This window comes from Jaculus jaculus, chromosome 11, assembly GCF_020740685.1.
Source record: "Jaculus jaculus isolate mJacJac1 chromosome 11, mJacJac1.mat.Y.cur, whole genome shotgun sequence".
In the NCBI taxonomy this organism is placed as follows: Eukaryota; Metazoa; Chordata; class Mammalia; order Rodentia; family Dipodidae; genus Jaculus; species Jaculus jaculus.
Window position 1 is genome coordinate 1099043 of NC_059112.1, and position 71327 is coordinate 1170369.

The 71327-nt window shown below is 44.6% G+C and overlaps 2 protein-coding genes across 2 annotated transcripts; both read left to right on the top strand.

Moving 5' to 3' along the window:
* The first annotated feature begins 480 nt into the window (after positions 1-480).
* On the top strand, positions 481-24016 carry Naaa (N-acylethanolamine acid amidase). Its single transcript, XM_004664809.2, has 11 exons — positions 481-668; positions 1060-1224; positions 4420-4546; positions 8191-8281; positions 12115-12191; positions 16971-17143; positions 17335-17397; positions 18026-18092; positions 19656-19684; positions 22609-22685; positions 23258-24016. The coding sequence occupies exons 1-10, from the start codon at positions 481-483 to the stop codon at positions 22682-22684; spliced, it is 1056 nt and encodes a 351-aa protein (XP_004664866.2). The 3' UTR covers position 22685; positions 23258-24016.
* Positions 24017-28320: 4304 nt separating this feature from the next.
* On the top strand, positions 28321-59177 carry Ppef2 (protein phosphatase with EF-hand domain 2). The gene is made up of 17 exons (XM_004664808.2): positions 28321-28377; positions 31704-31833; positions 36759-36886; positions 37016-37073; positions 38411-38586; positions 40098-40212; positions 41392-41438; positions 42613-42779; positions 43389-43425; positions 43507-43656; positions 47945-48331; positions 51920-52105; positions 53287-53429; positions 54595-54701; positions 56049-56212; positions 57012-57099; positions 58862-59177. The coding sequence occupies exons 2-17, from the start codon at positions 31779-31781 to the stop codon at positions 59113-59115; spliced, it is 2262 nt and encodes a 753-aa protein (XP_004664865.2). The 5' UTR covers positions 28321-28377; positions 31704-31778; the 3' UTR covers positions 59116-59177.
* Positions 59178-71327: the final 12150 nt, after the last annotated feature.

Genomic DNA, 71327 nt, shown 5'->3' on the forward strand with positions numbered 1-71327 from the left:
TTCTGAAACTCAAAAACTACCTTTGAGTGTGAGTATAGGCACGTACGTGGAGGCCAGAGGACAACCTCAGGGTGTGTAAGTCTTCATTTTCCACCGAGGCAGAGTCTGTCGACCACTGCTACCTACTCCAACCTAGGCCCATGAGCTTCCACATCCCAAGTCGCCTAGAGGGGATCTGAACTTGGTTCCTCCCTGTCAAGCAGCAAGGGCTCCCGCACACTGAGCCCGCATCTCCAGCCCAGGCAGGGGTTTCGCAACTCTTCACCGTCCCTCTCCAGCACCTCACACTTTGGTCAGTGTGACTAGAAGCGGGCTCCCTGCTCCCGGCGGAGGTCAAGGCTGGCGAGGCGGGGCCGGAGGCGGGGTCCGATGGCCGCGGTGTCACCGGCGGGTTCCGGATGACCGGGCGGGCGGGTCCAGGCGGGCTCCGCCTCCCCGGCTCTCCCAGCACCCGCGGCTGGCTGCGGCGGGGACGGAGCCATGCGAGCCCTTCTGCTGCTGCTGCTGCTGCTGCTGCTGCTGCTGGCGGGGCCCGCGCTGGCCGCCCCGGACTCCGCACCGCCGCGGTTCAACGTGAGCCTGGACGCGGCCCCCGAGCTGCGCTGGCTGCCGGTGCTGAGCCGCTTCGACCGGGCCCTGGTGCGCGCCGCCGTGGCGCAGTTCATCCGGTGAGCGCGCGGGGACCGGGACCGGCGGCGGGCTGGGGCGCCGCCCCTCGCGACCACCGCGAAGCCAGACCGGCTGTCAGGTCGCGGTCCTGGGGCCATTCGGGGTGCGGTGGTCACCCCGCCTGCTCGGAATCGGAGGCGCAGCCCTGCAGGTCTCCCCTGCCCAGCCCTCCCACGCTGGGGATGGAGCCCAGGGCCTCGCCCGCCGAGCTGCACCCTATGCGGCCAAGGCCGGCCTCGAACCCCTGACGCTCGTGAGGACTGGGGTGGCAGGCCTGCGCCTCGGCGCCCGGCTCTGGGAGGGAGCGGTCTCGCGGAGCGCTGGCGCCTCGCATTCCTCTCCGGCGGCCTCCGCCCCGCGGACAGTGACACTCCGTGCCTTCGTTGCTAGAGACAGAGTCCCCGAGTGGGTCCTCGCGCGGATCCGGAAGGCGGCCGTGCAGCTGGAGCATCTCCTGCCGCAGCCGTTCGCGGGCGAGATCCGCGGCATGTGCGACTTCCTGAACCTCAGCCTGGCGGACGGGATCCTGGTCAACCTGGCCTACGAGTCCTCCGCGTAAGTCCCTCGCGGGGCGTCGGGTCCACGCGGGCAGCTCTCCTGCCGCCGCCAGGGCCGGGAGGAGGCGTGTTTGCTGTGACAAAGTGACTGCACCCACAGATCTGCCACCTCCACCTTGCCCCTGGGGGGATCTGAGCAACAGAAATACTCCATAGGGAGTTATCCATCCCTCCCCTTCTCTCCTCACTGAGCGCTCCCCTTTCAAACAAGCTTAAAACGTACTTTTTTTCTGGTTTATTTTTATTTATTTATTTATTTATTAGAGACAGAGAGAGGGAGAAGGAGAGAGGGAGAATGGGTGCCCCAGGGCCTCCACCCACTGCAAACGAACTCCAGACGCATGCGCCACCATGTGCATCTGGTTTACATGGGACCTGGAGAATTGAATCTGGACCCGTAGGCTTCGCAGGCAAGCACCTTAATCGCTAAGCCATCTCTCCAGCCCTCAAAATGTACTTTTCCGGGAAGATTTTGGAATCAACCCCCCTCCCATCTGCCCCTCCCCCACCAGTGACCCTGCACTTAAGTGACCGCTGTCCTTGGACTTGGCCCCGCCTGCTGGTGATGCTATGCTCTGAGTGGGCTTCCACTGGAGCTGGGGTCACGTGGACCTCTGCTCTAATAGAACAAACTTGATCGTGAGAACTTGATAAAATGTGACAGCCCAAACTGGAAGCAATATGAGGTGTGTGTTTGATCGCAGGCCAAGTGCGGGAGGATCCCTAAACGTTTATGAACTAGGCAGCAGGCTCTAGAATTAAGACAGGTTTGCCTTGTCTCTGTCCTTTTGTTTTGCTTGGTTTTTATTTTAAATTCTTTCTTATATTTATTTATTTGGTTGTAAGGGGAGGGGGGGGAAAGGCAGGCAGAATGCAGGCAAGTGTCTTATCCACTAAACCATCTCTCCAGCCCTTGATTTTTTTTCTTTTTAAATCTGGGTCTCACTATGTAGCCCAGGCTGGTCTCCATCCTCCTGCCTCTCATCCTCTGGAGTTCTTGGATTATGGGCTTATGCCACCATGCCTAGCAAAACCTGTTATTTTCCCACCTCCTACAGAAACATATCATAGATACTTATAGCCTCTGATGACCTTCAGATGGAGGGAGAAACTTCTTGGGGTGATAAAACTGTCCTGTGTCTGGCATCTTTCCAGAACATCTCTTAAGTGATATATTAAGTGCCTTGCTATGTGGGGGAATGGCTTCCACTTAACTGAAGCCTACTAAATCCAAGTGCTTCTCCGCTGAGCTAAGTCTTACATCCCTTCCCCACCTCAGACTTCGTTCTGTCCCGACTTGAGCGTGAGTGGAAAACCACTCTTCCTTTGGGAGTCCCAGACTCAAGCAGATTAGAGTTAAAGCTTGGGTATAAAACTGTAACATTTGGATCTCAGACTCAGATATTTCTATGAGTCACCTAACAATAAAAATACCATGGGGTTTGCTATTGTTAACAAAGCAGACATCCTGTGCTCGTTCTGAAGTAAAGCAGGTTGAATGAGAGTACCGGCCCTGGTTTACTGAATGTGCCAGGTTCCAGGCCCTCCGTGGGCACAGCTGCATAGGGAAGGTGGTACTTTCCATTTGGGGATGTAGAAACCAAGCCTCTTCTGAGGCTGCTGCTAACAGCACACACATCTTCCCATAGCACAGCCGTGTGCTCACCTGTCCCCTGCTTGGGCACCGTGTCACCTGGGAGCCTTCAGCCAGCACGGAATGGTGGCTTTCTTGCCAATGTTGATAAACCACCTGTGAGAGAGATTCCACAAGCTTTGGTTTGGCCACATGTGACGTTATCCCCTCCCTGACATGGTCCTTTAGAAGTTAGGTCAGAAACCTTAGAAGGAATAAAACCTTACCACGCTTCCCTCTTTAAACAAATCAAACAATAGGGTGATGCTTATTTTTCCTATTAATACAAATAATATTTAATCATTGTACAAAATCAGTAATACAGAAAGGTTTATTAAAAGGGAAACTAGGGTTGAGTGTAGCAGTCCAGTGACAGAATCCTTGCTTAGTGGTCTGGGGTTTGCTTTGGTTCCCCAACACTGCAAAAGGAAAAAGAATGGAAGGAGAGAAATTAATTTCACATGGATTCTTCAGGGTATTTCCTCTCTTTTGGGGGGTGGCAGTTTGAGGTGGGGTCTCCCTCTAGTCCAGGCTGACCTGGAACTCACTCTGTAGTCTTAGGGTGGCCTCGAACTCATGGTGATCCTCATACCTTGGCCTACCAAGTGCTGAGGTTAAAGGCATGTGCCACCATGCCTGGCCCTCAATTTTTGTTAATGTGAGCATGTGTATCTTTCCCTCGCTAGAATTGGATATAGTTTATTTGAATTTCTTATATAGCATTTAGATATTCTCAGAGAATATAAACAGTGAGATGTTTTAACAAACCTTGTTGCCTCAATGTTCTTTTTTCCAGCCAGGTGTTCTTAAAGGATCTTTTTACTAGCTCTTTGTAAGGGTCTCTGACAGATATTGAACAGTGCTGACCCTCAAAGAGCAGACTGTTTTTCCCAGCAGGCAACATGAAGCATTTGTGGAAGTAAAGTGAAGACTTTAGTACTATTCTACTTGGTCCAGAATTTCATAGCATGGTGAGGTGAGCTTGAGCTAGCTCTGAGTAGTGTGCTAACAGAGTGTATGCCAGCAAGGGAAAGGGTTAGCCAAGTTCCACAGTCTGGCTATGCCCAGCAGAGGCCCACTTCCCTCGGGGTGGGATGAAATCTCCTTTGGTATATTTGCAACACCATCCCAAGTGTGTCAAGGGCATGTGAGTGAGACCTGTGAGCTATTTCCAGCTATGTTTTCTAGCTAGAATTGTGAATGAATATTCTTATATGAGTTTACAGTATATATGCCAGCTGTAAGAAAACCTTTATTTTGATGACTTGTTTTAAAAATAAAAACTCGTTGTCCTTATTCTTTTTTAAAATATTTTTATTTTTATTTTTTTACTTATCTGAGTAAGAGAGAGAGGATGGGCATGCCAGGGCCTCCAGCCACTGCATACAAACTCCAGACACATTTGCCACTTAGTGCACCTGGCTTATGTAGGTCCTGGAAAATCAAACCTGGGTCCTTTGGCTTTGCAGGCAAGTGCCTTAACTGCTAAGCCATCCCTCCTGCCTTCATTGTCCTTATTCTTATCTGTCTCCATTAATGCTGGACTTTCCCCCTTCTCAGATTCTGCACCAGCATCGTGGCCCAAGACTCCAGAGGACACATTTACCATGGTCGCAATCTGGACTACCCTTTTGGAAATGTCCTACGCAAGCTGACAGTGGATGTGCAGTTCTTAAAGAATGGGCAGGTATAGTCCATACAGAATAAAACACTCTAGAAGAGTTTTTGACTCTCACTGGCAGTTATTTGGAAGGTCTACTAACTTAGGGGTGTGTGTGTGTGTGTGTGTGTGTGTGTGTGTGTGTGTGTTTTGACTGTAGGACACAAAGACCATCAACTCCCTGAAGCAAACAAAACCAGGAGGAGACATATCCATAGGAAGAAGGGCCATTTGTTGTTATTGAACATGGACTTCCAGAGGTCAGTTGTCCTTAGGGAAGTCTTGGGGTGCACTCAGTATTCCATCTGTCATGCTGAATAGGCTCCCTCTGCTTTCCTGTGGTCAGGCAGCTCCGATGTAGGAGTGCAGATGGCAAGAAACACCCAGCTGCCATCCGCTGTAGGAGAGCTTATAGGACCCTGCAAGAGAACATACATGTGTGCGAACAAAACACACACCACACACCATCCACACCATGTTACATACACACAAGAAAAAAAAAAGTGGTGATAGGTGTATTTTATCTTATATATACATTATAAATTACTAAAGCAAATCTGCTAAAATATTGCTATTAAAAAATTTTGGGAGCTGGGCGTGGTGGCACATACCTTTAATCCCAGCACTCGGGAGGCAAAGGCAGGAGAACCGCCGTGAGTTCAAGGCCACCCTGAGACTACATAGTGAATTCCAGGTCAGCATGGGCTAGAAGTGAGACCCTACCTCAAAAAAAAATTGGGGGGATAATCATTTTAACTTGCTCCTTCATGCTTTTCTGCAGGCCACACTGGGGAAATATAAACAAACAAAGGAATAAATGCAAATAACATAGTATTCCAACTGTTCTTAAACTCACAAACAGTCGTTGCTTCATTAGTTTCTGTTTACCATGGAGTTCCCACAAGAGTTAGTCTGTTAAGGTAGCTCTACTTAGAAAGCTCAGGTGATCAGCACCGCTTCCAGCCATTTCACACTTGGGTGTTATCTTTGTTCAGAGGACTCATGACTAATAAATTGTGCCACTGAAGAAGTTTTACAGAAAATAATTTAAAAAAAAAACAGAAAATAATTCATAATTTATCTCTCATTCTTGGCTAGTGTTCACAATTAGAAATATTTTATTTATTATTTGCAAGGAGAAAGGGAGAGAAAGAGAAGATAGAGAGAATGGTTGCACCAGGGCCTCCAGCTACTGCAAACAAGCTCCAGATGTGTGTGCCATTATGCATCTGGCTTTATGTGAGTACTGGGGAATCAAACTCAATTCATTAGGCTTTGCAGGCAAATGCCTTAGCTGCTGAGCCATCTCTTCAGCCCCCAAGTGTTCACAATTCTTAAAGTATTTTTCTATGTAACACTACATTTGACTTTCCAAGTAGCCCTGTGAGGCATGCACAAACCAACATTTTCATTCATGTTTTACAGAATAGGGGCTAAGCCTTACAGAGACCCATTCATTCCTAGTAACATGTTGCAGATGTGGCAGGGCTGCACTAGAACTCAGCTTTGGTCTGATGATAATTGTTCTTGGGGGCCATCATTCAGCCTTAGGCTGTAAGAGTCTCCTGATAAGGGTTTCTTTTTGTAAATGGACTTTGTTCATGTTAAATAAAAACAGATTTGCCGAACTGGAAAGTAAAATGTATTTTTTAAACTTCTTTTATTTACTTGAAGAAAGAGGGAGAGAATGGGTGCGCTAGGGTTTTCAGCCACTGCAAACAAATGACTCTATATGCATGTGCCACCTTGGGCATCTGGCCTATGTGGGTCCTGGGGAATTGAACATGGATCCTTTGGCTTTGCAGGCAAGTGCCTTAGCCACTAAGTCATTCCTGCAGCCCTAAAATGTATTTTAATTGGAAGTATAATGTGACTTCGGTTTTTCTGTGTCTCAGGGTCAGTGCGTCACGTTAATAAGATGATAGGAAAAATTACTTTTTTCACAAGATTACTTTTTTTTTTCAACATAGGGTCTTGTTCTAGCTTAGGCAGACCTAGAATTCACTATGTAGTCCCTAGGTAGCCTCAAACTCATGGCAGTCCTCCTACTTTTGCCTCCTGAGTATTGGGACTAAAGGTGTACACCACCATGTCCAGCTATAATGAATCTTTGTTGTTGTTGTTGTTTTTCAACATAGGGTCTTGCTGTAGCCCAGGTTGACCTGGAATTCACTATGTAGTCTCAGGCTGGCCTCTAACTCATGGCAATTCTCCTACTTCTGCCTGGGAATAAAGGCATGCACCACCACACCTGGCACTTAATATTGCTTTACAAGCAAAAATGTTAGCTGAGGCATAATTATTTCTCAAAGTACAAAAATGTTAGTAAACCTTTATGAAAAGTATGAGCTGTATACTTCTCTGAGTGCTTCCTTAAGAAATAAAACCTGGGGTAGCAGTGGTATGGTGTCACTTTAATTTAAAGTGGAGCTGACCCCTGTCACCATGGGAAAGATGCATGTAGGATGACTTTTAAAATATTTGAAATTTAAATGTGATTTTATTTATTTAGTTAGCTATTTTTTTAAAATATTTTATTTATTTATTTACTTATTTATTTACTTATTTGAGAGGAAGAGAGATACAGAAATAGGCAGATAGAGAGAATGGGCAGGCCAGGACCTCTAGCCACTGCAAACAAACTCCAGACACATGTACCCCCTTGTGCATTATGTGGGCTTATATGAATACTGGAGAATCAAACCCCAGTCCTTAGGCTTCTCAGGCAAACACCTTAATAGCTAAGTCATTTCTCTAGCCCTTAAATGTGATTTTTATTTTTATTTATTTATTTGAGAAAGAGAAAGAGGGGGAGAGAGAGAATGAATGGGTATACCAGGGCCTCTAGCTGCAGTTAATGAACAACAGATGCATGTACCACCTTGTGCATCTGTCTTTATGTGTGTCCTGGGGAATCAAACCCGAGTCCTTTGGCTTTGAAGGTAAGCACCTTAACTGCTAAGCCATCTCTCCAGCCCGTAAATGTGATTTTTATTGGTGAGAAATTCCACTTTTTATAAAATGTATGGTATCTGTCATAATCAGCCCAAAGCAAGCTTCTAAATCACACTGCATTCACTGCTTCTAGGATGGGCCTTTTCTGAGGTTCATGGACTCCATTGGCGAATAACGTCTTATAAATACATAAGGTGCAAGGGTTACAAAGAAAACCAGTTGTGTTGGAATACAGCCATTTGCACATTGTACTTCTTTGTTTGTTATTTTATTATACTTATTTAACCTATTCATAGTGTGACTAATAACTACATGACTTCACAGTGGTGACAGCTGTGGGTAGTGGTATTTCAGGTTGTTTGCCACCACCAACATGCATATGAAAACACTTGAGGTTTCCACAGCTGTAAAGCCACAGCATCATCATTCTTACTGCGTGATTCCTTGTGTATGTTCATTATCAAAGCAGGTCAAATTCAGGTAAAGGTTAGTGAAAGTAAAGCCGCACTGTTTTTATGCATCCATTTTATTCTATTGAATTTGATCAATGCACTTTCAAGATTATATAATGCTGTTCAACACTGCTGTTTTTCAGTTTCATTCTATTTTCTGGAACTTATAATAAAGAAAGATTCCAGAGAACTTTAGGACAAAACAAATGATTTATATGTACATCCCATTGAAAGATAAAATAATATCTACTTTCTTGGTTTCAGATTGCATTCACAGGAACCACTTTTATTGGCTATGTGGGATTGTGGACTGGTCAGAGTCCACACAAGTTTACAGTGTCTGGAGATGAACGAGGTAATCAAAACATCCTGAGCATTTTAACCATATCCTGGTTAGCTTCTATCACCATACTTCCCTAACTCCCTGGACAGAATATATGGAAGAACACTTAGCATGGGACAGGGACTTCCACTGTAATCAGGGGAGACCATGACTTCAGGTGGTGATTGGTGCCACAAAGGAAACAACCTGGGAAGATGTGACAGAAGTGCAGGAAGTGTGGGGGTGGGTTACTACAGGTCATGTGATCCCCAGGCCAGTTGTATAGAGGCAGGGGGAAGACCATTTCCATGGTCATACAGCAAAGGCAAAGACTAAGCCTGTAAGCATTCCTCTTGGTGGATTCTAGAATCGAAACAAAATCAGTGTGGTTGCAGCATGGGTAATGAATTAGAGAGAGATGTAGAAGACTGTAGCCATGGGCAGGACCACAATGAGCGTTTGGATTTTAAGCATAATGAAATGCATAGGAAGGTTGTAGGCCAGGAAGTGAATAGATCTGATGATAGATAGATAGATAGATAGATAGATAGATAGATAGATAGATAGATACAGATAGATAGACACAGATAGATAGATAGATAGATACAGATAGATAGACACAGATAGATAGATAGATAGATAGATAGATAGATAGATAGATAGATAGATAGATAGATGATGGATGGATGGATGGATGGATGGATGGATGGATGGATAGATAGAGATAGATAGATAATAAATTGCCGAGGTCCAGCCTCAACAGGATTGTAGAACTCGAAGGGGATGTGTGGAGTCGGCGTTGTGAGGAAATGATGTGGCCAGTAGTTCAGGTGAAGCACACTGGACACAGAGCAAAACTCTGCTTCTTTATTTATACTTTTACAATACATTAATTTTTTTGCAAGCAAGACATAGCAACTTATTCCTGTAGCTTCTATTCTCTAAGAAATTTTGCACAATATTCCTCTTTTCCCTTGGTTTTCCCCTGTTTCTGCTTGGTTCACAAACCTCTTGCCCCATAGACATTCTGATAACATCTTATATCTAAGAAAGTCAATGATTGCAAGCTGGTTAATATCTTACCCAGACTCATGAAAATTATCCAAGTGCCTGGTCGGTAGCTCTTGCGGCTACAAGGTGATAGACATTTTTTACCTCAGAAAGGGCTACGTTAGCCACTCCCTACGTAATATTACCTGTGGCCTGAACAGCAGTATGTTTCTTTATTTCTTTTTTTTTTTTTCCCTTGGTTTTTTGAGATAGGGTTTCACTCTAGCTCAGGCTGACCTGGAATTCACTATGCAGTCTCAGGGTGGCCTCGTACTCACGGTGATCCTCCTACCTCTGCCTCCCATGTGCTGGGATTAAAGGCATGTGCCACCATGCCTGGCACATTTCTTTATTTCTAATCCATGTACTGATTTAATTGTTTCTCTATGCCCTTTTTTTGTTGCTTGATTTTACAGTTTGGTCCTGACCTTGCAAGTCTCTCCATAAAAGGAAAATTTTGATATTTAACTCTTTTTCCATCTTCCCAGACCATCCTTACTCCATTAATGTATGCCCCTGTATGGTAAAGGTTGATCTATCCAACCAGTGTTTTGCATTGATGTCTTTCCTTTAGGAGCCCACCAAACTCTACTGTAATTCTGAAAGTTATGTAATCTGTTTTACTTCCTTGTGGGGGCCCAGCCCGATTATTTGAAAGATGTTTACTTTTGCTCCCTAGCATTTCAGGCTCCTTTTCTAGTAAGTCATCTGTAGGCTCATGAAATGTGCCCATTAATTCCTGTAATCATAAGTAATGTTTCTTGGGAACAATTGGTAAGGCATGTGTCATAGCATTTTAAGGAACATGTCTCATTAGGTGAAATATACATTTGTGGTGTTAAGAAACTTTTTTCATTCAAACTGGTGATAGTTTCAGGATCCATAATCTGTTTACCTGTTTAAACAGCCTCAGAAATTTCTGTTTAATCATTGGTGACTATATATACACATCTGGATTGGATTCCCTATTACTACTGAGAAGGGGGAAATGAAAGCAAAAATAAGCAACAGTATACTTATTATAAACTCCAAAAACCCAAGAAAGAGATAGCAGTGGTGCAGACTGTTGGCAGCAGGCGTTCTGGGCGGTCGCTGAAAGACCTCCTGGCTTTGCCAAGGGAAGTCTCAGGTTCCACAGCTGTGCGAGACCAAGTCCCATCACCGTCACACTCCAGAGCCGACTGCTGTAGCTCATGGCCACCACCAATAGATAGACAGACAGACAGGCAGTCAGACAGACAGATAGATTGATTGATAAAGTCTCATTATGTGGTCCAAGCTGTGGAACTTGGGACCCTCCTCAGACTTCTGAGAGATGGGATTAGGGTATGCCACAAGCCAGCTCTGACTGTTTTTTTTTTTTCTTTTGTTTATTTGGTTTTAGCTCTTTGCTCTGTAGGAATTGGGTTAAGATAGACTCAGAAGATCATTAGGGAAATATTGTAGTCATCCAAAAACAACCTATGACACTAATTTTTAAATATTTTACTAGAGAGAGAGAATGGGTATGCTATGGCCTCTAGCCACTGCAAACGAACTCCAGATGCATGTGCCACCATGTGCATCTGGCTTATGTGGGTATTGGGGAATCGAACCTGGATCCTTAGGCTTTGCAGGCAAGCATTTTAACTACTAAGCCATCTCTCCAGCCCTTATTTTATTATTTTAGTGCAGGGTCTCACTGTAGTTCATGATGACCTGGAGCTTATTCCATAGCCCAGGCTGGCCTTAAACCCAAGGTAATTCTCTAGCCTCAGCTTCCTGAGTGCTGGAATTACAGGAATGAGCCACCATATCCTGCTATGGATAAAGTTTTTAACGAAATGTCTGTAAACATGTATATTTACTTGAAATAACAAGCTTTAGTTTTATTATGTTGTGTGTCAAATTGTTTGCTGAACTCACTGATAGAACCTGGACAGGAGCACATTAAAGTAACTGAATTAAGTTGTAACATACAAATTTTAACGAAATACTATCAGTCTATTAAAAATGTGTTAGGCTGAAGAGATGGTTTAGTGGTTAAGGTGCTTGCCTGAGAAGCCTAAGGACCCAGGTAATATTCCCCAGGACCCATGTAAGCCAGATGCACAAGGTGGTGCATGCATCGGGTGTTCATTTGCAGCAGCTAGAGGTCCTGGCACACCCATTCTCTCCCTTCCCCCTCTTAAATAAATAAAATATATTTTTAAATATGTTATAAATATGTTAGTTCTCTACATTCTTTCTAATATTTTTAAACAAGTTCCCTTGATAGGAACATAATTTAATTTTGCTTGGAGTGATTAGTAGAATTTCTTTTAGCATAATTGACCACCATTGTTTCAAGTATAAAAGACTCATGAGCATCTGTAGTCCCAGGGTCTCAAGTAGGAAGATTGCTGGAGCTAACCCTGTCTCAAAAAAATATTAAAAGTTGGTCAATATCTGTGTCTTTTTGCTGACAAGAAGGACATCTAACTGGGTGTGGTGGCACATGCCTTTAATCCCAGCACTCAGGAGGCAGAGGTAGGAGGGTCACTGGAGTTCAAGGCCACCCTGAGACTACATAGTGAATTCCAGGTTAGCCCCTGGACAAAGTGAAACCCTACCTGGGGTTAAAAAAAAAAAAAAAAAAGACAACCACATTCATTGTATGCATGGATACAAACATTTACATATGATTGTGATATTTTTATGGTTGCTATAAATTCAGTCTTAATTTATGAAAACTGTAAATTACAACAACTCTTCATCAACCTACCATATAATATAGGGGAAAAAAACAAATTTTTTAAGATGTGAACAAGCTTTGTGTTCCATTTTTACTTCTACAGATAAAGGCTGGTGGTGGGAGAATGTGGTTGCTGCCCTTTTCCAAAGACACACTCCAATCAGCTGGCTAATCCGCACTGTGAGTACAGGCACTGTTGAGTCCACCTCACTGGACCGTCACCTACCCCTGAATGACCATGTTGTAATGTTCTGCTGTCCTGTGTTGTTTAACAATGCAGTTCCTGAAAAGAATAAGATCTAGAGCTAGAGAGATGGCCTCGCTGTTAAGGCACTTGCCAGCAAAGCCAAAGGACCCAGGTTCCATTGCCGGTACCACTTAAGCCAGATGCACAAGGTGGCACATGCATCTGGAGTTGATTTGCAATGGCTAGGAGGCCCTGGCATATCCATTCTCTATCTGCCTCTGCTTCTTTCTCTCAAATAAATAAATAAAAGAATAAGATCTAAATATTTGCAAACTGTGTTTGTCTTTTGATAATGAATATTAAAGATAAGCAGAGCTAAATATTAGTTAAAGTAACAATGACAGGGCTTTTATTTTTATTTTATTATTATTTTTTGCCCTCCTCCATCACCCATGACATGAGTTTGATGGGACCATATTGGGCCTTGTGCAGATAATGACAGCTACTGTGAGGTCATGAGTAGTGGGTACAATGAGTACACCTTGTATACAGAGACATCATTCCAAAGCATTCCTCCCCATCTTTGGGCTCTTATATTCTTTTTTTTCTATTTATTTATTTACTTTTGAAGTAGGGTTTCACTCTAGCCCAGACTGACCTGGAACTCACTGTAGTCCCAAGTTGGCCTTGAACTCACAGCCATGCTTTTACCTCTCCCTCCCAAAATGGTGGGATTAAAGGCATGCATCACCATGCGCAGCAGGCTCTTACATTCTTTCTGCCATCTCCTTAATAGTATTCCCTGAGCCTTGGAGGGTGTGATAGAGATGTCTCATTTAGTGCTGAACACTGAATGGTCACTTCTCAGCACTTCTATGCATCTTGAGTTTTTCTAGTAGTCACCACCATCTGCAAAAAGAAGCTTCCCTGACCAAAAGTAAGAGCAGCTCTAGTCTATGGGCCTAAACATAAATATTTAGAGGCCAATTTGATAAGTACAACATATTTATTTAACCAAACAACAGTAATAACCTCTGTCCTTGAGTCTATGACCTCCTCCAAGCCATTGGCTTTTTAAAAAAAAAAAAAACTTTTTTATGTTTATTTTTATTTATTTATTTGATAGCAACAGACAGAGAGAAAAAGAGGCAGAGAGAGAGAGAGAGAGAGAGAGAGAATGGGTGCACCAGGGCCTCCAGCCACTGCAAAGGAACTCCAGATGTGTATGCTCCCTTGTGCATCTGACTAATGTGGGTCCTGGGGAATTGAGCCTCAAACCGGGGTCCTTAGGCTTCACAGGCAAGTGCTTAACTGCTAAGCCATCTCTCCAGCCCCCCAAAAAAACTTTTTATTGACAGTTTTTGTATGTGTACATAAAGCATTTTGATCATAGTCCCCTCTCCCCAATATCTCTTCCACTAAACCTTTTCCTCCTTCTACTGTTTTAATGTCTTCCTTCTTTCCTTCCTTCCTTCTGTCCTTCCTCTCTTCCTCCCTTCCTCCCTCCCTCCCTTCTTTTTGCTCTCTTTTTTACTCTCTTTCTTTTTCTTGCCTTCCTTCATTATCCATGATGACATATTGATGGACCCAGTGTTGTGCGGCCACTCTGAAGTCGTGAATGCAATGGCTCCTGTCTGGAATACAAACATTCCTCCCCATCCTGCGGCTCTTACATTATTGCTGCCAGGTGCAGATGATTCAAGCAACATCCTAGAATATATCTTCTTCACTGTTCCCTGAGCCTCGGCTTGTATGACAGGGATGTTTCATTTAATGCTGAGTGTTTAGCTGTTGCTTTTTCTCAGCACTTTGATGAGTTTTGAGTCTCCTCAGTCATCCCCACCATCTGTTGGGATGAGTTTCTTGAGTCGTAAACCAGTTCCCTCATTGGTGCAGCTTGTCCTGGCCGCCAGAGTTGTTCAGCAGCTGTTCAGATCAGCTGGTCTGGATGCTGGCCACAGGGTGGGGTAGTAAGTGGGAGTCCTTGGCTTCCTGCAATCTTTGGTGTTCAGAAAAGATTTTTTTGTTTGTTGTTTTTCAAGGTAGGATCTCATTGTAGTGCAGGCTGATCTGAAATTCACTATGTAGCCCTCAGGCTGGCATTGAACTTAACAGTGATATTCCTACCTCTGCCTCCCCAGTGCTGGGATTAAAGGCATGTGCCACCATGCCCGGCAAGATTTTTCTTTTGATCCCCACCCACCCCTCTCCCCAAGATTTTTTTATGTTTATTTTTACATACAGAGAAAGAGGCAGATAGGGAGAGAGAGAATGGGCTTGCTAGGGCCTCTAGCCACTGTAAACGAACTTTAGATGCATACGCCCCTTGTGCATCTAGCTTATGTGGGTCCTGGGGAATCAAGCCTCAAACCAAGGTCCTTTGCCTTCACAGGCAAATGCTTAACTGGTAAGCCATCTCTCCAGCCCTCCCCAAGATTTTTATATGTGACTTTTAATTATTTTTTTTTTACATTTTCATACATACATTGCATTTTGATCAGACGTGCCCCACGTCACTCTCTCTTGCCCTCTCCCTCAGTCTCATAGCACTCCTTTTCGCTTACTAGTGGCTCTGCCATGGAAGAGGATGACTCCCCTCGCCAGCAGCCTTTAAACTGTCCTTAGCTCACTGGGGAGGCTGGCCTCCCGAGCCCCTCCCTGTCTCTAACAGAGTGTTGACTGGCTTCATCATGCACTGGTCTTGCGCAGGTGTCCACATCCGGTGTTGGTTCATGAGTGCAAAGGCCTTGTCATGTCTGGATGCCGGAGCTCCACGGGGCTTTCCCCATCCTCCAGCTCTCATCTTCTGCCGCATCTCCTGGCCTGTTCCCTGAGTCCTGGAGGGGATTGTGTATATGTCCTGTTTAGGGCTGAGCACTCATCAGTCTGAGGCAGCCTCTCACTGAACCTGGAACTCCCTGTTTGTCAATTAGACTAGATGACCAAGGGAACCCAGAGATCCTTCCATCTCTGTCTTCCTTAGTTCTGGGGTTCCAGGTGTGTGCAATGATGTCTGGTTTTTGTATGTTTGTTTGTTTTTGGGTTGTTTTTTCTGTTTGTTTGTTTGGTTTTTCAAGGTAGTGTCTCACTCTAGCTGAGGCTGACCTGGAATTCACTATGTAGTCTCAGGGTGGCCTCAAACTCACAGCAATCTACCTACCTCTGCCTCCTGAGTGCTGGGAATTAAAGGCGTGCACCACCATGCCCGGCTCAATGCCCGGTTTTTTATGTGGGTGCTAGGGATCAAACTCGGGTCCTCATGCTTGCACTGGGCACATTCTTACCTACTGAGTCTTCTAAGCCCTGCCTTGAGAATTCATTTGGGCAGTGAATTCTTTGATGATAGTAGATGTAAGGTAACCTACTTAAACAACTATTTTGTCATTTTACTTCTGTTGAGTTCAGGACAAATGAAGTCAGGTAGGAACGTCTCTCTTACTGGCAACAGGAACAAGGCAGGGAAAAGCCTCAAAGCCTGTCTCAGCCTTCAGGATTAGGTGCTGGGTGACGCTTTGCTGATGCCAATACTTCACAGAGCTTTTTCTTTTGATCTCTTTCCCACCCCACCCTTCACGATGTGTCTTATCAGAATGGTGAGTGTAAACTGTACCTCTTCCAGAGGTGGTAGAAGGATGACTGTGAAGGTGGAGGGAGGAGGCCAGGCCCCTAGGGCAGGGTGTTACTGGGCAGATCAGTTTGGTGGAGGTGGAAGGTGAGCCCCTTAACTGCCTGTGCCTCACTCTGGCAAGTCTTCACAGACATCAGGAACATCATTGTGGATTAAGCTCCCTGCTCTGAGGTAACAAGCCCGCTTTCCTCCCAAGCCTTGCCGATCAGAACGAGAACTCTGTCCCACTCCCACACCTTGCTCTGCAGCCACCGTGTTCATAGTCTATCTGCCTGGGTCCCTTGGTGTTTAGCTCTTGTGAAACTACCATGGGACACCACCTCTACTGCCCTGGGAGAGGATGTGTCCCCTGCTGATTCCTGTAGTTTCCTTTTTTTCTCTTTATGCACACATATGTGTGTGGTGTGTATGTGTATGCATGTTTATATGGGGGCACATGAGCATGCGGGGTGTGCATGCTCAGGTGAAAGTGCAGAGGTCAGATGCTGGCTGTCTCCCCGTACCACTCTCCACCATACTTACTGAGATGGCATCTCTCACTGAACCCAGAGCTCAACTGACTTAACTGGTCTAGCTCATGCCCTTGTCCTGTGACTCCAACTATCTCTGCTTGCTAACGCTGGGATTGTAGGTGCCACCATCACACCTGGCACTTACATGGATGCTGGAGGTCCAAGTCAGGTCCTCACATTCTCACAGCAAGAACTTTCCTGACTGAGCCAAATCTGACTTCTGTGATTTCTAACATTTATAACATGCTGTCACATTGCCTGGTGACTTTTCTGTCTTCTTGGGAAGTTTGGGGAGAACAAGAACAGCTCCACCTAGCACAGTTCCTAGCTAAAGTGGTTCTCAAGAAATTGCTATCAGAACAGATGAATGAGAAGCATAGGAGTCCTTTGAGGAAATGGTCTGTTCAGAAAGCACGTCCCTGTGTTTAGGCAGCCACACCTAGGACTTGACATTTGTAGCCCTTCTGAAGAAACGGCCTGCCAGCACTGAGGGTGCTTTGCACTCAGGAGCCCCCGTGAGATGAGGCAAAAAGGCAGAGCAGGTGAAAGTGACAGCCATGGCTTGTTATACCAGGGAATGTGCTCTGGACCCTTGGATGATGTCGCGTATGCCTGTCTATCTTTTTCTTCAGACGTTGAATGACTCAGAAAACTTTGAAAGAGCAGTTTACAAATTGGCCAAGACTCCCCTCATTGCTGATGTTTATTACATTGTTGGTGGCACATCCCCCCAGGAGGGAGTAGTCATAACCAGGAACAGAGATGGCCCAGCAGACATTTGGCCTCTAGATCCTTTGAATGGAGAGTAAGTCAAATGAAAGTCTGTGCGCTTTTATTATTTTTTTTAATCAAACCTTCATTTTATTTGCTGAAACAGGATTTGTTTTTAATTTTTTTGGGGGGCGGTTCAAAGGTAGAGTCTCCCTCTAGCTCAATTGTTTGTAATTTTTGATATTTCTTCTGTATTTATGTCCTAAATGAACTTATCTGTTGCAGGTGGTTCCGAGTTGAGACAAATTATGACCATTGGAAGCCAGTACCAAAGAAGGATGACCGAAGGCAGGTTTCTATGTTTTCTGGTTTCTAGTGCTCCTCCATTGCTGCCCCTTTCAGGAAATGTTCCTGGTCCCTCACCAGTGCCCAGACCAGGGTAGGAGTACAGTGTGTGGAGAAGGGACATAGGGAGGGCCTCTTGGTAGTGCTTGGGAAGTAGGGGATGATGCTGGTCTTTGCTTCAGGGCCAGGAGCCCTGGATCCTGCCACCAGCCTAAGTGATGACTGTGTGGTCTATAGTTTCTGTTCACCTACCTGTAAATGAAAGGTGAGGGCTGAGTGATGGGCTCCTATTGTAAGATTTCTTTTGGAAGGAAAGCATTTCACATAATACATACATACATATGCATGCTTTCATTGTTCTTTCTTGTGGAAATTCTGTTAGTCAGTGATCTGCAAAGGACAGGTAACTGTATGCCCACCTTGAACACATGAAACCAGGAAGGGCCCATCCATTGTATGAATCCCACCATGGCAGGACCCAACTGAAGCACAAATGTGCTCAGGAACCAGAATTTGTCTTGAGGAACGGAGATGATGAGATTGGGCCTAGCTTGGTGCCTTCCAGATCAACGGCTGATGGGCTGCAGGATTTCCTGAAGTGACTGGTGACCTCTGTCTGTTGTCCTTACAGAACTCCTGCCATCAAAGCCCTAAATGCTACAGGACAGGCAAACCTCAGCCTGGAGACCCTTTTCCAGGTAACATATGTCTGTCTCAATGCCCAACTTGCCAGGATGCTTGGTACCTTTCTTAATAGTAAGAAGAAAAATTCAGGCTGGGGAGATGGCTTAGTAGTTAAGGCATTTGTCTGTGAAGCCTAAGGACCCAGATTCAATTCTCCAGGTCCCACGTAAGCCAGATGCACAGGGTAGCACATGCATCTGGAGTTTGAGTTCGTTTGCAGTGATCAGAGGCCCTAGTGTGCCCATTCTCTGCCTCTCTCTCTCTCTCTGTCTCTCTCTCTCTCTCTCTCTCTCTCTCTCTCTGTGTGTGTGTGTGTGTGTGTGTGTGTGTGTGAGTGTCTAATAAATAAAAATAAAAACTTCAAAAAAGAAGAAGAAAAATTCTCTGAAATCAAGTGTTGCAGTAAAAGTTCTGTCTGAAGCTGGGTGTGGTGATGCACGCATTTAATCCCAGCAGTTGGTAGGCAGAGGTAGGTGGATCTCTGAGAGTCTGAGGCCACCCTGAGACGACATAGTGAATTCCAGCCTAGGCTAGAGCGAAACCCTACCTTGAAACCCACCCCCACCCACCAAGAAAAGTTCTATCTGGTTGAAAACCACATAGTATTTTCTGAACTTATTTCTATATAGGTTACAGAATCCATCTGCACTTAAGGTTTTTTTTCATATAAAATAAGAAAGAAAGAAGGAAAGGAAAGAAAAGAAAAGAAAAGAAAAAGGGCTGGCAAGAGAACTTAATGGTTAAGACACTTGCTGGCAAAACCAAAAGACCCAGGTTTGATTCCCCAGTAGCTATGTAAAGCCAGATGCGCAAGGTGTCACATACATCTAGAGATCATTTGCAGGGGTTAGAGGCCCTGATGTGCCCATTCTCATTCTCTCTCTATCTGCCTTTCTTCCTCTTGAATAAATAAAAATTTAAAAAATCTAAAACAATAAATCAGCATAGTGGTAATATTCATTGTTTAAAAGAAAAAGAGGAAGGATGTGAGACCTATAGCTAGGGGCAGGGGAGGCAGCTCTGTGCCTAAGTGCTTACTTTACCTGCTGGAGTTTGAACCCCAGCACCGATGGTATCAGCACCCATGTAAAGCTGATTGCAGAGCTGTGCTTATGATCTCAATGTACCTATGGCAATGGGAAGCAGAGCCTTGGAATCCCAAAGCTCACAGACCACCTGGACTGGCCTTCCTGGCTGCAGAACGGCAGGAGAGACCTTCCTTCAAACAAGGTGGCTGGAGAGGACCTATACTCTGATGTTGTCCCCTGACCTCCACATGCCAACCATGGCTTGCACACACCCATGTGCATAAATTCACACACACAAGCTGTAATTATCACCCTGAGATACGCTGAAGTGTTAAGTAGTTATATTTGTTCTACCAGTATTAGTTTTTTGTTTTCAAGGTAGTGCCTCATTCTAGCTCAGGTTGGCCTGGAACTCACTCTGTAGCCCCAGGCTGACTTCACACTCACTGCAGTCCTCCACATCCTGAGTGATTAAAGGTGTGTGTCACTATGCCTGGCTTTTATATATTACTTTTTAATATTTTTATAATATGACTTTTTTCTATGCAGGTTTTATCTGTGGTTCCAGTTTATAACAAGTAAGTTGCATGTTAAGTATGTTCATATATATTTTTTTAACCCCAGAACTGTGAACATGTAGTTGGAGTTTGTTGCAGTCAGGTTCACATTGCTGGCAGAAATCACCTGACCAAGAGCAGCTTGTGGGAAAGGGGGGCCTTATTTTGGCTTACAGACTCGAGGGGAAGCTCCATGATGGCAGGGGAAAATGATGGCATGAGCAGAGGGTGGACATCAACTTCCTGGCCAACAATAGATGGACCACAGGACAGTGTGCCAAACACTGGCAAGGGGACACTGGCTATAATACCCATAAGCCCGCCCCCAACAATACACTGCCTCTAGGAGGCATTAATTCCCAAATTTCTATCAGCTGGGAACCTAGCATTCAGAACACCTAAGTTTATGGAGAACACCTGAATCAAACCACTACAGAGTTTTAAGCAAAAGCTTTGGTTACATTATTCCCCAAAGGCTAGCTCAACCACCTGTCCTAAATGTCAATTAGAGACATGAGTATTAGTGAAAAGCAGATAAAAAAGATATAATTGGGGCTGGAGGGATGGCTTAGCGGTTAAGGTGCTTGCCTGCAAAGTAGAAGGACCCAGGTTTGATTTCTCAAGGTGGCGCATGCTTCTGGAGTTTGTTTGCAGTGGCTGGAGGCCGTGGCATGCCCATTCTCTCTCTCTCTCTCCCTCTTTCTCTCAAATAAAGAAATAATTTAAAAAAACAGAAGATATAATCAAAGTGTTTGGAAGAAAAATAAAGGGATCTAGTGACCCCAAAGTTCTTCAAGCAATTGACCTGAGCTTTGTGTGTAAACAGAGGAAGAAATGGGGAAACAAGAGGCCTGCATCACAAAGCAGTCAGAGTGTAGGTTGGTTGGTCATTGTTTCAGATCTGGTTATGCAAGGGGATCAAAAATTCTTATTACTTGGGGTTCTCAAGATACCCCTTCACTCTCATGAACAGCTGGCCTCATCTATTGGGGAGGAGAGGGTGGTCTGTCCTGCAAGATGCTGCTATTCCTGGAATCCAAGATGACTGTAGATTTACAATAATGGCTGGAGAAGTTTAGGGAAGCATTTTGGGGTTCCGCAACAGGACGATGTAGGAAGGCGGATGGTAAGATGTTTCGGTTTCTCACTTCTTTGTGTCTTCAGCCTTGAGGAGGGAAAGAGACAGCTTAGGCGTTACTGATTTCTAGACAGACACTCTGGGCGCTGAATACCTATGCGCAGAGGTAAGCAGGTGACCCCGAGTACAGGAAACAGACACAAAATGAAGGCAGAAGTGCTTTCATTTACCTTGTGGGCCCATGTGAGGAGTCAGTGCTGTTTAGCAAAAGCAGTTTCTAAGGGCTCGTTACAACCTCACGGGCACACCCTGGCTTCCCAGAGGTCCATGGGCTCCTGTGAATAGATGTAGCTGCTGTGGAGACAGCAGTGAGCAAAACAGCCTCCTGCGACTAACATTCTAGTGGGAGGGGAGGGGCAGCTAAAATATCACCAGTCAGATAGGAAATTCTTGAAGAAACCAAACATGAGGGAGATGGAGTGATTTGGTAGGCGGGTTCGCCCCTCCTCCGCAGCTGTGATGAGCTGGGATGCGCCTTCATCATTGCTTTTTACTGCTACCTTGTGTTGTGTTTCAGAATTACAACCACCAGTGGTGGTAGAACAACCCCTGTTGAAAATGTTAAAACGGGTTAGAGATCTGTGACTAGAGTAAATGAGAAACTGAAGTGCAGTTCTTGGGCCCTCTGGCGGCTTTGGATACTGTCGCAGCCGGCTGTGGGATTCAGCTGTGGAGCCCAGAGCCTCTAATTCAGCTGTTTGCGCAGGCGCCCCAGCAGTTTCCAAGACAGCCAGAGAGGGGAGTGAAGAGAGTGGCCCTTAAGCACGTGTGCTGTTTAAGTCTCTTTCTGTGTAACACGGAGAAAATGACATTGTACTTTGCAATGTCGAGGCAAGAGGTGCAGCAGCCCTTAATCCTCAAGCTGTTGCGTCTCCTCCAGCTGTGATCCCTGCTCCATGTAAGGAATCCACCAGTTCAGGGGCCTGTGACTGTCCAGAATCTGCCCCAAGTACTCAGGATCCTCGGATTCTCAAGTGAACAAATCCAAGCCCAATTCCAGGGTGGTGTCTCCTCAGGGTGGCCAGCAGCCTTTGTGGATACATAGATGAAGCTTAGATATGAAAGCCAAGGTTCACACATGTGCAAGGAAGGCCCCTTTTGAGGTCAAACCGAGCTGGGGTCTCGGGGATCTGGATGAAGCTTAGACGTGAAAGCTGATTATAGTATTCAGCCTCACTTTGCTGGGATGAACCTCCAAACCAGACACAGTTATGAAAGGAAGAAGGGATTTATTTGAAGCTTACAGATCCAGGGGAAGTTCCATAATGGAGCAAGAAACTATCCAAGCAGGGGGAGGACAGAGCCACAGCCACACCAGCACCATAAGCAAGCACACTTAACTCCAGTACCTTGTGGGTCTTTAGATTGGGATCCCAAATCTACCCGGCACCTTAGGGCTGGGCCCTAGAAACCACCCACTGTGATACCTCCTCCAGCCAGGTAGCTGGAAATCTAAATTATAAACAAATATATTGGGGGGCATCTATTCAAACTACCATACTAAAGTTCACACATATGCAAGGAAGGTCTGTCGTGGAGTAAAACAGCTGGGGTGAGGACTGAGGCTGGCTGTCACGACTACATCCTGAAGCTTTGAGGAGTTTGAATTTAAAATAACAAGTAGGCCTTCTACCATGTTGTCAGATAGGAGGAGGAACATCTCTGACCTCTTGCTCGACTCACTGAAGTAGTCTGCTATAGACCAGTCTCTGTATTCTCGTTCAAGATCCCAAGTGACAAAGAAGGGTTTGGTGTCTCCTCCCCGCTGACTGTTAGGGAGATGATGGATTTGTCTCATGATTTTCAGCTACACCATCTACACAACAGTAATGAGTGCTGCCGACCCAGACGAGTACACAACTCGGATCAGGAACATCGGCTAGGGTAAGTGAGCAGAAGAGCAGGCTTGCCATGCCGTGGAAGATTTGCCCAAGTTCATGTCTGGGTACAGGTAGAGGTGCTGAACTTTCTCAGAGAGCATGGTGGCCCCTGGAGGTTTCAATGTGCCTATATTTTCCGACAGGCCTTTGGCAGATGAGTATCATCAGTGTATGACATGGGATCTTCCAGTGCCTCTGCCCTTTGCCTCTCGACAAACGCTTCTCACAGGGCAGGCAGGGCATTATGTCTTCATGTACAAGGAGAGCAAAGTGCATGGGAAGATCCTGTGTCCCCAGAGCGACAGTGAGATACCAGACGAATCCTGAAGATAGAGAGCTTGCTTGCTTCAGGCACAAGTGAGTCATAGGAAAGGGGAAGGACATGAAAAGGCAGGACTTTCCTTCCTGCTACCCCTGAACTAGACCTTCTGGGCAACACCAGCTGCTAGGGCATGTGCTAGTGCAAAGGTCTCCCAAGTCGATAAGCCTGGCCCGATAGCCTGACCGATCACTGATCATGGGAATAGTAAAAATCACTGCCTGAATTAAATGTGGTATTATTTTTTTCCCTTACAGAAGATTTTAAACAATGAAATTGTTGAAGAGCTGCACTTTAAAGTAAAACAAAGCAAAAGTATTGTATTGTTTTGTGAGCAGTGCAGGTTCCTTTCTCACTGAACTTCAGCCTGGGGGAGTGGAGCTGGCAGACCACTGTGGAGCATGTTTGTAGAAAGCTGGTCACAGTCGTGTCTTACACCCTGCCCATGTCCTGGCCTGTTGATCCTTATTAACAGTCTCCCCTGGCTAGAACAACCCAAAGATAAACGGTCTCTAGCTCAGACTGCATCCTTGGGCTTTCCCCCAGCTTCTTTCCTGTGACTCCTGGATCATACTTCTGCCTGTCCCCTGAAGAAGGCTGGCAAGACCTCTGTTCACATGGGCCCCAGTTAAAACAGTTCTTTGGAGGCTGTGGGCATAGCTCATTGGCAGTGTGCTCACCTGGGAAGTGTGAGGCCCTGAGTTCCATTCCCAGCACCATACACACACACAAGAGACGTTTCCTCTGAAGAAGTAGAGAGCTCGAGTTTGAATAGAGCTTCTTCAAAGGTTATGCTAGTCTGACCTCTGACTTCGTTCCCACGTGGCAGCATTCCCACTTTTTATAACACTTCTAATGTATTTTTAAAAGATTCTGTGGGCTTCCTTTTTTACTAAATAGCTGCTTTCTTAATGCTTTTTTTGAAAGTCTTATGAAACCAAATACTTTCATGTCACTTACTGTTAATAAAGTATCAAAGGGATGTTGTCAAGGAAAATAAAATCTTTTCCATGATATTTAGTGCTGTGTCCTCCTGTCTTCTCACCCTGAGATTGAGGCATTCTGAGTCCTGAGAAGCAGCTTTCTTGATATTAGGTTGTGGAAGTATCAGGATTGATGGGGACTGATAGCTGTTTTATAGAATTTGATCCCCCCCCACCGCACACACACACTTTTACATGAAAGAAACTTGTTTGAGAAAAGTTTGTTACAAAAAAGGTTGTTAAAAGCATGAATAACCTTTTGTGATGGTACACACCTTTAATCCCAGCACTTGGGAGGCTGAGGTAAGAGGATCACCATGAATTTGAGGCCAGCCTGGGCTACAAAGTGACCCGGCATTCACTGTGGAGGCTCAGGGTGGCCTCGAACTCATGGCAATCCTCCTACCTCTGCCTCCCAAGTGCTGGGATTAAAGGTGTGTGCCACCATGCCCAGTTCTTTTTTATTTATTTTGAGAGAGGGAAAGAGGAGGAGAGAGAGAGAAATGAGCATTCCAGGGCTTCTGGCCACTGCAGACGAACTCCAGTTGCATCTGCCACCTTGTGTATCTGGCTTACGTGGATCCTGGGGAAATCAAACCTAGATCCTTTGGCTTTGCAGGCAAGCGCCTTAACTGCTAAACCATCTCTCCAGCCCAAGACCCTGCTTTTAAAAGGGGGGGGGGGTGTTGGAGAAATGGTTTAGAGGTTAAGGTGCTTGCCTGTGAAGCCTAAGAACCAAGGTTTGATTCCCTGGTACCCATGTAAGCCAGCTGCACAAGGCGGTACATGTATCTGGAGTTCATTTGCAGTGGCTAGAGGCCCTGGCATGCCCATTCTCTTTCTTTCCCTCACTCCCTCTCTCTCTCTGTCTCAAATAAATAAAATGTTTTTTAAAAAAAAACCATGGTGGGGAGATGGCTCAGCGGTTAAAAGTGCTTATTTGCGTCTGGAGAGATGGCTTAGTGGTTAAGGTATTTGCTAGCAAAGCCGAAGGATCCCAGTTTGACTCTCCAGGACCCACATAAGCTGTATGCACAAGGAGGCGCTTGTGTCTGGAGTTCACTTGCAGTAGCTGGATGCCCTGGTGTGCCCATTCTCTCTCTCTCACCCTCTTTCTCTCTCTCAAATAAATATTTTTTTTTTTAAAAAGTTCTTACTTTCAAAGCTTGTTGGCCCAGGTTTGATTCCCCAGCACCCACATAAAGCCAAATGCACAAAATGGTGCATGTGCCTGGAGTTTGTTTAGCCCTAGTGCACCAATACTCACTCAAGCCCTCTTGCAAATAGATAAAATTTAAAAAGTCTGAGCAAAGGAGTTTTAATTTTTTTAACTACCTTTTTGTGAGTGCTATAAATGTTGTTTAAGTGTGTCCACATGTGTGTGTAAATATGCATGCACATGTGCATGAAGGGAAGTTGATATCAGTTGTCTTCCTTAATTGCTTTTCATCTTAAGTTTTTTTTTCAAATATTTTTATGTATTTATTTGCAAGGAGAGAGAAAGATAAGAGAGAGAGTGGCTGTTCCAGGGCCTCTTGTCAACTGCAAAGAAGACACATGTGCCACTTTGTGCATCTGGCTTTATATGGCTACTGGGGAATCAAATGGAGGTGTAGAAAGTTAGAGTGTCTCTTCCAGAGAGGGGGACTATTCTAAAGGACCCTGAAAATTATTGATGGAGTACAGGAAGATAGTCTTGAATGAAAATGTTGAGGAGAAAGAATGTAAGTAGGGAGTTAATGAGAAGTGATCACACAGCAAACTGATCACCTTTTAGGGTTATCAAAGGTACTGTAAAAATATTTTAATCTATTTATTTGTGTGTGTGAGGGAGAGAGAGAGAGAGAGGCATACCAGGACCTCTTTCTACTACAAACAAACTCCAGACACATGTACCACTTTATGCATCTGGCCTTATGTGAGTACTGGGGAATAGAACTTGAGCCATCAGGCTTTGCTTTTTTTATTTTTATTTTTTGTTCATTTTTATTTATTTATTTTAGAGTGACAGACAGAGAGAAAAAGAGGCAGAAAAAGAGAGAATGGGCATGCCAGAGCCTCTAGCCACTGCAAATGAACTCCAGACACATGCGCCCCCTTATGCATCTGGCTAACCTGGGTCCTGGGGAATCGAGCCTCGAACTGGGTTCCTTAGGCTTCACAGGCAAGTGCTTTAACAGCTAAACCATCTCTCCAGCCCCAGGCTTTGTTTTTTAATCCTGTATTTTTAAAATTATGTTGGTAAGAAGTTCCTATTATAAAAATAAAGCTCTTTTCTTCTCTTCCCCACTTGTGTAGAGCACACTCCTAATTAGCTAAAGAATGAACTAAACTGGGCATGGTGGCACATGCCTTTAATCCCAGCACTTGGGAGGCAGAGGTAGGAGGATTACCATGAGTTCAAGGCTATCCTGAGACTACGTAGTGAATTCCGGGTAAGCCTGAACTAGAGTGAGACACTACCTCAAAAAAATAAAAAATAAAAGAAAGAAAGCAAATCAGGGCTGGAGAGATGGCTTAGTGGTTAAGGCACATGCTTGCAAAGCCTAAGGACTCGTGTTTGACTCTCTAAGTCCCACATAAGCGAGACACACAGTGGCACAAGGGTGCAAGGTTGCACATGCACACAAGGGGGTGCACGCGTCTGGAATTCAAATGCAGTGGCTGAAGGCCTTGGTGCACCAATGCTCACTCTCTCTCTATCTCTCTCTCTCTGACTCTCATAAAAAAAAAAAAATCTAGGGCTGCAGGGATGGCTTAGCAGTTAAGGCATTTGCCTGTGAAGCCTAAGGACCCAGGTTCGATTCCCCAGGACCCACATAAGCCAGATGCACAAGGGGGCACATGTGTCTGGAGTTCATTTGCAGTGGCTGGAGGCCCTGGGGTGCACATTCTCTCTCTCTCTCTCTCTCTCTCTCTCTCTCTCTCTCTTTCCCCCTCTTCCTCTCAAATAAATAAATAAATAAAAATATTTTAAATCTTTCAAAAAAAAAAAGCAAATCAGCCATAATCCTTGTGTGTTATAGGTAGATAATTGTCACTAACAATTTTATAAAAGTCAATGTGGGAATACATCCCTGATACTGAAAACTTAAAACAGGGGTAGTCATAAGCCCTAGGGGTGTAACGTCTGCTGTTGTCTGGCCAAATGTATATATTATGCTTATCAAACTGCCCAGTAAGCACTTCTGTTAATGTTCATACCCTTATATTAATGCCGCTCTCACTTTTGGTTGAGAATCTTCTCTTTTCAGATGGCAGTGACCTTGGGACAACTCAGAAGGTATCATGGTGATGGAAAGAAATGACCACAGTGCTCAGTACTGCAATATCTGTACCACGCCTTCCAAGGCTCAGGGTCTAATGCGGAAGAGGTGGCGGAAAGAATGTAAGAGCCAAAGGAAGGGCAGGACTCCATACAACATGCTCCCTCCAGACACAAAATGGCCTGGATATCCATGGCCTCACAGTGCCTGATACTACCTGCATAAGACCATCATAAAAGGAGGAGAAGATCAAGACATCAAAAGTAAATGAGAGACTGTTTGAGATGGGGGGGGTATGATGGAGAGTGGAGTTTCAAAGGGTACCTGGGGGGAGGGAGGGTATAACCATGGGGTATCTTTTATAATCATGGAAGTTGTTAATAAAAACTTTTTTAAAAAGTCAATATAAAATCTACCTATAAAGCTTCAAAACAATGCAAAGACTCAAATGCAAGAAGAAATTGCTAAAGCTGAACTTGTCACAGAAATCTTTAAAAGACTTCTTTCAAGGATGGGCAGTTCAGGAGGAAGAAGCAAGGATAGGAAAGGTTGAATGATGTTAACCTACTACACGTAGGAAAATGAACCATGGAAATTTCTTACAAACCCCCACGTAATATTCCTAGCACAAGCATACGAAAGAGAAAGTGTCCATAGAAAAGGCTGGGCGGTTCAACCAAGGTTTGCAAACAGAAAGAAGCCAGGTACAGGAAGCTGACCCGGGCCTGCAGTGTGGCTTGCACAGGAGCCTGTGCCTCCAGTCCAGCCTCTCTCTGGTTAGCTCACCTGGGTTTCTGGGTTAAGGAGCTCAGAGTCTGGGACTGGCTGGGGAAACACATCTCTTAATCCAGAGAGTAAGAAGATTTAGGACTGGAGGGGACACCCCCGCAGTGATACCCTGACTCTGGAGTGTCTCGTCTCCAGTCCTCCTAAGGTCCCCACACGTGACTGAGATGGCCTAGGGCTCTGATGAGGGGACCCTGAACAGTACTGTGACTGCCGTGGGTGTATTTACTTAGACCTGCAAGACAAGAACAAGTCCGATCAGCGGATCCCTAGGTGGACTCTGAAGACAGGTTGTTCAAACGGACTGCTTTCTCATGCCTCGTAGTAAACTCACCCAAGAAGGTAAGACTGAACTCTCTAGCCTATGCATAGAAATGAGTGAGATCATGAGTGTAATAGCTGTGATTTCCACAGGAAAGACAAAATAAGTCTTGTGGACAAGGATCAGAGGGGCCCTCAGTTACCTCCATTATCCTGGGGGTGCAGGAGTCTTTGCTGTGTGTGTTTTAAGGTTTTCAAATATTGGCAATCCACTCCCTTCTATTCACTAGGCTCATTTAGTGGGCAGAGAAACACATTTCTAAATATATTTTTTTGTTTATGTATATTTATGGCTTTACACAATTATAGCAAAGATTGTTCTTGTGTCTGTAAGTACATCAACATCATAACTATATTTTCAAACATTTCTAAGATTTATTTTTATTTGTTTATTAAAGAAAGAGAGAGGGGGAGAAAGAGAGAGGGAGTGAGAATGGGAGCACTAATGGACGCGCCAGGGCCTCCAGCCACCGCAAACAAACTCCAGACACGTGCGCCATCATGTGCATCTGGCTTATGTGGGACCTGGAGACTCAAACCTGAGTTCTTGGGCTTCACAGGCAAGCGCCTTAACCACTAAGCCATCTCTCCAGTCCCCATAACTATATTTTTTATTTACTTGTGAACAGAGAGATGAGTATAGGTATGCCAGAGCTTCTTGCAGTTGCAAATGAACTCCAGATGCATGCACCACTTTGTGTATCTGGCTTTATGTGGATACTGGAGAATGGAACCCAGACTAGTAGGCTTTGCAAACAAGTGCCTTTAACCACTGAGCCATCTCGCAGCCCCTCGTTTTTTTAAGATTTATATTTATTTACTTATTAATTTGAGACAGAGGGAGATAGAGAGAATGGGCACACCAGGGCCTCTAGCCACCATAAACGAACTCCAGATGCATGTGCCACCATGTGCATCTGGCTTATGGGGGACCTGGAGAATCAAACCTGGGTCCTTAGGCTTCACAAGCATGTACCTTAACTGCTCAACAATCTCTCCAGCCCCTCAATTTTTAAGTGGAAATAAGATGCTAACTTGATTTTCTAAGTCAGGTTCCAGGGATCAGGAGACCCGCTATCATCCCCACGTGTGGTGTGTCTGCACAGCGGCCTGCAAAGGTGGCTTAGCTTGGGGGCTGCTCATAGGAGGGCACGCTGTCAATCATTGCACAGGAAGCCAGCTCCAAAGTGTGAGGTGACTTCAACCTTGTTTTCCAAGTTTGGCCTATGAAATTTGTACTTAATTTTTTTTTTTTTTTACTTGAGAGAAAGAGATGGGGGTGGGATGGATGCACCAGGACCTCCTGCCACTGTAACAGACTCTAGATGCATGCACATACCACTTTGTGCAGCTGGCTTTATGTGAGTACTTTTAACCACTAAGCCACCTCTCCAGCCCAGTTTTTACTTTTTAAGAAAAATTTTTTTAAATATTTTATTTTTATTAATTTGTTAGAGAGAGGGAGAGAAAGAGGCAGAGAAGGGGAGAGAGAGAGAAAAAAGGGGCAGAGAGAGGGAGAGAGATATAATGGGTATACCAGGGCCTCCAGCCACTGCATGAACTCCAGATGCATATGACACATTGTGCATCTGCTTTATATGGGTCCTGGAGAATAGAACCTGGGTCCTTTGGCTTTGCAGGCAAGTACGTTAACCACTAAGCCATCTCTCCAGCCCTAGTGTTTACTTCTGAAAGTGTTTTTATCTTGAAATTACTTTACTTTCCCTTTCTATGTAGTACTTAAGATCTAGTAAGAAGCTGAGCTGGACTTATCATCCCCTTGTATGCTACCCAAATCCAGTCTCCTCAAGACTCAACATGGCTCAGGAAGCAAGTTACCAATTATCAAAGCAAGTTGTGAGTTGACTATTTGTGGTGTCCACCCCAGCGCTCATACAGTTCAGGTGTCTCAGGAGGAGCTTGATTGCTTTGGCAATATTGGCTCCCATTTTATCCTACACCCGGATTCTAGTTTCATGAAACTTCATACCACTGGGTGCTAGTTTGCATGCACAAAAAGAGACCAGAGGAGCTGGGAAGATGCTCAATTGTTACAGGTGCTTGCTTGCAAACCTGCTGGCTGGGGTAGGGCATCAATTCCCCAGCGACCCACATAAGCTGGACACAAAAGTGGCCCAAGTGTCTGGTGTTTGTTTGTAGTGGTAAAAGGCCCCACCACCCCATGCAAATAAGTATTTCATGGGGGGGGGGGAGTGAATTGATGCACCAGGGCTAAATAAACATTTTTAAAAGAGATCACAGTCTTTTCTCCTTTGTTCATTCATTCTGAATAAACTAACCAATATAAGCAAGGCAATTCTTTGATTTTCATTTGCAAAGGACAAAATATAACTATGACAATCCATGAGGCCATACCTTTCAAAACTAGAGAAAACTGGGTGAGATTGAAGTGAGGGAATAAAGAACTAAAGGAGTGGATTTCACTCTTAGATGTCAGTTCATCTCACATTGTTTCCTGGAGAAGGCCTGGAGTCATATTTGCTATGTGAAATTGCTATGTAAAGTTTATACAATTAATTCTAATTGGATCCCTACTACGAGTCAGGCACTGTACTAATCCTGGGAGTGAAGTCTTGCTCTGGAGGCTCTCAGTCTAATGAGAGGTAAAATATAAACTATAAGCCTGGAAGTATAGCTTGGTGCTTAGTATTTTGCTGGGGACTGTAGTGTAGAACTGTAGTAAGATGTGACCTGCAGATGGCTTTGCTGTTCTGCCTGCAGAGGTGGGCATTTGGTGACATTAGCCTGGAGTGTTTTAATCAACAGTGAAGATGAAAATGGTGGTTTTAAGAGTATCTAAGAAACTAGACATGGTGGCACATGCCTAGAATACCAACTACATAAGAGTCTGAGGCAAGAGGATCAAGTTGGAGGCCAGTCTAGGCTACTTAGTTGAGACCCTGTGTCAATGATAAAAGCAAAAGGAGGCTGTGGCTATGACTCAGTGGTAAAGCGCTCATGTAGCATACACAAGCCTTGAGTTCAATCCCTAGTGCTGCATCTCTTGGGAGAAATCCACATGAGAAGAGCAGAGATTTGAGGAAACACTGAAGGCGAACGGGCGATCCAAAGATGCCGATGATTATGAAGAACTGTTCGAAAATGAAAAAACTATGTATATTTCTAGATGACAGAAGAAAGCTAGTAGAGCCATAAAAACAGGAGAGAGAGAGGGACAGAGGAGAGATTGGAGATGACAAATGGAGGGTCTTCTCAGGGATAAATGTCATGCATTGAGACTTGGAGAGATGGCTGATGCTCTCATAGGGTTCACAGACAGCTTGGATCACCTGAATTAATGCTGTAATTGGATCTCCCTCGGACAGAGCCCCCTTCTTCTGTGAGCATCCTGCTTCCTTCCCTTGGATCTCCGGGGGGCGCCCTGCAGGAGCGCTGACACCATGGGAAGCAGCACCTCCGCGCCACATCGCTTCGCTTTCCAGAACGCCGAGCACGGTACGCGCTCCCCGCCCCGCCCCGCCCCGCCGCAGACCAGGGTGCCCGCGGCCACGCTGCGCTGGTCCTCTTAGCAGCCCCGGAACAGGGCCGCCAAGAGCTTCCGCATACCTTTATCTCACACAAGTGCAACTTGCTGCTGTCTCGGAGCTTAGCCCAAACCGCACACGGGTGAGCAGAGCGAGGCTGGGCAAGGGGAGACTGAAGGGCCACAGGGAAGCAAAGGGAGGCGTGACTTCTGCGGGGTGATCTGAAGGGAGACCGCTGCAAGGGATGGAGCTGCCGCGGTCGGCAGTCTGATCACTGAGCTTTATTTATTTTATTTTTTGCTCTTTTGAGACACTGTCTGCACGGCTTGCAAAGGAAGCACCATGCTGTATCGGCTGGGTAGGTCAGGGAGCATCCGGAGCCCCGAAGGAACGCTGCCCTCTGTCCCCCCTGAACGCTGGCTTGAGTCCACACAGCTAGTGGGCATGCAGGCTTATGGGGACCAGGATGGGAGAACCTGTGCTTTGGAAAAGGATGGAGAGTCCAGTTACCTTACCTATGGAAGACCTGCCCTGCCAACGAGGGGACCTGTCCTACCAGAAAACACACTGGAGGAGAAGCCTGTGATTGGTGGGGGGCTTTGATTGCAGAGGCTTTGCACCTTATGAGCCCAGGTTCCAGGGGTGGGCATAGGCTCCCCTCAATGAGGGCAGGGTCAAAGGATTTGCCATCAACTTTGCTTAGCCACAGTTCTAATGTCCTCGCCCGAGGCACATCCAGAAACGAGAAGTTTCATCTGTTATCTTTCTTTCTGCCCATAAGTAACTGTACGAGAGCTGGAGTGTTTGTTGTTTGCCATTTGTTGGAGACAGGGGCTCACTCCAGCCCAGGCTGATCAGGAACTCATTCTGTAGTTCCAACTGGACTTTATTTTTCCGTTTCCTTCCAAAGAAAAGCAGATAGTTAGTGTATTGACATTTCCCTTTTTCATGGAATTCAGGTAATATCTAATATGCCTGTCCTATGCCTTGCTTATTTCATGTAATAATATGTTCTGTAGATGATGCATAGTACAAGAGAGTTGCTCTGATCTGTGTGTGTGCATGCATTGTTCATGTACATGCTTGTAGGTGCATATGTGGGTGCAGACGCATGTGTACATGTGTGAACATGTGTGTGGAAGCCAGAAGTCAACATCTGGTGTCTTCCTCCATTACTCTCCACCTTATTCTTTGAGGCAGGGTCTCTGGTATGAGCTTCCCTTCTTTGGATATGCCTTTGGTCAATGATTTCAGAACTGTGGCCAAGCAATTCACACATTTTAGGCAGTTACATCCGCAAACCTTTTTTATTTTATTCAGAGGCAAGGTCTGTCTGCATTACCTAGGCTCACTTACACTCATGATCATTCTGTCTCTGCCTCCCAAGTAGCAGGATTACAGGAATGTGCTGCTGTGCCTGGCTATGACCTTGTAACTTAATATTTTCTGTGCCGGAAATTGAACCTGGGGTCTGGCTCATGCAAGGTAAGTGGGCCACCCTGGGTTCACGTCCAGTCCTGTGCAGTGGTTTCTGTGTGCTACAGTGTGTGTGCATCGGGGACACACATCTGCTTAATCATACCATTTCTACCTAGAAGTTAATATTAGACTCTCTATTTTCCCTAAAAGGATGTTATGATTCATTTAATTTTTTATTGTTTACTTTTGTTAAGCTTGTGCCTCATAAAGGCATTTTTGTACAATAAGTAGTGAGAGACATAAGTACTTCTGACAAAAGGAATAGAAATAAGAAGGTAGCTATAAAAATGTCTGTCAGATTTCTATAAATAATTTATTTACTGCATTCCACTGTGCATCAATTATCTCAACTCACAACTTTCTCACAATGTTCTTATGTGTAGAGGGTTTTTTTTCTTTCTGATTTTGCCATGCTGAGGATCAAAGCCAAGGCCTTGCCTTTGGCCATCCTAGGCAAATGCTTACCACTAATCTGAACCCCAGCCTACATATGGAGTTGGGTGTGTGTAAATATTAATTTTACTATATACATATATATGACAGAGGCAAAGGGAGAGAGTATGGGTACATGGGATACCAGGGCTTCTCACTGCTGCAAATGAACTCCAGACTCATGCACTACATTGTGCATCTGGCTTTATGCAGCTACTGGGGAATTGAACCTGGGCCAGCAGGCTTTACAAGCAAGCACCTTTAACCACTGAGAAATCTCTCCAGCCCTTTAATTTTACTTTTGATTTTAGAATCAGGCCTCCCTTGACCAGTGCTCCCTTAACACATGGAGTTTTGATAGCAAACGTATTAATAATTCATGCCCAGGATTCATTTAGGCCTTGACCAAAAATTTCACATTGAAAAGGAGTGATGGGATCAAGGAGCTTGAACTACTCTGCACCTCACAGTCCTGATCTCAGCTAAGGCCATCCAGGCCCCAGACAGCAAAGGGAAAAAAAGAGTGGTTACCTGCTTTCCCAGCCATGAGTATCCAAAGGGTTGAGCTACCTAGTCATTGGCAGCACCTGACTCAGGACACTTGGGGCAAACTGTTAGCAAATGACACTGATGTACATAGTCTTTCTCAAGGATCTCAACTTGTTTGCAAGTGAGAATTAGTGGAGCTTGTCGAAGGTGTAGACTCTGCTACAGAGACTTCGACACTGCAGGTGCAGGCCAGTGCAGACGTCTGAGAGCTGCAGCACCTGCCCTGCACACCTGTCCATGACTGGGCTCTACAGGTGTGGCACGTGCCCGCAGCCCTGCTACTAGGGAGGCAGAGACAGGATCATGAACTTGATAAGTAATGCTTCATCTTCATCACTAATTGTTTGGAGAGAATCTTGAGAAATGCTTCTGGTGTGATATTTTAAATATTTTACTTATTTATTTATTTGACAGAGAAAGGTGGGGGAGAGATAATGGGCATATCAGGGCCTCGAGACACTGAAAATGAACTCCAGACACGTGCACCCTCTTGTACATCTGGCTAACCTGGGTCCTGGGGAATCAAACCTGGGTCCTTTGGTTTTGTAGGCAAATGCCTTAACCACTAAGCCATCCCTCCAGTCCTAGTGTGATTTTTTTTTTTATTTCATAGGAAACTAAGCTCTGTTTAAATTCCTCCCATCATCTTTCCTCTTTGGGAAATCAGTGTTAGTTCTATTAACTCCTAATGCAAGCTAAACACATTAAATCAGTCTACCAACTGCTTAGAAGGTTGACCTGACTTAACCCAAAGAATTCCTCTCTTCCTACACTCTTCTTTTTCTTTGCTTCTCACTTTCCCACCCCTCCCTCCTCTTCCATTCTCTCCTATTTCTCTTCCTTCTTCCTCTCTCACCAAGCTCTACCACCAGCCCCAAGATTTCCCCTTTAATCCAGCTTTATCTATAAATAGTTCATTCATCACCAGCAGTATATCCAGCCCAGAAGCTTATATGGACAGCTGTTACCTTTCCCGACATTAATATTTGGCCACAGGACCTAACCCTCATGTGAGGAACTAACATGCCCTGACTTGCCCCTCTGTTTGCAGAGAAAGCCAAAGCGTAGTCATGGACCCATGGTGATGGGGAGCTTAAAGCCCACAGCCATTTCACGGAACCAGGGAATCAAAGCACAGGACCTGGGACCCACTCATCACCCTAGGGCTGTGTGATTTATGCAGCATCAACTCGTTTGTTCCCATGGTTCATCCATAGAGGTCCAAGATGACTTGGCTGAGGCCACAAAGCTTGGCAGGCGAGTTCTAGGTGTAGGAATCAGACCTCCTAACATTCAGCCTATTGTCACAATATCAAAATTTCTCTATTTTAATAACCCACAGTCAACATGCTCTGAAAGTATTAATGGCAAATCCCAGAAACAATAACATTTAAATTGGATGTCATTGTGAATAGTGTGATGATTTCTCACCGAGGGCTTGAATCATCTCTTTGGCTCATACATCCATGCTGTGAATACTACCCATGCACCCCTGCTACGTATACTGTCCACCTTTGAGGAAAATCTAAAGGCCTGGAGCACATTAGACAACAGGCCACAAATGTAAACAAAGGATACCAAGATGGCCTCTAGACACCAGCTAGAAATGAGTCAATAGAGAACATACAATGTAAACACATGGTATAAGGTTTTGGCATTTAGACATTTTGTTATGACTGGTATAAAGTGTATGTTGAGAACAGAGAGTGAAGAACGAACTTTCTCTGAACAATGAATGTAAGGTGGGCTCTTCCTGAATAAAGTACGGTGCAGCAGATCTGCCCTTCAAGAGGCATGCAGTAAGCTTTCCTGAAATGCACCATGCTCCCTCTCTCGCTGTGGAGCTCAGACAACCGCACAGGATTCAGACCTCCATGGCAGGTGCAGTGATCAGGTCGAGCCCCCACGCCACCCATCAGTCAGGCCACTCGTCCTCAGCTTTCAGATCAACTGTTGCAGGACCACAGTGCTTACTTTCAAGTGACCATCTTCACTTGACAAAGCCTAAAGCACTTCCGTGGTGACCCTGCGACTCAGATGCACCAAGGAGAAGCTACACAGTGCTTCTTTAAGTAAAAAAGTGAATTTTTGACTTAATTAAAATATATATATATATAGGGTTCAGTATTATACCCGGCTTTAGACATGCCTTTGGAGTTCTGGGAATATATCCATTCAGTAGGGGTCAACTGGAGGGAGGACTGATAAAAACTGATATCTGCATATTTCTATCAATAAGTGTAAACACAACAAACTTCCAATGATGTTTGAGCAGCCATCAATGATAAGACGATTGTCCTGCAAGAACCCATGGGTAGTGCTGCTGTCCCCACCATCTTGTTCCTATGTGGGGGAGGATCTGGACATCCTCCCCTGCTGTCTGTCCTGTCTCAGGGAGTCCCCTCTCATAGGCTTGCATCTCCATCTGTGTCATAGCCTTCAAGGCAGCAGCCTTAATCCAGAGATGGTACCGGCGCTATATGGCCCGCCTGGAGATGAGGCGGCGATGCACCTGGAGCATTTTCCAGTCTATCGAGTATGCTGGGCAGCAAGACCAGGTCAAGGTGCGCGGGCACGGGATGCAGGGCTTCTCAGGCAGCAGGGCCGGGAGCTCAGGAGGTATAGCTGGTCTGGCCCACTCTTGGGCCTCTTCCCCTTGGAGTCTAAAGGCAGCCTCGCTGGTTCTTCTGCAGCTTCACGATTTCTTCAGCTACCTCGTGGATCACTTCACACCCCGTAACCACAATGAGAGTGAGTATGAGCCTGGCACATCCTACCTCAGGTCAGGGGGTCAGAGTGGGTGGAGATTGACCAGGGGCTGACCCTGTGATTCTACTGAGAGCCAGAGAATGATGGGGGGACACTCATAAACCACAGATGGAATTTTATTCTGGGCTCTGTCATAAACATATTCTTGTCTCCAAGAAGTTTTGTTTTGTTTTGTTTTATTTTTCGGGGCAGGGTCTCACTTTATCTCAAGCTGACCTGGAATTCACTATGTAGTCTCAGGGTGGCCTCCAACTCTCAGTGATCCTCCTAGCTCTGCCTCCCAAGTGCTGGGATTAATGGCGTGCGCCACCACGCCCGTTTCTTTTTTGTTGTTGTTGTTGTTTTTTGTTTATGAAGTGCAGGGAAAACTGGAGGTGGGAAAGTGTGGAGAGGGATGCAGAATACAAAAGGATCTGTGGCTAAACCAGCAGCTCAGGAGACCTGGGGATCGTGCACAACACCAGCCTCAGAGTGACCCACCTGCAGGCACAGGAAGTGGAGCTAAGTTAGCACCTAAGCTGAAGGCGTTGGGTGGGAAAGGCAAGAGGCTGATCCCCTTCCTGCTTTTCTGGCCTGCCACCCACGGCTGTCAGGACAGAAAGCCAGAGGTTGGAAGGTGGAGGAGGCAGTAGGGCTCAGAATGGGCTGAGCCTGAAGCCCTGGGAGAGCCTGGGTCCCTGTCCACACTGGCCTTGCCCTTTCCTTCTGCTTTCAGCGCCAGGCCTCTGCGATTCACAGCTGCTCTGTCAGACAAGGGTTGATCTTTGGGAGTAAACATAGACTAGATACCAGCTGATTTAAAAAATAGATTTATTCATTTGCGAAAGAGAAGAGAGAAATAAGTGTGTGTGTATGTGTGTGTAGGTGCACCTGGGCCTCTTGCCATTGCAAATGAACTCAACACATGCACCGTTTCATGAATCTGGCTAAACATAGGTACTGGGGAACTCAGCACCTTAACCACTGAGCCATCTCCCCTGCCCCTGCTAATGTTTTTACTGACATAGAAACATAATCTTTAATCCCAGCACCCAGGAGTCAGAGGTAGGAGGATCGCCAGGAGTTCTAGGCCACCCTGAGACTACTTAATGAATTTCCAGGTCAGCCTGAGCTACAGTGAGATCCTACCTTGAACAACAAAACAAAACAAACACAATTTTTTCTTGTGCAGCCTGGTTGGTTTTCACTTCTTCTTCCCTTTCCATCTCCTGGGGTGGCCAGACAGGGCAGGTCCCACTGCAACCACAGTCCCTGGAGACTGTTTTGTACTAGACTGCAGGTTTGATCCTAAGGCATTCTGCCTTCTGTGTCCTGACCAGGAGACTTCCTCAACCGCATGTTCACAGAGGAGAGATTCGCCCAGGACTCAGAGATGGAGAAGAGCAGCGATTTTGAATCCATAGAGGTGCCAGACAGTTATACAGGGCCACGCCTCTCCTTTCCCCTCCTTCCTGACCAGGCCACTGCCCTGGTGGAAGCTTTCAGGCTGAAACAAGTAAGCTCACCGTGGAGCCTGGGCCAGGGAAGCCCTAGGAAGAACAGGCCTGGATTTGGAGTGTTCCTACCACTTGTTAACTCATGATGATGTGGCTCTGTTGAGAAGCTAGGCCCCTGAGGACCATCAGCCAGTGTCTGTGGCTGAAAGCTCCCTTCTCTGATCACTCATCCTGCAGATAACTGCTGAGTGCTGTTGGGCCCACACTGTTCTGGGCACTGGGGTGACAGCTGCACGTTCTAGTGGGGGAGGCAAACAACAAGTAATGAATGAATAACAACAGATAAGTCAAAGAAGTCACATCTTAGAAGGCGACCAGGATATGGAAAAGAAACTGAGCTGTGGGTGGGAGAGAAAGCAGTTGTGCAGGGTGGCTTGGGAAGATGCTTCTGGGCAAAGGTCCAAGGTGGTAAGGGGTGTGCCCTGTAGATGCTGAGGAAAGAGCTCTAGGCAGAGGGAACAAGTGGAAAGGCCCCGAGGCAGGAACCTCCTGGGCTGTTTAAAGACCTCAGGCAGGTAAGTCACTGTGGCTGGAAGGGAGGAATCTAAAAGAGTAGGAGAGTTGAGGAAGGCTGGCTTCCATTCTGCTGAAAGATCTGCGAACATTCGGCACCCAGCACGGGAATGATATAGTTGCTGTGTTAAGAATGAAGTGAAATCCCAGCACTTGGGAGGCAGAGGTGGGTGGATCATTGAGAGTTCAAGGCCACCCTGAGACTACATAGTTAATTCCAGGTCAGCCTGGACCAGAGTGAGACCCTACCTCAAAACACAAAAAAAAAAAAAAAAAAAAGAATGAAGTGCAGTTCAGGCACTTGCTTACAAAGCCTAATGATTCTGGTTTGATCACCTAGTACTCACATAAGCTAGATACATAAAGTGGTGCATGCATCTGGAGTTCATTTGCAGTGGCTAGCAGCCCTGGCATGCCCACACTCTTTTCTCTTTCTCTACCTGTACCTCTCTGTTTGCAAATAAATAAAATGGTAAACTAAAAGAATGGAGTGTAGGGCAAGGGCAAGGAGATCTATCCATGGACTACTAAGATAGCTCAGACAAAAGATGCTGGTGTCTTGAAACCCTGACGGTGGAGGCAGAGGTGGCCTGATTCTGGATATAGGTCAGAGATCCCAATCCTTCAGCTCTGTCACAAGAAGATAACTCAGTGTGGAAGGAGGTGAGGTGATGCTTCTCAGTGATAGCAGGGTGGCTCAGCACCGTGAATACATGCACTTTACTGAAACAGTCATGTACTGCTCCCAAGCTAAAGGCCACAGAGGGTTTTATAGAGTAGATAGGAAAGAGGAAATTAGTTCAGTGCTTACAGGAGGGACAAAGAGGGTGATGAAAAGCAGAAGTCAAGACAGAAGCCGGGTGGGGAGGAAAGGACCCCTGTACAGCATCCTGGGAACAGTTTACCGGGTACTTTTAGGGTCGTGGGCGAGCACATGCTCAGCAGCACAGGTGAGGGCCACCAGTGCTGTTGTGTCCCCTCCTCTTCTTCCTTGCAGCAGCTCCATGCTCGCTACGTCTTGAATCTCTTGTACGAGACCAGAAAACACTTGGCACAGCTGCCGAACATCAACCGAGTCTCGACCTGTTACAGTGAGGAGATCACAGTGTGTGGTAAGAGCTGGTGGGAGATGGTTCTCCTTGCTAGAGCCCAACTAGACAACCCTGCCACTTGGAGGGGCAAAGGAAGGATAGGAGCCAGGCCAGCGGGAGACACAATGGCAAGTGAACCGGTCAAAGTGTTGTCCTTCAAACTGACCACTGACATATTTACACATTTACTTCAAGGACAGGTGGTCCAGAGACCAGGGACCTTGGAGCCAAAGGCTCGGCCTCTGTTTTCCAAAGCAACTCATGACTCCAAGTTCATATCCTTCTGAGACCAAAATCCCAGTGGGGTGCAGGAAACCTCTTTATGAGAACACAGTTTTTTTCTCCCCTTGGTACTTGAGCAAGCTCCACAGCATTCAAATACATGCCTCTCCCATGGGGAACTTTTCACGCTGTCTTCTCCAACTGCTTAGTGGTATCCATATAGACTGACAACCACACATCAGCCAAGGGGGGCTCAGCACTTAGGGCTGTGAACCCACACTATAGATGTGTCTTACTCTGTGAAAGTCAGCATTCTAACATTTGAAAATGAGAGGATTTTACATCAAAGTTTAGCTTTTGCAACTCTTCTACAGAGATGACCTAACATGGCCCACTAGAGTGGCCGCCTCCTCCTTTAACTGGGGCAGCAGTTTAAGTCTGCAGACTTTCTTGCACTGCAGCCTTGCTTTGTTCTGCCCCATCACTGCTGCAGTAAAAATATGGGCTGGGGCTGGAGAGATGGCTTAGCAGTTAAGGTGCTTGCCTGTGAAGCCTGAAGACTCATGTTCAACCCTCCAGGTCCCAAATAAAGCCAGATGCACAGTGATACAAGCATGCAGGGTTGCACATGAACATAGTGGGGCACACACATCTGGAGTTCCATTGCAGTGGTTTGGAGGCACTGGTCTGGTGCCCCAATTCTTTCTCATACTCTTGCATAAAAAAGGGCAGTCTGTTGGGTTTGCAGCCAAAAAACTTATGAGCCATTTACTACTTATGACAAGCATACCAAAACATTGCACTTTTTGCTTTCAATATTAACCATATCTGTGACAAAAACCATATCTGTTTTGCTTATAGGAAAATTAGTAACTATTAGTTTCTTTATAAAAATTTTCCATGTGCTTATTTTGTTGTAGTAAAAAAAACTTTAAATGGTAAGGATCAATTAGAGTTAATTTTCTTTTTCTTTGTTAGGAGATTTACATGGCCAGTTGGATGACTTAATATTTATATTTTATAAGGTATGAATATTCAAATTAAGTTCCTTTCTTGATCTGAGATTTAGTTTAGAAGTTCAACTGTTCAACTATCCATTAAACAAAGGCTTGAATGTTGCTAGGATCCTTAAAATATTATTTTAAATATTTGCTTCTGTGTAACAAATACATGATATAAAAGTCAGCATTGCATTACATTCTAGTATATTTTTATAAATGCTACTTCAAAATATTAGCATGATAAGTGGGTGGAAGCATAATTGAGCAATCAATTCTCAATTTCATGGTAAAAAATATATTATCAAGGTGACAAAAATTTATCTTTATTTCAGCTATAACTATAGAACATATAACTGTATATATATTTATACACTACACTTCCCAAAGCATTTCCCTGTGTATTATATTTACTATTTACTTGTTTGTTTATGTATTTATGTTGTTGTTGGTGGTGTTTCTTTTCTTTTTTTAAATTTTTTTTGTTTATTTTTATTTATTTGAGAGCAACAGAGAAAGAGGCAGAGAAAGAGAGAGAGAGAGTGGGCACGCCAGGGCCTCCAGCCACTACAAATGAACTCCAGACGTGTGTGCCCCCTGGTGCATCTGGGTAACGTGGGTCCTGGGGAATTGAGCCTTGAACCAGGGTCCTTAGGCTTCACAGGCAATCACTTAACCGCTAAGCCATTTCTCCAGCCCTGTTTTCTTGAGACAGGATCTTATGTACCCCAGCTGACCTTCAACTCACTATATAGCTGAGGCAAGCCTTGAACTCCTGATCCTCTTGCCTTCACCTCCTAATTTCTGGAAGTTCGGATGTATGCCACCATGCCTGGTTCTATGTATTATTGTGCTTAGCCCCTGTGAACCTATGAGAGCCATTATCACCATCATTATGTACCTGGAACTTAAAACCAGCCTCTGTATCACAAGCCCAGCCCCTTTGCCCCACATCACATAGCAGCTGTCTGGCTCTGTGCATCTCTGATGAGTATCTCTGAAAAATGAGCCTCTCTGGAAAGCAAATAGAACACAATAGCAATGTTTGGTCTTTTCCTGACATTTCACACTTGGAAGAACTCAGCAAGCACAGAGCTGGCTATAGCCCTGACACGGCAGTCAGATGCCTACTGGCTTTAACTTGATTTCCTCTTTTCTCCCCCATGGCTCTCCCGGACCTGTCTGTCTTCGGCTTGGGAAGAATGGTCTACCATCGCCAGAGCGGGCATATGTGTTCAATGGTGACTTTGTGGATCGAGGCAAGGAATCAGTAGAGATCCTGATGGTTCTTTTTGCCTTCATGTTGGTTTACCCCAAAGAGTTCCACCTTAACAGAGGAAACCATGAGGACCATATGGTGAACTTACGGTACAGCCCAAACCTGTTGGGGAGGCTGGGGATATCTCAGTGGTAGAGCACTTATCTAAGATACACAAGGTCAATCCCAGTTTTTTTAAGTGTTCTTTAATTTCCAAAAGTAGAACATACAGTATATAATATTTTTAAAGGTTTTCTAAAATTCCATTTTATTCAACTATTCTAATAAAACCTTTTTCACATATCTATAGTTTTTACCCTGTAAACCACAAAGATTCATCATAGAGAAAGTAGGAAATATTTCTGGGTGTGGTGGAGCACATCTCAATCCCAGCATTTGGGAGACTGAGCTAGGAGGATCACTGTGAGCTCAGAGTCAACCTGGGCTAGAGTGAGTTCATACAAAAAACAAAAAAAAAAAAAAAAAAAAAAAACCGCACATACAAAAAAGATAAAGTAGGAAATGTGGATAAGCAAAAGAAAAGAAATTAAAACATAAATTCTCTGGCTGGAAAGAATGTTATACTTGTAACTTTTTGGTGGTTATTCCTGTCTCTAAGCTTTTAAGTGCGTATGTCTACAGCATGCAACTTTACAAATGAGATTGCTTCATGGCCCTTGTCGCTGCACTGACTTCAGTGTCTGTGTGCTTCTCTGCAGGTACGGCTTCACCAAGGAAGTGCTGCACAAGTACAAGGTGTGCCACCTTGACAAGCCTGCTCTGTTCACATGATCTGGGCTCTCTGAGACATAGCATCTTGTCCATCTCATTTTTCAGACACATGGAAAGAAAATCTTACGAACACTTCAAGACGTGTTCTGTTGGCTGCCTCTGGCCACACTGGTTGATGAGAAGGTCCTCGTTCTTCATGGTGGGATATCAGACAGAACTGATCTGGAGTTTTTGGCTAAACTAGACCGACACAAGGTACAGATTAATGAAGGAGTACAGATCTTACCTCAATGTCCAGTCTTACTAACAACATGACATGTGTCATAGTTAGCTTTACGTTGTTGGGATGAACCTCCAAACCAGGCATAGTTTATGGGAGGAACAGGATTTATTGAAGTTTACAGATCCAGGGGAAGTTCCATAATGGTAAAAAAGAGAAAACCCACCACCAAAAGCAAGAGCAAAACGGGAGCCAAATAGCAGGGAACCCAGGCAGAGCTCTGACTGCTGTCTGCATGCCTTAGGCTGGATTCCAGATCCACAGCCAGTAACATCTTAGAGTGGACCCCAGCATCTGCCCATGGTGACACTGCTTCTAGCCAGGCAGCTGGAAATCCAAGAAGCTTTAATAGAACTGAATCTATTCAGGGACATCCACTCAAACTACCACAACATGAATGTCATCTTGCATGTTGAGTTGACTCTTGACTGGTAAGAATGTAGAGAAGGGTTGAGAATTCACAGTTGGGTTTAGGGAGGGAGTGTGCTATGATTAATTAGTAATATTTGTCATGATCATGCTAGAAGAGAATGGCAGCTACACTTTCTATGTGTATCCTTGATCTAGATAATTCTAATCACTGTCCCTCTATCACTTCCACATGAAGAGCCTTCATTGCCCCAATAATTTGTATGTGTATCATCTTTATTAAAATTAGCACATTTATTTAGCACATAGAACATGCAGGAAGAGTGCTACTGATAAATACAAAGATAAAGATCATGAGCTTGGGAGATGGTTCAGGAGTTAAAGGTACTTACTTGCAACGCCTGACAGCCTGGGTTCAATTCCTCAGTATCCATGTTAAGTCAGAGATACAAAATGTGCATGCATCTGGAGGTTGTTTAGAGAAACAGGAGGCCCTGGCACACCTCTCTCTCTTTCTCTTCCTCTCTTTCTCTCTCTCTCTCCCCCCTTTCTCAAATAAATAAACAAAAGTTTTATTTAAAAGGATAAAGATCAACTTTAGTTAAACTCAGTTAAGAGTGTCTTGAGTGCTCACCACGCACACAGAAAATGCTAGAGGAAATAAGAGAGAGCACAGGGCACAAAAGCCAGTGGTCTGACACCAGTTCTTAAGTGTTTCTTTGTTGATTCTGCATGTGGCCTGGCACCTGCTTCTTTTTAACTTGTGCCTCTATTTCAAGTTGGTGTTCCACAGACTTTCAATTCAGACATTCTGCTCAGCTGTGTCACCATCTGGAGGCAGATTGGGCAAGCCATAGGAGAGCAGATTATCACTGGAAGAATTGTATTTGATTGTGAAAACATGGTAGGAGGAAGGAAAGAATGTGAAAGAGCAGCTGACTTTCTATGGCTTGGCACAAACAAACCTCCTCACATTTGGTTTGCAGAGCTCTATGGGGGGACTAATGTGGTAGTTTGTACAGTCCAGGGAGCACTTGTGAATGACATGCAGAGGTCAGTGGGTAGGGCTCCAGAGCTGGACTCGCTGGGTTGAGTCCTGGAAGAGTTTCAGTACCCCTATGCCTCAGTTCTCTAAGATGTCCCATAAATGATCGTGCTCTCATAGGGCAGGAGGAAGGTTAATCAATCAACATAAACTGTGCTGAAGAGCACCTATATGGAAAAGGCTCAATACATATGGATCTCATTCATGGCACTTACCTTCTCTGGGTATTTCCTTTTCTCTCTCTCTCTTTTTGTTTGTTTATTTTGGTTTTTCAAGTTAGCATCTCACTCTAGCCCAGGCAGGCTTGGACTTCACTATGTAGTCTAAGGCTGGCCTAGAACTCACAGCAGTCCTCCCAGCCCTGGGATGAAAGGTGTGCACCACCATGCCTGGCACTTGGGTATTTTCTTTGATCTTGTCCTAGGCCAGTCCACACTGGGACGAGGCTTTCTTATTCACTGTGCACTTGCTCTCTGAGCTGCCTTTGTGAAGTGGCTATGGCCACTGTGTCCCTGAGGAGGTCTTCTCCCTCGGTCTTTGCCATAGCAATCGAGCACCAGGAATGGCTACTGTCTGTTTGCTCACTGCCACCCTCATTCTGTGCCTGACCCCCATCTTGGCATGACTGGCATTCATTCTACCTGTGTCCTCTGCATTTTCAGCACACTCCGAGCACCATGATGGACAAGGTTTAGTGAGAGGGATGGTACTCATGCCTTTTGGCAAGAAGAGCAGCTTCCGGCTTAGATCCAGGCTAAAAGGAGTTCCTTCCTCCTCTCCCCTGCCCTGTCCTTCTTCAGCATGAAGGACATGGGCACAACAGCATCCCTGTGAGAGCTGCCTTTCTCAGTCAGTCAGCTTTCCCCATGCTAGTCCAAGAGGCACCCCCTTTTATTTACAGGGGAATCCAATCCAAGACTCCAGTTGGTGTCAGAAATCCTGAATATTCTACTGTTTCACCCTATATGCCAGCATCATTGGCACATAGTACCAGAGGTGATCTGTCCACATTTTATGCTCTGGTACTGACTCTGTATCACTACTCTTTTGGGCATTATTAGTGTATTTTTTATATTTTTATTTACTTGTCAGAGAGAGAGAGAGAGAGGGAGGGAGGGAGGGAGGGAGAGGGCCTCCTGCCACTGCAAACAAACTCCAGATACATACGACACTTTGTGGATCTGGCTTTACATGTGTACTAGGGAATCGAACCGATGCCATCAGGCTATGAAAAGAAGCTCCTTTAACCACTGAGCCATGTCTCTAGCCCCCATTATTATTATATTTTAGCTTGTGTGTATGTAATGTGGTGTGTATGAGCGTGTGGTGTATGTGGGATGATGTGTGTGGTGTATGCACACGTGACTCCCCATGTGTTTGCCTGTGGCATGAGGGGGTCATTGTTTGCAGTAGCCAGAGCAGGACATCAGAGGTCCTGCTTCATTGCTCTTCCTCCATTCTTGTTGGAATCAGAGTCTCTTAGCTTGTGCTCCCCTTTGTGGGAGTGGGGTTATAGATGTGTGTAACCATGCCCAGCTGTTTATGTGGATCTGGAGATTCAACTCTGGTGGTTTCAGTGCCCCCCGCCCCAGGCCCTCATGCTTGCACAGGAATTGCACCTAACTTCTGACCCATCTCTAAGTTGTGGGCATTACTAAGTAAAAGAAGGGCTCCTTAAACATGAGCATACGAGGTGACTAATGGGTGGGCAGGTTACAGCTTGAACATGGTGCTTGGAATGACTCACATCTTGGGTAGGGTGAAGCCCGTGTGAGAGCTCCCCACACTACTCAGAATACCACACACTTTCAGACTTATGACTTGTTTATTTATACATGTTTCCATTTAATATTTTTGCTCCGAAATGTTATCAATATGTATTTTATAAAATAAAATAAATAGGAATTATTTTTTAAAATGAAACACAGGAGCTGGAGAGAGAGCTCAGCAGTTAAAGGCATTTGCTTCCAACGTTTGCTTACCTACCCAGATAAATTCATAGCCACAAGGTGGCACACATATGTCTGGGGTTCATTTGCAGCAACAAGAGGATCTGGTACACACATTCTTTATCTCTCTCAACTAGATAAAAATTTTAAATGATTAATTTTTAACATTTTTATTTATTTGAGAGAGAAAAAGAGATAGATGATTGATTGATAGATAAGAGAGAGAATGGGCACACCTGGGCCTCCAGCTGCTGCAAACAACTCCAGAAGCATGCGCCATCTTGTGCATCTGGCTTACCTGGGTCCTGGAGAATTGAACCTGGGTCCTTTAGCTTTGCAGCTAAGAGCCTTAACCACTAGGTAATCTCTCCAGCCCTAGATATATATATTTTTTAATTTAGAGAGAGCTTATTAGATTAAGCAAAGGAAAGAGGAGAACCTACAGACAGCTCCTGCTATGAGAAGGCAGGAGGGGATAAAGGGCCCAAAAATATTTTTTAAAAAAAGAAAGAAAAGAAATACAGTGAACATTTTTCAAGCCTGCCGATCATGTCTTTGAATGTGTAGGTAATATAGAGTGCCTGCCACAGTTTTTTGGTTTTTTGTTTTGTTTTGTTTTGGTTTTTCGAGGTAGGTCTAGCTCAGGCTGATATCGAATTCACTATGTAGTGTTAGTATGGCCTTGAACTCACTGCGATCCTCCTACCTCTGCCTCCCAAGTGCTGGGATTAAGGGCATGCGCCACCGCTTGCGGCTAGGCTGCCACAGTTCTTGATGGACACTCATCCACTTGTCTGTGAACCCGCATTTAAGACTGACCTGGATGCCAAAGTGGAACTCAGAAAGATGTACCTTTTCATTCCAGCGACTGTATCTTTTTTTTTTTTTTAACACTTTTAGATTGTTTCTACCCTGAGGTGCAAAATGAGAAAGGAAAGCACGAAACAGGAGGAGGAAAAGAAAACGGCCAACCAGCCAAGCTCTGCCCAGGAACCCACCCCATGGTTTCTTCCTCAGAGCCGCTCTCTCCCCTCCACGCCGTTCCACCTGCGCCCCGACAAGGCCCACCGAGCCGGCCGCTCGTGCAGCATCCCCTGCCCCGGCGCGCTGGACAGGCAGGAGCTGTCCCGGCACGCGCGGCGCTCGGTGGACCTGGAACTGGAAAGGTGCCGCCAGCAAGCGGGCTTCCCAGGGATCAAGGAGAGCGAGGAGCCCTCGCCCTTGGCCTCGGGGCCCGACCCCGAGTCGGGGGAGCTGCTGGAGCCCACCCAGGAGGAATGGAGGCAGGTGAGCATGTCTAGAATTTGGAGGCTGCAGCAGACGAGGTTTCCTCCCCAACTCGGGGCAGTGCTTTGGGCCCCTTTCTCTTTGGGGCCAGAACTCTCCAGAAGGACATTGGTGTTTCCCAAATGACTCAAATGGCTCGGTTCTATGAAGAGGAAGGTAGGACGATACGCAGGGAGCTACCTCTGCTGTCTACGAATCAGCATCCGTGGATGCTGCAGTCTCCTTTTCGCTGGCCAAAACACCCGACTAACAAGACGGTTTATTTATCTTACAGTCTTTTTTCTTTGGTTTTTCGAGGTGGGCGGGTCTCAAAACAACAGCCCAGGCTGACCTGAAATTCACTATGTAGTCTCAGGGTGGCCTCCAACTCATGGCGATCCTCCTACCTTTGCCTCCCTCCCAAGTGCTGCCGTTTAAAGGCATGCAACACCATGCCAGGCCTTGGCTTACAGTCTTGAGAAGACGTTTCATCGTGGCAGGGAAGGGATGGCAGAGCAGAGGCTGGGCATCACATCTTGCTACCGAGGCTGGCAGGAAGCAGGAAGAGTGAGCTAGCTACCACTGGCAAGCTGGGCCAATAATCCTCAAGGTCTGTGGCTAGTAACAACTCCACCTGCAAGACTCCACCCTAAAAATTGCCACCAGCTGGAGACTGAGCATGAGACTTAATCACACACAAGAGGCTGTGGGGGACATTTCACATTCAAGCCACCATGGACCAGTAGCTGCAGCTGGTGTGTGTGAGCCACTGGCTGCTCTCCAAGGCCCAAAAACTCCTCAGCCGCTCTGTCCTCAGTAGACAGCATTCCATGTCACTTCTTCCTCTTCCATACTGACAGAACAATGGTACCTAGGAGAAGTCCAATATGGCAAGCTACAGTCTGCCTTGTAGTGTACAGGTGGCCATATAACACCATTCTAGAGATTTCTGAGAGCTTTTACTTGCCTAACAATTTCATATGGCTCCTCCAATAAAGAAAAATAATTCAGATTAAAAAAACAAACAAACAGCTAAAACAAGCAGAACTAGCTGATTGGGTAGAGGGTGGTGACAAAAAGAAGTTGCAGCTGACTGGCTGGCTAGGAAGGAGAGAGCGAGCGAGACCTGGAGTGAGACCAGAATGAACTAGAATCAGGGCTGTTGACCTGGGGTTCCATACCTACTTGGAACTAGAATTTTAAAGTACAGGTCTCTTCGTTTGCAAAGTATGACTCAACAATATGCTGGTATTTATAAACCTAATGCATTTGCTTTTCTTTTCTTTTTTCTGGGAAAAAGAGATTTATTTTGACTTACAGGCTCGAGGGGAAGCTACATGATGGCAGGGGAAGATGATGGCATGAGCAGAGGGGGGACATCACCCCCTGGCCAACATAAGGTGGACCACAGCAACAGGAGGGTGTGCCAAACACTGGCAAGGGGAAACTGGCTTTAATACCCATAAGCCGGCCCCCAACAATACACTCCCTCCAGGAGGCATTAATTCCCAAATCTCCATCAGCTGGGAACCTAGCATTCAGAACACCTAAGTTTATGGGAGACACCTGAATCAAATCACCACATTCCGCCGCTGGGCCCCATAAACTGATATCCATACATGATGTAAAATACAATGCATTCAGTCTGACTTTAAAAGTCCCCATAGTTTTTATCAATTCCAATGATGTTCATACATCCCCATAGTCCAAGATCTTTTAACTGAGCCATAATACTAAAATATAACCTCAAAAAACCCATAATGGCACAGAATATTCACACTGCAATAGATGGCATTGGGCATAGCAAAGAAACATTCAACCAATACAAGACTTAAACAACCAGGGCAAACATCAAACTCTGTAGCTTCAAGTCCAGCAACTCTAGCCAGTGACAAATCTCCAAGTCCTTTAATTCTAACCAGCAACAAGTCTCTGGCATTCCAATTCCGCCCCTCCAGCTAGGCTACTCACAGTCCTGGGAAACTTCATTGGGGCTGGCAGCTCTCCTTGACAGCCATCTCATGGTCCTGGCATCTCCACTGGGTCTCCACTGCAAGCCACGGTTCATCTTCATGGCCCCATGGGTTCTCTATGCAGGCAACCAGCAAACCTGCTTCACACTGCCCATGGCCATTTCCAAAACACAAGACCGTGTTGCAAACTCAATGACCCTCTTTCCAGCATTTCTTATACTCCACGATACCAGGTAGGGTGCCAATTTGTTAATTCAGGGGGGAATAAAGCAGACTTTGAAGAACAGGACACTCCTTGAGCACTCAGGCCCTTTCAAAAGAGTCTACATTCTTTTTTTTTAAATTTTTATTAACATTTTCCATGATTATAAAATATATCCCATGGTAATTCCCTCCCTCCCCACCCCCACACTTTCCCATTTGAAATTCCATTCTTCATCATATTACCTCCCCATTAAGTTGCTTTTCTTAAAAGCACATTCAGAAAGTATTGTCAATAGCCAAAATATGTGGTTATTTCATCTAGGTTGTCTAAAATTGGCAATCAGTGATTTCCTGAGAATAACAAGAGGATGGAATCTAAACTGCTGGAAATATTGCTCAGCTTGCCGGAAAGTTCATTTTAGGAATTCTTCAACTGAGTTGGCAAGGTGGCTCAGCAGTAAAGGCACATGCATGCAAAGCCTGCTGGCATGAGTTTGATTCTCTAGTACCCACATGGCACATATGTCTGAAAAGTTGGTGACACTTTCCTAGGATTCCTATGAATACTACCTGAGAGACAATCATTCCATTCCTGGGACTTATTTTTTAAAATATTTTATTTATTTATTTACAAGCAGAAAGAAAGAGAAAGGGCATGCCAGGGCCTCCTGCTACTGCAACGAACTCCAGAAGCATGTGCCACTTTGTACCTAGTATTACATAGGTACTGGGGAATTGAACACAAGCTATATAGGCTTTGTAAGTAGGTGACTTTAACCTCTGAGTCATCTCTCCAGACCATTCCAGGGACTTCTGTCTTCTCTTTGAAGCAGGTATGCAGAGCACAGGCTCTGACTGAGACTACTAGTTATGACCAAAATTACTGCCAGAGCAATGTTATATCTTTTACATGTTGATATTTCATGTACGATTTATTTCCCCAAAAAAGTGGATAGATAATTGTTAACCAATAGGCACATACACTTACTTTACAAGTATTACAAAATTCTGAGCTGGGCATGATAGTACACTAACTGTAATCCTAGTACTTGGGAAGTATAGGCAGGCAGATCAGAAGTTCAAGGTCATCCTCAGCTGCATAACTGTATAACCCTGTCTCAAAAACAAACAAACAAACAAAAAATCTACCACAGTTGGAAAACTGAGACAAGAGGATCCCAGTGAGTTCAAGGACAGCCTAGGCTACACAGTGAATTCAAGCCAGTCCATAATACGCAATGTCTGGAAAAAAGCAAACAAAAATATCAATAAGACAAAGACAAGAGAAACAAAACTTTCTGCAGCCTTTGGGATTCAAAATATAAAGTGTGTCAGATATTGGTTGCATGAACATTTATTCATTCATTTTGATTCTGATGTCCTCCTCCTCATGTGGATGACTCTGAGGGTAGGTGTGCCTCGGTCTTCTCAGGTCGTGGACATCCTGTGGAGTGACCCCATGGCTCAGGAGGGCTGCAAGGCCAACACTGTTCGAGGAGGAGGCTGTTACTTTGGGCCCGATGTGACGCAACAGTTGCTGGAGAGATACAGCCTGCAACTCCTGATCCGTTCCCACGAGTGCAAACCTGAGGGCTATGAGTTCTGCCACAACCGCAAGGTGGGTGGCAGCCCTTCCGTGGTCAAAAGGGGGGTCTAAAGAGCACCTTCTGGTCTTGGGTGCCCTGAGGCTCTTAGCGTACCAATCAACTGTGTCTAGTATTTGCTACCCACTTGCTCAGACCAATTAGGCCCTTAACAATCATTTATCCTTGACTTTTTGACCTCAAAAACTGAAAGTTTGATTATTGCTCACCCAAACTCTGAAAGCAAGGGACATATATGGCTCTATTTTATTAATGGAAATATGAGGTTATTTAAGTCACATGGCTATTCCATGTCCCTTCCCTACACAGTAGTAGAGTTCCAGGCAGGAGATTCGGGACCATTGGTCTTCTTGGGAGCACAGTGAGTGCTCTCACTGACGCTCATGTATCTGCAAATCCTCAAATATTTACCTGGTTGAATCCCACAGGGTGGAATTCCATATTTCCACTGCCTCTGCAAGAGAACAATGGATTTACAGTCCCCTAATATAGCTCTTCAGGGAGACATATAGTGCCTGCCAACTCCAGGTATATTGATGGCAGAAGCTAGTTTATAGAGAATCCCAGGAGGCAAAAAACTCCACAAGACCAGGGCTCTGTGGCAGGCTCACCACTCGAGAACTAATTTGTCTACCAAGTGTCAGGATGGTTCCAGCTCACAAGCCTCCTCCTCAAACTTGAACCAAATGAGATGTTTTTCCCCTTTTGTTTAAAATGACCTCTGTTGGGCTGGAGAGATGGCTCAGTGGCTAACGGGGCTTTCTTGCAAAGCCTGCTGGTCTGGGTCTGATTCCCCAATACCCACATAAAGCAAGCACGCAAACAAACAAAAGGTATGGAGTTTGTTTGCAATGGTGAGAGGCCCTGGCATGCTCATTAATTCTCTTTCTCTCTCTTCTCTTGCACACATATAAATAAATATATATTTTAAATGACTGTTGTTAATTTTATTGAATAAAAGTATGAGACATGTTATGGATGTCATAGTACTTCAAGTGACTTGAGTCACAAATCCCTAAAAGCCTTGAAAAGTTTAAAAAGAGAGAGAGAAAGAGAAAAAAGCAGGGAAGAAGTGAGGGAGGAGAGAGAGAATGAGAAAGGAAAGAAGAGCAGCCTATGATGCTGGGTTGGCCAATGAGACTGAAGACAAAGGCTCCTCCATGCATATGAATTCTGTGTCTCTGTCTTGGTTCAGGTGTTAACCATCTTTTCTGCCTCTAATTACTATGAAGTTGGTAGTAACAGAGGTGCTTATGTCAAACTGGGGCCATCTCTGACCCCACACATCGTACAGTATCAAGCTAACAAGGGGACCCACTTGCTAACCATGAGGCAAAGGTAAGACTTTTCAATGATGGCTTGTCAGGAAAAAATCCCATTGCCTGAAGGTGTGAAGCATCATTACATGCATTCAAATTCTACAGAAGAATTCAGCATTTAGCTCTGTTGGAATTAGAGTCTATCTTGACATTGGACAAAAGGTCCTGTCTTGGGCTAATTTTTTTATTGTTTCTTTGTTAATTTGCTTCTTTGAGACAGGGTCTCATATAGCTCAGGGTGGCCTCAACCTCACTGAGCTGTAGCTGAGGATGACCTTAAACTCCTCATTCCCCTGCCTCCACGTCCTCAGTGTTGGGATTATAGATGTGTGCTCCCATACCTGGCTGATTCTACTTCTTGTTATTTATAATGAAGTGCCCGAGGCAAGATGCTCATGGAAAGATAACTAGTTAGCATAGAGTTTGGGAGGCTAGAAGTATAATACCGGGCAGTCATGGTTTGGGTCTCAGCAGAGTGCATACAGCCAGCCCCAGGACTAGAGGGAAGGAACATATGTTGAGGCAGGAAGCCAGGTAGAGGGAAAATCAGGGCCCCCTCTTGATAACAGCCCTCTGCAGAACTGAGCCAGTGGTCCCATGAGAACTTCTTTAATCCCATCGGTGCACACCCTCAGGAATTTAAGGATCTCATACCTGGCTCAACCTCCCAAAGGTCCCATACCACCCTGAAGACCAAAGTCCTGACACATGAACTTTGACAGAACACACTCCACCAAATCATCTCCGGTCTCTTTCTCCTTACACACGTAGCTTTACCTACCCATCATTAATGAAATTATTCTTAGTGGATGCATTTTAGATAAAGTCCATATATCAGGCCACTAAGCTCTTCTACAGTTCTTCTTCTTCCTCTTTTTGTTTGTTTTTTGAGGTAGGCTTTCACTCTAGCCCAGGCTGACCTAGAATTGACTATGTAGTCACAGGGTGGCCTTGATCTCATGGCGATCCTCCTACCTCTGCCTTCCAAGTGCAGGGATTAAAGGCATGCTATTTTTCTATACTCTCTCATCCACAAAGGGCTCGTGCTACCCATCAGAAGATTCTATGTCTGGGGATTTGGCAGACAGGTGAGATGTTAGGAAAGAGAAGAGAAATGTAATAGAAACCAGGACTTTTCTTCTTGACCTACCCTTTCATATGTTCTTTTCTATCTTCTGTCCCAGGATCAGCAGGGTAGAGGAGTCAGCCCTGAGAGCTTTGCGGAAAAAGTTATTTGCTCATTCCTCAGACCTCCTTGATGAATTTAAGAAGCATGATGCAGATAAAACTGGTAAGGAGAAAGTAAAAGATTCCTAGAGAACTGGACTGGGGAGATAGCTTAGTGGGTAAAGTACTTGCTATGCAAGCCTGAGTAGTTGAGGTTAGAACCCCAGAATCCATGTAAAATCTGGTGCATGGTGAGCTTCTAAACTCCCTGCATGCCTGTGTTGAGATGGGAAGCAGAGACAAGAGAATTTTTCAGACGCTCACAGGCCAGTTAGCTTGGTGAACACATCATAGTAAATAACTATGAGAAAGGGTTTGTCTCAAACAAATTGTAAGACAAGGACCAACCCTAAAAAGTTGTCTTCTGACATCCACATGCACACCATGGCATTCACCTGCTCCGAACACATTATAGTGGACAACTATGAGAACAGGGACCTTGACTCAAACGAAGTGGAAAACAAGGACCAACTCTGGAAAGTGTCCTTTGACATCCATGTACACACCGTGGCACGTGTATGCCCCCCCCCCACCACACACATCACATTCACATACACTCTTCAGACTCCACATAATCCAAAAGCACATGCACACAAGATGCCACATGTGTTTGGAGTCTGATTTCAGTAGCTGGAGGCCCTGGCATGCCAATTCTCCCTCTCCCCCCCCCCCCCAATAAAAGAAAAAAGGCTAGTCTGTTGGGCTTGCCTCAAAAAATAAAATAAAAAAGAATTTAGAACCAGGTGTGGTTTCTCATGCCTTTAATCCCAGCACTTGGAAGGCAGAGGTAGGAGAGTTGCTATGAGTTCTAGGCCACCCTGAGATTACATGGTGAATTCCAGGTCAGTGCCTGGGTCCTGGGTTACGGCAAGACCCTAACTCGAAAAACCAAAAAAAAAAAAAAAAGAACTTGGGATGCCAAAGTAAGTTTTAATGATATGCTTGTGTGTATGGTATGTGTATATGTGTGTTAAAATGTGTACGAGCACACAAATGTGCAGGTAGAGGCCAGAGGTCAACATCAGATGTCTCCCTCAATTGTTCCCACTTAATTTTGTTAAAGTTTTAGTTATTCATTTGCAAGGAGAGAGAGAGAAAGAGTGAGTGAATGGGTGCTCCAGGTCCTCCAGTCACAAATGAACCCAGATGCATGTACCACTGAGTGCATCTGGCTTTCTATGGGCACTGGGGAACCGAACCCCAGTCATTAGACTTTGCATGCAAACTTCTTAACTGCTGAGCCATCTCTTTAGCCTCCCGACTTAATTTGTGAAGCAAGGTCTCACTGAACCTGAGCTCACATGATTTGGCGAGACTAGCTAGCCAACAAGTTTCTACTCACCCAGCAACCTGCATTAGACAGGAAAGCAGACTTCTGGTCAGCAGGTTAGCAGGCAGCTCTTCTCTGCAGGCATCATCTCCCTGAGTGACTGGGCGGCTGCTGTGGAGTCTGTGCTGCACCTGGGGCTGCCCTGGCGGATGCTGAGGCCGCAGCTCGTGAACAGCTCCACGGATAACATGCTGGAGTACAAGACCTGGCTGGAGAGCTTGGCTAAAGAGCAGCTGAGCCGAGAGGTAAGGTGTGATCATGAAGTCCCTTACAGATACAGCTAACTACTTAGAGCCTTCCAGGGCAGGATGGGTGAGTAACAGGAAACATAAAGCTGTGGCATTTCTGTGTGTTGGCTTTTGTGCAAGTGGTTTGCATATGTTGCCTCCAATAATCCTTGAAACCATCTTCAGAGTCAGGTATTAGCAGTACTCCCAGACCAATGAATACACTGTCCACAAGGTCAAGGCACTTGCCTGAAGTCATAGAACTTCACAGCTGTGACTCAAACTCAAGTCTGAGCTGAAGGCATAGCTTAGAGCTTATATTTAGCATCCCTGGGACATACTCCAAGCACCAAAGCAAAATGAAAACCAACTCAGGTCTGGCTGACTGTAAAGCCTATTTTGCTTCCTCAACATGGGGCAACATCCCTTGTTTAAAAAATTATAGTCAATAAGCATTTGTTCAATATGTAACCTGGGTGAGACCTTGGGCTATCCATGTTGCAGAATTCATCCATTCATTTGCACAATTCAATGATTTTTAGTTTCCAAGTGGATGGGTCTATATCTGGGTGCAGACACCACAATCTGTAGATCCTCAAATCCCTTGTGTAAAACAGCAAGATGTTTACATATAACCAATGCATATTCTCCAGTATGTTTCAAATAATCTCTAGATTATTTACAATACCCACTACAAGGCAAATGAAATATCTATATATTTCAAGAGTGCAATTGTCAGAGTTGAAAGTGTGTTCATTATACATTAGCAAAAGCTTAAATGTAATATAGAAAATGAAGCTGAGTTTTTTTATTACAGAATATACAGTCAAGTTTGCTGGAAAAACTGTATCGAAACCGATCCAACTTGGAGACCATCTTTAGGATCATAGACAGTGATCATTCAGGTAAAGGCACTCATTATCCTGTCACTTTTCAGTTTTGAGAGAGAGAGAGAAAGAGAGAGAGACAATAGGTGTGCCAGGGCCTTTTCAGCTGCTGAGAACAAACTCTAGATGCGTGTGCCCCTTGTGCATATGTGTGACATTGCACACTTGCATCATTCTGCATCTGGCCATGTGGGACCTGGAGATTGGAACATGCATTCTTAGGCAAGCACCTTAACTACTAAGCCATCTCTCCAACCCTATCCTGTCACTTTTGATGAACAGCAATTATTTCCCCTCAGACCTTCTAGTCCCTTGACCATTAAACCTGACTTATCTCCACTCAAGCATTTTGGGAGTAAAGCAAGTAGTGTCAATGCACTTAAATGGAAGGCACTGGAGAAGTGCTTGAGCAACAAAGGGACTAGTGTAGATACTCAGGAGACTCACCTCGAAACAACAACAGCAGTAGCAAACATGTAGGAAGAGGTGGGCAGAGAAGAATAGACAACCTGAACGAGTTTCCTATAAGAAGAAAGAGCAACGATTAGCAAATATAATCTCTTTTATTAGTTATTATTTCATCAAAGATTGCAGCAAGGTAATAAAGAGTGCCTAGAACACAGGCTATTGCAGTCTCACTCGCAAAAAGTTTCATTTTTTTTCAATTAGCTTATGAAGTAACAGGTTTCTTTAAGGCATAATTGTACATTTTTCCTTTTGTATAAATGATTTTTATGCATACATTTACTTCTGAAATTCATAAGTGATTATAAAAGCACCTATCTACACTCAGCTTGTCTCTCTAGTAGTCCAAAGTTTGTTTTTTTTTTTTTCCTGAGGTAGGGTCTCACTCTAGCTCAGGCTGACCTGGAATTCACTATGGAGTCTCAGGGTGGCCTCAAACTCATGGCAATCCTCCTACTTCTGCCTCCTGAGTGCTGGGATTAAAGGCATGAGTCGCCACGCCCAGCTTTACACATTTCTTTTTTTAAAATGTTATTTATTTATTCAAGAGACAGAGAGGACAGAGAGAATGGGTATGTCAGAACCTCCTGCTCTTACAAACTCCAGAAGCATGTGCCACTTTGTGCATCTGGCTTTACATGGGTACTAGAGAATCAAACCCAGACCATCAGGTTTTGCAAGCAAGTGTCTTTAACTGTTGAGCCATCTCTCCAGCCCTACATACTTCTTATACACAGAATAAATTAGGTTAGGGATAATTTACAGTAAGGCTCTTCAGCAGTGGTACAGCAAAGGTCAACAGACATCTTTTGGAGGGTTAATTTTGAACATTTTAGAATGTTAAGCAGCATCTCTGTCCCTTGTCTACTAGATGTAATTAATATCCTCCTATTCCTACATTGGTCATGACAATAAAAAATGTCTCCAGACAAAGCAGGCGTGGTGGTGCATGTCTTTAATCCCAGCACTCAGGAGGCAGAGGTAGGAGGACCACTATGAGTTCGAAGCCACCCTCAGAGTACCTAGTGCCAGATCAGAATGAGCTAGAGTGAAACCCTACCTTGAAAAACTGAAAAAACAAAAAAAAAGTCTTCAGACATTTCCAAATGTGCCTTGAAAGGAAGAGTGCCCAGTTGCTCCCAACTGACTATCAGTGGTTTTCTGTGATCCTCTTGGGAGTTTGTAGTTGCCCCTGGGCCTTGAGTGTCTGTGTAGGCTTAATAGTCAGGAAACAAGTGTCCTTGTGAGAAAATCAGTGGAAATGAACACTGAAACCCAGACAGACTCACTGAAGTGACTTCTCCCCTCTGGTAAGGGTTCATCTCCCTGGATGAGTTCAGACAGACGTGGAAGCTGTTCAGCTCTCATATGAACATCGACATCTCGGACGACTGCATCTGTGATCTTGCCCGAAGCATTGACTTCAACAAGGATGGCCAGATTGACATCAATGAGTTTCTGGAGGCCTTCCGCCTTGTAGAGCAGTCCTGCTCGGAGGGCAGGGACTCTGCTTGCCCACAGTCCACAGACACCAGTGATGGTGGCCCCAGCAGTCCAGACCCACACTGAGAACAGCCTGGTATTTATAGCCCACAGTGCCTCCATAGGCAATGCCCAGCCTACTAACAACTCCCCCTAGATCTATGGAACTTGATGATGAGAATTTGCCCCAATATACATCAGAACTAGCTATGTGTTGGGTGCAGATAGTCAAGGAATAGTGTGCATGTTTGGGTGTGTGCATTCATATATATACATTGTATAAATATAGAATGTCCCTTGCTCCATCTCAGAATCTTCAGAGTATAGCTCAGGTACAATTCAACCCTTTCTATTTTTTTCATTTTATATCTTTTTAAAAAAAATTGTTTTTTTTTTTTTTTTTGTTCTTTGAGGTAGGGTCTCACTGTAGTCCAGACTGACCTGAAATTCACTATGTAGTCTCAGGGTGGCCTCCTAACTCATGGCCATTCTCCCACCTCTACCTCCCAAGTGCTGGGAGTATGCCGCCATGGCTGGATCATTTTATATCTTTTATTTACTGTTTTTAAAATGCTATGTTAGGGGGCTGGAGAGATGGCTTAGCAGTTAAGCGCTTGCTTGTGAAGCCTAAGGACACTGGTTCAAGGCTTGACTCCCCAGTACCCATGTAAACCAGACGCACAAGGTAGCTCATGCATCTGGAGTTCATTTGTAGTCGCTGGAGGCCCTGGTGAGCCCATTCTGTCTGTCTCTGCCTTTTTCTCTGTCTGTTGCTCTCAAATAAATAAAAATAAACAAAAAAAATTTTAATGTTATGTTAAAAATGTTGTGTTGCTAATTTTTTAAAATTGTATATATTACTTTGTGATCTAAACATAGACATTTTTGTTATTTTATTTTATTTATTTATTTTTTGTTTTTTTGAAGTAGGGTCTCACTCTGGTCCAGGCTGACCTGGAATTAACTCTGTCATCTCAGGGTGGCCTTGAACTCATGACAATCCTCCCACCTCTGCCTCCCGAGTGCTGGGTTTAAAGGTGTGCACCACTACACCCGGCTCTGTTATTTTATTTTTGAGAGAGAGAAAGAGGCAGAGACAGAAGGAGAGAATGGGCATGCCAGAGCCTTTCACCTGCTGCAAATGAACTCCAGATTCAATTCCCTAGGACCCATGTAAGCCAGATGATGCACAAGATGAAGAATGTATCTGGACTTCGTTTGCAGTTGCTAGAGACCCGGGTGTGCCATTCCCTCTATAAGCCTCCTTCCCCATCTCTCTCCAAAACATAAATAAATAAAATATTTTTTAAGCCTTTAAGTTGGGTAAAGTGGTGCACACCTTTAATCTCAGCACTTGGGAGGCAGAGGTAGGAGGATTGCTGTGAGTTTGAAGCCATCCTGGGACTACAGAGTGACTTCCAGGTCAGGGTGGGCAAACAAAACAAAACACAAAGTCTTTAGATGTCTTATTGTGCCTCAGTTTACCTTTTTTGGTTTCTTTTTCAAAGTAGGCTCTCATTCTAGCATAGTTAGACCTGAAACTCACTTCTGTAGCCCAGGCTAGCTTTGAACTCACAGTGATTCTCATACCTTAGCCTCCTGAGTGTACTACCATGCCCCTCAGCTCAGCTTATCTTTACCTAAGTGCTGGGTGCTGCAATGACAAAGATGAACAGAGCATGGGCCAGACATAATGACATGCACATTTCATCCCAGCTACTGGGGAAGGGACTGAGGGGAAAGCTGGGCGTGGCAACAGCAAAACCTAGTGTTTAAAAAGATGAGAAGCAGGCTGGAGAGATGGCTTAGCAGTTAAGGCGCTTGCCTGCAAAGCTTAAGAATACTTGCTCCAATCTCCAGGTCCCTCATAACCAGACACAAAAGTGATGCTAGCATGCAATGTCACACATGTGCACAAGGGGGAGCACATATCTGAATTTGTTCACAGTGGCTGAAAGGTCCTGGCATGCCTATTCTCTCTGTCTCTCTGTCTCTCTCTCTCTTTCTCTGCCTCTTTCTCTCTCTCAAAAACAAAATAATAAAAAAGAAGAGAAGAAAATACAAGATTTTTGCCCTACTTTGTCCAATTTGTTGGTTCTCAGGAACTCTGGGTGAGAATCCTGGGCACAGGTACTTTAACTGATTTCAGGAGTGATGGATTCTACCACTTAGGATTGAGAGTTGTTTACTTACATGCTGTTTCATCATTAACACTGGAACATGGTTATGACATTCTTAAGCAGCTTTCAGTGGGCAGGTATGCTCTGTAGGTGTTTAAGTTCTGGATGAACTGGCTTTAGCCAGCTATGAACCACCCTTTGTGGCCTTCTGGTCATAGCTGACCTCCAGTTGCTGACTTAAGTGTCAGGCAATTTCAAACTTCTCCCGTGGAATTTTCCAGTATGCTTCTTTTTCTTCTGGGGGATTTATCCTTTATGAGTATACAAGGCTTTAGACTGTAAATTTCCCAGTTTCAGATGTGAGCAATAAAGACCAGCCAGAATTCCTGAGTCACATTCCAGGCCAGACCTTCTGGAGTTGATGCTGCTGAGTCATGCTAAGGATTTGAGACGGGAGAACAGTGAGCCTGACCAAACTCTGCATCCAGCCCAGGGCTTCCTGAGCTCCCATCTGCCCCAGGGTGTCTGAAAAGAGAGGAATTCCTAAAAGAGGGAAAGGAAAGACAAAGTAGCGCTGTGAAAGCAAGCCAGAGCATTAGCAAGTCTCTTCATGGGTGTGTGAGCTGTGTAAAGCCACAGCGATCGGATTTCTCCCCTGTACATGTCTGGGCATTGTTCCTCCTCAAAGCACAGTTTCAAAGGCAGGACACCTGGATGTATGTCTCTCATCATAAAGGAAGTCTGTTGGAGTAAAGAAGCACTCTAGAGCCACAGACCCCAGATGTCACCTCAACTCACCCCTTCCCTGATATGTAAAATGCTTAGTTATTTTCTCAGCTGTATCCTGGAACTCATGATTGTAGCTACTTCCTGGGGGGTGCTTGGAAGATTAGATGAGATAAGGCACACTTAGTGCAGGGTGGATCGCATATTAAGCTATGGCTGTGTTTCTTAGGCCTGGAAATCCCCTAGCCCAGAGCTTCCCAAACTTTAAGATGTGTATGAATCACCTGGAAATCTTCTTAGAAATGAGAAAATACTGAAGGTAGAGTGAGTGGTGAACTTGTACAAAAATGTCAATAAATATATTTCATGCCACTGAAATGTTCACTTAAAATGGTAAATTCTAAGTTACATTTATTACTACAATAAAAAGTTTTGGGGCTGGAGAGATAGCTAAGTGATTAAGGGCACTTGCTTGAAAGCCTGATGGCTTGGGTTCAACTCCCCAGTAAAAAAGCCAGATACACAAAGTGGTATGTGCATCTTGAGTTCATTTGCAGGGGCAAAAGACCCTGGCATGCCCAATCTGATTCTCATTCTCCTGCTCTCTCTCTCTCCTTGCAAATAATAATAAATAAAGTATTTAAAAAGTTTTAAATAGGGCTGGAGAGATGACTTAGTGATTAAGATGCTTGTCTGCAAAGCCAAAGGACCCAGGCTCGATTCCCCTGCACAAGGTGGCACGTGCATTTGGAATTCATTGGTACTGGCTGGAGGTCCTGGCATGCCCATTCTCTCTCCTTTCTCTCTCTGCCTCTTTCTCTCTCTTAAATAAATAAATTTAATTTAATTAAAAAATTAAATAGCCACTAGCATTTCTAGCAAGCTCCTAGGTAAAGCTGCTAATGATAATGATAGCCCTTAGAAGCATGGCAGTCTTCCTTGACAGGTAGTTAGGGACACAGGCCCAAAAGAACATACATGCTGACCTGCCCTGGAGAGACTAGAAGGCAACTCCAATCTGACTCCACATGACAAGAGGTAACAGGTTCCTTGTTCTTCCTCAATTGAGGGGGTACTTTTTCTGGCCCATGGGCTTTTTCCAAGTCTGCGCTCTCCTCCTTGACCCACCAACTGAACAAGGTCCTTTGCATACATTTACACTTAACCAATAAATTCCATCCCAATTGGATGCCTAATTTACATCTCCAAGTTAATGAACAGACCTCATCCAAGTCACTATGTGGTTACCTCCTCAGGGACTTCTCCCAACATGGGAGCTTTCTGTTGTCCTTTCTTAAAATAAATCTTTCTTTTTTAAATTTTTTAATTAATTAACTATTTATGAGAGAGAGAGAGATAATTTGCATGCAAGGGCCTATTGCCACTGCAATCAAATTCCAGATGTGTGTGCCATCTTGTGCACAAGCACATCCTGTGTGTCTGGCTTACGTGGGTTTCAGGGAGCCATACCTGGGTCTTTAGACTTCACAGGCAAGTGCCTTAACCACTAAGCCATCTCTCCAACCCAAAATAAACCTTTCTTTTTTGTTTGTTTGTTTTGGATTTTCAAGGAAGGGTTTTGCTCTAGCCCAGGCTGACCTAGAATTCACTATGTAGTCCCAAGGTGGCCTTGAACTCATGGCAATCCTACCTCTGCCTCCCGAGTGCTGGAATTAAAGGCATGCGCTACCACCTCCGGCTAATAAAACTTTCTTAATTTACCCCTTTATGTGTCTACACGTGCCAATCTTTTGCAAGTCATAAGACAAATGATCTCAAAAGCTTGGGGAGTTCTAGTGGCCATTGAGTGACCAGTACTGTAACCTCTAAGCTAAGCCCAACCAGAGCTGAGGAAGGCACTGTCACTCCTAAAGCCCGTGACACTAACACTGGCTAAAAGACCACACGTTGAGCAGCAGGCCCCATAAGTAATGGACCACCACCATCCACTTTGGCCTGTACTTTACAATGTACAGAGGCATCCTATTTTGCTTGTCTCTGGGATCCCCATAATAGCAATCTATGATATTACACTGTCTTGATCAAATGTACATCTCACATGCATGCATACTTTGGTAGCTCTTTATATCAATGCAGAACTGTCTACAAATAGAAGGTTATTTGAGAGCTTCCTTGCCATTTCTGTTTATTTTTAAATATTTTATTTATTTATTGGAGAAAGAAAGAGAGAGAAGGAGGCAAATAGAATGGGTACACCAGGGCCTCTAGCCACTGCAAATGAACTTCAGACACATGGACCATCTTGTGCATCTGGGTTTACATGGGTACTAGGAAACTGAACCCTGGTCATTAGGCTTTACAGGCAAGTGCCTTAGCCATGGAGACATCTCTCCAACCTTGTTAGTGACTTTTCTTTCTTTCTTTTTTTTTTTAATTTTACTTATTTACTTCAGAGAGAGAGGCAGATGTGGAGGAGGGGAGAAAAAGACAGAAAGAGAATAGGCATCCCTAGTGCCTAGACCTAGTGCATTTTCTTTTTTCTCATCTTTTTTAAAAATTAGATATGGACATACTTAGTATGTAAACAACACATGTTGGTACTATCCTTTCCCTCCTCTGCCCCTTTTCTGAAGAAGCCTTCCTCACTGGGGATGCAGGTCAACCCCATGGGGATTGTGGGTCATACATTATGGGGGGAGGGAGGCAACGTCTCCATGTAAAATGTCCCAACTTGAGGCTCCAACAGTCTTTCCACCCCCTCTTCTGCAAAATTCCCCGAGCCATGCTGGGAGCATTTTAAGTCTACTTCAGTGATGGGTACTTAGGAGCCTCTAGATCTCTGGTATTGTAGGTGCTGAGTGTCCTCAGTGTCTTATCTCCTTCTCCCTGGTGCTGATACCAAATTCTCTAAGAAAGCAGCACTCTTGCTCATTTCCCCAATTCCTCTGTCGTTTCAGCTGGAGCTGTGGGGTGGAGTGCCTAGTGCATGTTCTTTGTTCTTTTTTAATTTTTGTTTCATTTTTATTTATTTATTTAAGTGTGACAGAGAGATAGAGAGAATGGGAGCACCAGGGCTGTCAGCCACTGCTAACGAACTCCAGACGCGTGCACCCCTTGTGCATCTGGCTAACGTGGGTCCTGGGGAATCGAGCCTCTAACCGGGGTCCTTAGGCTTCACAGGCAAGCGCTTAACCGCTAAGCCATCTCTCCAGCACTGGTGTATGTTCTTAAAGCTACTGCCTGTACCAGAAGTTCATGCAAACTTAGACTTCAGGTTATAATTACTGTGCTGCTTTCCTCGTTGTAATCTACAGTAATCCTGAAGTAACATGTTCATTTCCTGAATTTTGGGAACAAGAACAAAGTCACTGGCCCATCCTAAGTTCTACTCAAGAGTAAGATGTCCTATCAACTTTCTCATTCTTAGGAAGAATCACATAGGCAGATCCAAGCACCTACCTCTCATCTGTCTGCCCCTTAACATTAGAAAGTTCAAGCAACCACCAGCAGGAGGCATTCTCAGAGGTCTCAAACCTGCAAGAAGGAAGGAGATGGGACAGGCACCCAGGGTGCAAGTCGCTTAGAACAGTGTCTCTACCACTGGAATTGTCTGGAGAGGAAAGTGTTTTAAAAAATACTATTGCCTGAATCCCTGCTCATATCCATTCAACAAGGATGTCTGGGGACCAACAAGCATTGGCAAGACTAAGTCTTTGTGTAGTCACATTGACAAACTCTTCTTTAGAGGTTCTTGTCTTGATTTTATTTATTTATTTTTGGGTTTTCGACATAGGGTCTTGCTCTAGTCCAGGCTAACCTGGAATTCACTGTGTAGTCTCAGGGTGGCCTTGACCTCATGGTGATCCTCCTACTTCTGCCTTCTAAGTGCTAGGATTGATTAAAGGTATGTGACACCACACCCAGATTTGTTTTTATTTTAATTAGAAAAAAATTATAGTCAGAGACAAAGAAGTTTAGTCATTATATATACATGTGTGTGTGTGTGTGTGTGTATTTCATTTTTGGTTTTTTGAGGTAGAATCTCACTCTAGCCCAGGCTGGCCTGGAAGTCACTATGTAGTCTCAGGGTGGCTTTAAACTCATGGCGATCCCCCTACCTCTGCCTCCCAAGTGCTGGGATAAAAGGCATGCACCACCACGCCTGGCTACATCTATTCAATATTTAAAACTCTGGGAATGAACCAGTATCAGAATGACCTTGTACCAGCTAGAAGCAACATGACCACACTGAGCTTGGACCAGACTTGGGCACAGACTGTCTAGAGTTCCTACAATGTACCTGTGCCAAGCCTCTGTATCCCAGTGAATGAGATCTGAGCAAGGCTTCCTCTGCAGATGCATTTCAGTGGGTTTATTTTGTCTTTTGGTGGAAATTCTGAAGGGATACCTCCTACCCAAGCTGACATTTTTTTTTTTTTAACGAGGAGGTAGGGTCTCACTCTAGCCCAGGCTGGCCTGGAATTCACTATGTAGTCTCAGGGTGGCTTTAAACTCACGGCGATCCCCCTACCTCTGCCCCGGGTGCTGGGTAGAGCCACCACGCCCAGTGATGGTGCTTTTTAGTTGTGGCAGCCCTCATTATTCATCATTATTCATCAGCAAAACCTACCTTCTGAAAGAATTCTCATGTGTCACTAAGCACCACAAAAATGTGTGATAATCAAACAGGAACAAGGGTCTCAACTGCTGGGGAAACCCTGTCCCATCATATGTAAATGAGGGTCACCAGAACTATTTTTAATGTATTAATCTTCCACATCCCTGGTACCTGCACATATAAATACCTGTATATGCCCACATTATCTGGATACAGACTTCAGAGGGACTCTTCAGACCATTAGGCAGTCCATTCTTCTTGGCTGTACAAGGTAACATTCTCTCAATTATAAACAGCTTTGTCTTATAAAAGACGTAAGAAAAAAGATATAAAAGAAGGTTGCAAATTAAAGAATTTACCTCAATGTGTTTTCAATAGCATTTAACTAACTTTTGTAGTCATGGTATGTGTGTTATATATATTTAAAATATTTTTACATAGGTTGTTTTATATTTTGTTTTTTAAATATTGTTATATATGTTCATGTTTATAAACTTTGGATTTTATTTATTATGGTCACATATTTTTCATATGTTACTGAGGTGTTTGTTGTAGATAACATTGACTTTTTTTTTTGGTTAATAACTAAAACCAAATTGTAGATCAATATCCACAAAAGTTCTAGAAATGATATGGATTAAAAAAAAAAGAAACATGACTGAGGAGATTGCTCAGAAGTTAAAGGCACCTGCTTGCAAAGTCTGCTGGCCTGAGTTTAAATCCCAGATCCTACATAAAACCAGATGCACAAAGTGGCATATGCATCTGAAGTTCATTTGCAGCAGCATGAGGATTTGATATGCCCATTTCTCTCTCTCTCACTTAAATAAGACTATTAAAATAAATAAATAAAAACAAAAAATAAGGTCCTTGCTGCTGGCCTGGAATTTTCTGTGTAAGCCAGGCTGGCCTCAAATTTATAATTCTCCTCTTTCAGCTTCCCAAGTGCTGGGATTACAGGTGTGTGCCACCACTCTCAGCTGACATGGATTTAAAAAAATATTATTTAGGGGCTGGAGAGATAGCGTAGGGCTAAGGTGCTTGCCTGCAAAACCAAAGGATCCAGGTTCGATTCTCCAGGACCCATGTAAGCCAGATGTACAAGGTGGTACATGCATCTGTAGTTCATTTGCAATGGCTGAAAGCCCTGGCATGCCCACTCTCTATATATATCTGACTCTTTCTCTCACTCAAAAAAATAAAATAAAATAAGGGCTGGAGAGATGGCTTAGTGGTTATGCGCTTGCCTGTGAAGCCTAAGAGCCCCGGTTTGAGGCTTGATTCCCCAGGACCCACATTAGCCAGATGCACAAGGGGCACATGTGTCTGGAGTTCGTTTGCAGTGGCTGGAAGCCCTGGCAGGCCCATTCTCTCTCCCTCTATCTCTATCTGCCTCTTTCTCTCTCTGTCTGTGTGTTGCTCTCAAATAAATAAATATAAATAAACAAAAAAATTTAAAACAAAAAAATAAAATAAAACATTTTTAAAAATGTTATTTAGGAGGGCTGGAGAGATGGCTTAGCAGTTAAGCACTTGCCTATGAAGCCTAAGGACCTGGGTTCGAGGCTTGATTCACCAGGACCCACATTAGCCAGATGCACAATGGGGTGCACGTGTCTGGAGTTTGTTTGCAGTGGCTAGAGGCCCTGGTATGCCCATTCTCTCTCTCTCTTTCTCCCTCTCTCTATCTGCCTCTTTCTCTGTCGCTCTCAAATAAGTAAATAAAAATAAAAACAAAAAATTTTTTAAATATTATTTTGTTATTTAAGAGAGGGAGGAGAGAGAGAGAGAGAGAAAGGCAGATAGAGAGAATGGGCACACCAGGGCCTACAGTCACTACAAACTCCAGATGCATGTGCCACTTTATGCAGCTGGCTTACATGGGTTCTGGGGAACCCAACCTGGGTCCCTAGGCTTTGCAGGCAAGCACCTTAACTGCTAAGCCATCACTCCAGTCCTGACACAGATTTTTAAAAGTCATTATGAAGCCAGACATGGTGGCTCATGCCTTTAACCCCAGCACTCAGGAGGCAGAGGTAGGAGGATCGCCATGAGATTGAGGCCACCCTGAGACTACATAGTTAATTCCAGGTCAGCCTGGGCTAGGGTGAGACCCTACCTCAAAACAAACAAACAAACAAAAGTCATTCTGTAAATGTCCATTCCTTCCGCCCCCCCCCCCGCCCTCCCCACGTGTTTCTAGCAATATAAGGAAGAGCCGAGAACACTGACAGGTATTAAAGGGGACATGAGGGGCTGGGGACATGGCTCAGCTTCAGGGTGCCTGCCTGCTTACATAAAGAAGCCTGGGTTCCACCCCCAGTACTGCATAATCTATGCACAGTGGTGCACACCTATGATCTCAGCACTCTGGAACTGGAAGCTGGAGGACTAGAAATTCAAGGTTATCCCTGGTACATATGGAGTTAATGGCTAGCTTGGGCAACATGAGAGCCTGTCTCAGAAAGGAAAAAAAAAGGGAACATGAAAAATGTCAGCCTTCAAGGTAGGTAATATACTTATATACACTTAGTTTTCATTATCCTTTGAAATCTCTTTTCCTGTTTCAAATACTGTTGACATGATTTTTTTTTTTTCAAGGTAGGGTTTCACTGTAGGCCAGGCTGACCTGGAATTCACTATGTAGTCTCAGGGTGGCCTTGAACTCACAGCGATCCTCCTACCTCTGCCTCCTGAGTGCTGAGATTAAAGGTGTGTGCCACCATGCATGGCCTGACATGATTTTTAAAAAACATTTTATTTAATCTATTTTATTTACTTATTTGAGCAAAGAGAAGGGGAGAGAGAGTGTGTGAGAGAGAGTAGAATGGGCGTGCCAGGGTCTCCAGCCACTGCAAACAAACTCCAGACGCATGTGTCATTATATTCATCTGGCTTAACATGGGACCTGAAAAATCAAACCTGGGTCCTTGGGTTTCGCAGGCAAGCACCTTAACCACTAAACCATCTCTCCAGCCTGACGTGATTTTTTACATAGCTAATGACAGTTTGGGTTCAAGATATATTCTCAAATGGCGGCGGCTTCTTTTTCTTCTTCCTCTTCCTTCCTCTTCTTCTTTTGCAGTAGTAAGAGAGTTGGATATGTGTGTTTGTTCTCTTGATTTTTGCTTTACAATTTCACTTATCAATATAATAGGTTATAATAAATGTTCCATATAATGTAGTAAGGCAATAGAACAGAAACTTGGAGGGGCAGGGGTATGTGGAAGCTCTATCCTTTACACTCAATTTGGCTGAGACTCTAAAACTATTTAAAAAATTTAAATCTATTAAAAATGAGGTTATATTTATAACCCTCATTACAAAAGCATTTCAAGTGACTGAGTTATTATCTGTGGTGCTGATGTTTGAATCAAGAGTCCTACTCATGCCTGACTTTCAGTCTACCACTGGACTACACTTCCAGTTGTTTTTAGCTGAGAATTTTCATACACGAACATACTGTAATTTGATCAGAATGAAATTTTCTTTATGAACATTGACTATGAGTGACATCTTCTACTCATGAAAATAAATTGATTACATATATATATATTTTTTTTTCGAGGTAGGGTCTTACTCTAGTCCAGGCTGACCTGGAATTCACTATGTAGTCTCAGGCTCAAACTCATGGTGATCCTCCTACTCCTGCCTACTGAGTGCTGGGATTAAAGGTATGTACCACCACACCCGACTCTGATTACATACTCTTGATGAGAATAACCACAACCTGCTTATAGATAAATACAATTGTACTTATGTTCAACACACATGATGTCTTCATTTACCTCAAACATAAAAGATTAACACTTTGCTAGTCTTATTTGTATGAAAAATAAAATAACAAAATAAAATTGGCATAATACAGTAGTAAAAGAAACTTTAGTTCTGTTTTTTCATGTGTTCACTAACTTATAAAAGAAATGTCAACAGCATAATATAGGAGGACGGACGGGACACATACTCATCTCTAAGTGGGCCTAATCCTCACAATCTCTAACCCATCAAGATCCTTGTAAAAAAAATCAAATGAAGTATGCCAGGCATGGTGATGCACACCTTTAATTTCAGGCAGAAGTAAGATGATCTCTATGAGTTTAAAACCAGTTTGAAACTATAAAGTGAATTCCAGGTCAGCCTGGGCTAGCACAAGACCCTACCTCAACTCCCCCACCCCCCACAAAAAAGTCCATGTTCCAATTGTTTAATTTCCTCAAGAATCTCCCAATCTGTAATCCACACATCCCATAGGTTCCAAAAGCCCATCCCATTCATTGACAACTCCTGAGCTGATGTCATGCTGTATAACCAGGATCCGACTCTGGAGTCCTTAAGTTAGGAAACAAGACTCTTGAGCACTCGGGAGGCAGGAGGAGGAGAGCGGATCTGAGTCTGGCTGGGGCTGTACAGTAAGATCCTGTTTCACAACACCATGTGTGTTTCACTTGCAGATAAAAACGTTGAAAGATGAAAGTGCTGGTTTTGATGGCTGGCCTTGTGCTCACAGCTCACTGCACACCTGTATGTAAGCACTCACGCCTAGGTCTGAAAACTGGCCTTAGTTCATACACTCTGAATTTTTAGTTATACTCAATCCTTAAAAAAAATCAATTTTGGGGCCCAAGCCATCATCTCTGTTTGAAGTGTTTCTTTGGCACTAAAATTAGCTCTTTCAGTCTATTTGGTGATTTGGGGCAGGGGAGATGGCTGTGGGTAAAGTACTTCGCATGTAAACATGGGGACCTGAGTTTGGATTCCCAGCACCCACAGAAAAGCCAAGCATAGTGCACATCTGTAATCCCAACAGCCGTGAGGGAGAGACAGGGGGATCCCTGGAACTTGCTGTAGTTAGCAAGTCAATCTAGCTTGTCTAT

What these genes read in the sequence shown, in the direction of transcription:
- Naaa (XM_004664809.2), top strand. Translation starts at nt 481, where the DNA reads ATGCGAGCCCTTCTGCTGCTGCTGCTGCTGCTGCTGCTGCTGCTGGCG. An exon ending in CTGGCCTACGAGTCCTCCGC is followed by an intron (nt 1,225 to 4,419) that starts GTAAGTCCCTCG and finishes CCCCCTTCTCAG; the next exon opens with ATTCTGCACCAGCATCGTGG. An exon ending in CTAGATCCTTTGAATGGAGA is followed by an intron (nt 17,144 to 17,334) that starts GTAAGTCAAATG and finishes TATCTGTTGCAG; the next exon opens with GTGGTTCCGAGTTGAGACAA.
- Ppef2 (XM_004664808.2), top strand. Translation starts at nt 31,779, where the DNA reads ATGGGAAGCAGCACCTCCGCGCCACATCGCTTCGCTTTCCAGAACGCC. An exon ending in CTAAACTAGACCGACACAAG is followed by an intron (nt 43,657 to 47,944) that starts GTACAGATTAAT and finishes TAACACTTTTAG; the next exon opens with ATTGTTTCTACCCTGAGGTG. An exon ending in TTGCTAACCATGAGGCAAAG is followed by an intron (nt 53,430 to 54,594) that starts GTAAGACTTTTC and finishes CTTCTGTCCCAG; the next exon opens with GATCAGCAGGGTAGAGGAGT.